At 36.7% G+C, this 71,129-nt stretch overlaps 6 protein-coding genes, 1 long non-coding RNA gene and 1 pseudogene across 11 annotated transcripts in view; 4 read left to right on the forward strand and 4 right to left on the reverse strand.

Annotated features, from left to right (window-relative positions):
- Window positions 1-7,614: 7,614 nt before the first annotated feature.
- On the reverse strand, window positions 7,615-17,807 carry LOC110802923 (uncharacterized). Of its 2 annotated transcripts, none has more exons than XM_022008373.2 (6): window positions 17,653-17,807; window positions 15,625-15,907; window positions 15,120-15,254; window positions 14,678-14,734; window positions 8,064-8,198; window positions 7,615-7,937 (listed from the first exon to the last, which is right to left on the reverse strand). In XM_022008373.2, the coding sequence occupies exons 2-6, from the start codon at window positions 15,901-15,903 to the stop codon at window positions 7,872-7,874; spliced, it is 672 nt and encodes a 223-aa protein (XP_021864065.1). In that variant the 5' UTR covers window positions 15,904-15,907; window positions 17,653-17,807; the 3' UTR covers window positions 7,615-7,871. The 2 variants fall into 2 exon arrangements, with proteins under 2 accessions (XP_021864065.1, XP_021864066.1); XM_022008374.2 differs by having other exon boundaries at window positions 15,625-15,926; window positions 17,653-17,802.
- Window positions 17,808-18,701: 894 nt separating this feature from the next.
- Window positions 18,702-24,460, reverse strand: LOC110802953 (uracil-DNA glycosylase, mitochondrial). The gene is made up of 7 exons (XM_022008413.2): window positions 23,978-24,460; window positions 22,945-23,171; window positions 21,912-22,070; window positions 21,511-21,541; window positions 19,955-20,090; window positions 19,417-19,500; window positions 18,702-19,170 (listed from the first exon to the last, which is right to left on the reverse strand). Exons 1-7 carry the CDS (start codon window positions 24,372-24,374, stop codon window positions 19,104-19,106), a joined length of 1,101 nt encoding a protein of 366 aa, XP_021864105.1. The 5' UTR covers window positions 24,375-24,460; the 3' UTR covers window positions 18,702-19,103.
- Window positions 24,461-31,501: 7,041 nt separating this feature from the next.
- LOC110802949 (uncharacterized) lies at window positions 31,502-38,280 on the forward strand. 2 transcript variants are annotated; one of them, XM_056837416.1, is made up of 4 exons: window positions 31,502-31,657; window positions 33,326-33,902; window positions 34,394-34,861; window positions 37,569-38,280. In XM_056837416.1, the coding sequence occupies exons 2-3, from the start codon at window positions 33,360-33,362 to the stop codon at window positions 34,658-34,660; spliced, it is 810 nt and encodes a 269-aa protein (XP_056693394.1). In that variant the 5' UTR covers window positions 31,502-31,657; window positions 33,326-33,359; the 3' UTR covers window positions 34,661-34,861; window positions 37,569-38,280. The 2 variants fall into 2 exon arrangements, with proteins under 2 accessions (XP_056693394.1, XP_021864101.1); XM_022008409.2 differs by lacking the exon at window positions 31,502-31,657 and adding an exon at window positions 31,701-33,239.
- A 561-nt stretch (window positions 38,281-38,841) lies between these two features.
- Window positions 38,842-40,081, reverse strand: LOC110802948 (uncharacterized). Its single transcript, XR_002537357.2, has 3 exons — window positions 39,989-40,081; window positions 39,694-39,898; window positions 38,842-39,090 (listed from the first exon to the last, which is right to left on the reverse strand). It is a non-coding gene; the product is annotated as an uncharacterized lncRNA (long non-coding RNA).
- Window positions 40,082-55,784: 15,703 nt separating this feature from the next.
- On the forward strand, window positions 55,785-61,210 carry LOC110802940 (molybdopterin synthase catalytic subunit-like; annotated as a pseudogene).
- Window positions 61,211-61,330: 120 nt separating this feature from the next.
- On the forward strand, window positions 61,331-63,655 carry LOC130467659 (G2/mitotic-specific cyclin S13-6-like). The gene is made up of 7 exons (XM_056836236.1): window positions 61,331-61,383; window positions 61,425-61,527; window positions 61,624-61,723; window positions 62,303-62,424; window positions 62,545-62,754; window positions 63,407-63,436; window positions 63,527-63,655. Exons 1-7 carry the CDS (start codon window positions 61,331-61,333, stop codon window positions 63,653-63,655), a joined length of 747 nt encoding a protein of 248 aa, XP_056692214.1.
- Window positions 61,785-71,129, reverse strand: part of LOC110802939 (disease resistance RPP13-like protein 4) — a 12,535-nt gene continuing 3,190 nt past the window's right edge. The window contains exons 2-3 of one of the 3 annotated variants that reach the window (XM_022008397.2): window positions 70,401-71,129; window positions 61,785-62,153 (exon numbers count right to left, since the gene is read on the reverse strand). The exon at window positions 70,401-71,129 is cut by the window's right edge and continues 1,862 nt beyond it. In XM_022008397.2, the coding sequence (XP_021864089.1) occupies window positions 70,440-71,129 (690 nt within the window). In that variant the 3' untranslated portion in view covers window positions 61,785-62,153; window positions 70,401-70,439. Of the gene's footprint in view, window positions 62,154-63,946; window positions 64,654-70,154 lie in introns of those variants that run through there. The other 2 variants (XM_022008398.2, XM_022008396.2) reach the window with 2 other exon arrangements.
- On the forward strand, window positions 67,527-70,095 carry LOC110802941 (uncharacterized). Its single transcript, XM_022008400.2, has 5 exons — window positions 67,527-67,661; window positions 67,943-68,056; window positions 69,217-69,296; window positions 69,438-69,562; window positions 69,729-70,095. The coding sequence occupies exons 1-5, from the start codon at window positions 67,609-67,611 to the stop codon at window positions 69,798-69,800; spliced, it is 444 nt and encodes a 147-aa protein (XP_021864092.1). The 5' UTR covers window positions 67,527-67,608; the 3' UTR covers window positions 69,801-70,095.

A 71,129-nucleotide genomic window follows, 5' to 3' on the forward strand; every position in this document is an offset into this window, starting at 1 on the left:
GTTTGTATAAATATGTCATTTCCGTATTAAAATACTGTCATTATTGTCGATATTTTAGTACTTTGTTTGACTTTTCAACCTATTACGCGAAATTACCATTTTACCCCTGGGTATGGGTACAAAATCCGTTGGTGAGCAGCGGTGTATCATCCCTCTTACACTTTTCCCATACTTATTTTTTACTTTCCAATCATTTATCTTGGTTGTTGTTAAATGTATAAGTGTCCTCATTATCTCGAAACAGAGGGAGTAATCATTGCTTCAATAGCAATATCAAAAAAGTTGCAGGATTTAGTAAAATTTTGACCTCCGGGCGAGAATGTGATCCATGTGTTGCGTGGTCTTGCTAAATTATTGGTTGAAAATTATGGTTTAAGGTAGGATAATACTTGCTGAAGAATCACTTGTTATCTTTATATATTTATGTACATAATTTAAATTTAATCGTAAAATGTAAAATAGATTTAAGCATTCCAATGAGACGAAAAGAAGAAAATTTTATGAAGTTCTTGAGGCGATGACAAGGTTTTCTAGAGACATTGTAAGGCATTTGTAATTTTGTATCCTAACTTTAAGGAGATTCCTATTAAGATTCAAGATAATTACAAAAATTAGCCACACTTTAAGGAATGTATGAATCTCGATCTTATTTTATGTGTTTTGTAGGGCGGAAGGTGTACCCAACTCAAAATATTTTGGCGATTTGCGATTTCGATATTCTTTTTACCTATTTTAATTTGTTGTTGGGTGGCTTAAATCTGTCATAATAATCGCATTTTAAAATAAAATGCAACGGAAGATAAAAAGTAGGTTTACCCTCATCCACAAGAAGGTATTATATTTAATTTAATTTTATTTTGAGGGGGAAGATTAGTGCTTGTATTAATTCAAGGACAAGGTGTCCAATAAGACATAAGGAGAAATCTCACAAGGACTATGATTTTCCCATACTTGTTCAACACCGAACGGCACTAGTCTAGCAAGGTGATGCGCAACAAAGTTTGCATCCCTTTTACAGTGGAGCCACGAAACATAATCAAAAGAAGCACTAATTGTCAGGATATCTTCAAGGATGGAATCCAATTCAGTTAAGTGAATGGCTGCCTTGGTGAGACGAGACACGATGGAGAGGTTGTCAGACTCGAAAATAACATTTTTGAGGCCATATCTTCGAGCCAGCCTGCAGGCCATGGCGACAGCCTTCCCTTCAGCAATAATGGGTTCCCAATAACAGCGTACTCTCCTGCAGGCAGCGAACAAAACCGCTCCCTTCGAGTCTCTTGCCACGACCCCAAGCCCCACTTGACCATTATCAAAGACTGATGCATCACAGTTGACCTTCACCACTCCCGCTGGAGGTGCACGCCATACCTTTGAACTTCTGTCGCTCGTAGCACAGGGAATCCCTTATATCTTCTGAGTGTAAGTGTTAAAATCTTCGGCCAGTCTTCTTGATCTCTCCACAACCACTAGGTGAGCAGTCTCCTTGCTATTGAAGACTTTTTCATTCCTTCTCCACCATATCTTCCACAGGAGAATTACTCCTAGTTGGAGAGTTTTAGCATCCACCTCCTTCCAAGATTCAATCAGGTCAGCCAGGGTGCCATGGTCTTCCCACCTCATTGATTCACAGTCAGTCTCCTTCCAAAGGTCTCTCACCGTAGGGCAGTCGAAAAGAGCATGACGAACTGTTTCTGGTTCGTTGTTGCACCAAGGACAGAGGTCACAAGCAGCCATATGTCTCTCCTTAAGGTAAGCACGCACGGGAAGGGTTCCTGAACAAGCTCTCCACATAAAGTGTCTGATTTTCAGAGTAACTTCCATCTTCCAGATGTCAATCCACGCTCTATGAAAGGCGTCCAAATTGCAGGACTTGCCCAGAAAGTACGCCGTCTTTACTGTGTACTCTCCACTCTTTGAGAAAGCCCACATTCGAACATCTTCAGGGGCACGAGGGCTCAAGGGGATGGCTAATATGGCCTTAACATCTCTATCATTGAAATTTCTGGTTAGAACGTCGTAGTTCCACTCTTTCGTGTGCTGGTCTATGAGGTCGCAGACCATGGAGACTCCCCAACTTGGCTCGAGGTGATCATTGTGCCATCATCATCTGTCACCCATGCATCTTCCCAAATTCGGATCTTTGTTCCATCTACTACCCTCCAGATCAAACCGTCCATCAACAAAGACTTTGCAGACCATATGCTACTCCATGGGTAACTCCCTGCTGTACCGAGAAAAGAGCCCAAAAAATCTGAGTTTGGGTAATATTTTGCTGCAAGGACTCTTCCCAGCAGGGATTTAGGCCGTTTTACCAGTCGCCAGGCCTGCTTCCCAAGGAGAGTTGTATTGAACACCCCATGTCTCGAAAGCCCATTCCACCTAGGCACTTTGGGGCGCAGAGAGCGTCCCAATTAATCCAGTGAACCTTCCGTTTTTTATCCTTGGACCCCCACCAGAACCGTGCTGTCATTGCCCGGATGTCTTCGATGACGCTAACTGGCAATCTGTATACACTCATTAGGTACATTGGGATGGCTTGGATCACTGATTTTATGAGAACTTCCTTGCCCGCACGAGACAGTAATTTTTCCTTCCACCCTTGTAACTTCTTCCAAATCCGGTCCTTAAGAGCGGCGAACACTATCCTTTTCGAGCGCCCTATGAGAGTAGGGATACCAAGATATTTGTGATGTTTCTCCACTTTTTTCATGCATAGAAAATCAATCAACTCCTCTTGCTTTGACTCACACACGCCTTTGCTAAAAGAAACCTCCGATTTCTCGTAATTAATTTTCTGGCCGGAAGCTGCTTCGTATATGTTGAGGATTTCAACTATTTTTGATCATTCCCGTCGGTTGGCTCTTGCAAAAAGCAAACTGTCATCTGCAAAAAGAAGGTGAGAAACACTAGGACCATTTCTGCTCGCCTGGACTCCATGTAACACATTCTCTGAAACAGCCTTCCTAAGAAGGCCCGAGAAGGCGTCCGCCACCATAATGAACAAATAGGGTGAAAGAGGGTCGCCTTGTCGGAGGCCTCTGGAAGGAAAAAGCGAACCACAAACTTTCCCATTGACAATGAAGGAGTAAGAAACAGAAGTCACACAATCCATAACAATCCTGACCCAATCAGCCGCAAACCCCAATTTAGAAAGGAGACCTTCCAAGAACGACCATTCTACTCTGTCGTAAGCCTTGCTCATGTCTAATTTTAGACCTATCGAACCCTTCTTCCCTTTACTTCTCTTCTTCATAGTGTGAAATTGCTTCAAGGGCAATCAAAGCATTGTCAGTTATTAGTCTCCCAGGGACGAAAGCACTTTGGTTTTCCGAGATGATCTCGGGAAGGATTTGCTTTAGACGCATAACCAATGCTTTCGAGACTATTTTATACAAAACATTACACAGAGCAATTGGGCGAAACTCCGATATCAAGGACGGGACCTAACTTTAGGAATCAAATCAATATTAGTATTGTTGATCTGACTAGGAGACCTCAAACCATGCAAGATACTACATACAAAATCAGAGACATCATCACCAATAATATGCCAAAATTTTTGGTAGAAAATAGCGTGCATACCATCAGGACCCGGAGCCTTGCAAGGATGCATTTGAGAGATTGCCGCAAAAACTTCCTCTTTTGAATACGGCCTCATCAGTTCTGCATTGTTCACGCCTGAGATCATTGGGGTGATGGCCTCGAGCACCTCATTTCGCACCTTCTCATTTGGGTTACCAGATTCGAACAGACCCTTGTAATAACCCTCAACAATGGCTTCGATCTCCTCGTCTTCCCTACACCACTCGCCAGTTTCATTTTTAAGGCCCTTTATCGCATTTTTCTTCTTCCTCTGGGAAGCTTTATGGTGAAAATACTTAGTGTTTCGATCCCCATCCTTAATTTCGGACGACCTCGAACGGATGTACCAGTAGGCCTCTTGACGCTCAAAAAGTACGTCGAGCTCCTTTTCCAAACGTTGACAATCAGCCACAGATTCTTCAGTGATTGCCCTTTCTTGGGCTGCCTTTAGTAGCTTCTCCGCATCCGTTATCTTTTTGCCCAAGTCATCGAACTTTCCTCGGCCCCACCCCGAGAGAGCTGCTCCCATACTGGCCATTCTTTCCATCATTGGACCCCCATTTGAGGTGTCCCATGCCTTGCGAACAACGTCCTCACAAGCCTCGTCTAGCAGCCAACCGGTTTCAAAATGAAATCTTTTGTTCTCCCCTTTTTTCTTCTTTTTTTCTTTCTTTGGCTGTCTAAACACAACAAGATTGGCGTATGGTCGGACTTGAAACGGACAAGGTGTTCTACAAACGACTCCGGGAAGAGGGAAAACCATCCGACGTTGCCAAGGAAACGGTCTAGGCGTTCCCGAACCCGAGTCTCCACAGTTAACCCACGCTCCCACGTATACCACTGGCCCTCGAAACCTAGGTCCCTCAAATCACAATTTTCCATCATACTGCGAAACTCGGGTATTGCTCTTCTCTCGCACTCAACACCTCCCTCCTTCTCTTCATAGCTCAGGATTTCAATGAAATCCCCACCAATCAAAACAAGAACCTGCACCTCTTCACAAAGGTGTTTCAAGAGAGCCCATGTCTTGTATTTTTCTCCCGTCCGGTCAACCATACACTCCAATAAACCTCCAAGACCTGCCTGAAACATGAGTGACATCACCACAGATGTGGTGTTGAGAATAAGAAACAAGGGTAAAGCTTACATTATCATTGTTCCAAAAGATACAAAGACCTCCAGAAAGGCCCACACTACTGACGCCAAAAGAGTTGGAAAATCCTAGGCTAATTTTTAAATTCTCAGCTACTAATTTATTAATCTTGGTTTCTGATAAAAAGACTATATCCGGGGCAAGAGAGTCGCACCATCTCCGAAGAGCATTAACTGCCCGAGGATTGCCCATTCCTCGGCAATTCCAACATAAGGTACTCATTGGGACGGGCGGGGTTGGTCAACTCCAACCGCCGCCATACTAGATGATTCAGAAACCGCTTCAGGGGTGATCTTTGATCTCTTTCCACCCGACATCTCGTCCTCCTCTACTTCCATATCCACAGTCTCCAATCTCCTCTTATGAGCCTTTTCAGCGTGGGTCACGTGACTTTTTGGTTGACCACTCTGTCTTTCTACCTTCTTCCACTTCGCTGAGCATTTTGGTGTAGCCTTGAGTGGCTCCATTGCACTGATAGTTGAAGGGACGGGAGGAGGGGCAGGGGCCGCCGCAATGAATAAAGCACTGGTTTCCCCCGTCTTTGCGCATACTGGGTCATCCTTTACCACCTCATTGTCACTGCACTTCACAAAATCCACCCTTTCCACTCGGGACAGCACACCCCCCGCTAGCTTTTCCTTTTCAGAAACTGACGACTGCACTTCCTTGGTGAGGCACTCACCATCCTTCATCAGAGAGATAGTTGGGGACGAAAAGATCAGCTTACGAGCCGCTCCAGGAGGTCTAAGGCGGATAACGTTGGGGTCATTGTACAACGGTTTACGCTGCACTTTCTTGGAAGAAACACCTTCCACCCACCTACTGGTTCTTTCCCTTTCAGAGAAGGGGATTCTCGAACGCTTCTTTGGGGATGCCCTTAGAAAGGGGCCATATTTGTAGACTGTCTCCTCCGTACTTCCGACAATCCCTCCACCCTCCGCTTCACCCGAGGTGAACTGACAGTCGCGATCCGTGTGCCCAAGCCTACCACAGTAAAAACAGAAATCACCCAGCCTCTCATACCTGATGTCAACCCATTTTGTGGAGGATCGACCAGTCACTATCATGCATCCTCTCCGTAGTGGCTTCTCAATGTTCTATAAGACTTTGATTCTCATGCACTCGTCCCACCCTAGAGGGTCTGAGTCATCATAGTCTAGGAAACCCCCTAGACTTTCTCCTATGTCGTAAGCAAACGAAACATTCCTTTTCCCGAAAGGGACGTCCATCAGATGCAGTCAGAAGGGCGAATGAGAGAATACCACCTCTGACGGTTGCTCGTCCCCCTTGAGTTCCTGAAGGAGGAAAATTTGATGATCAAAAGACCATGGACGACCTCCCAACACCCTTTCCTTATCTTCCTCACAGAAAAACTGGAACATGAAAAGGTTTGTGTCCACCGTCCTCACAGCCACCCCTTCCCTTAGCCTCCATATCGAGGTTAGAGTGCGCTTCAATGCCTCAAAGTTAAAGGGCCTTCCTGTGAGTATCTTCCCAATGAGTGAGAGAGATACCTGCGCCTTCATACTTTCATCATTCACATCTTCGAAATCTCCACCTAGCACCTTTGTCTCTTCCTCCGTCAATTGGAGTTTCTTCCAATCTTCCAAGAGTTTATCATCCAGACTGGCCATTGAGAAAACCTAACAACCAAAAACTCCGGCAGGAATCAAGGTCGACACGGTGTTTGAAACTGCACGTCACAAACCCTAGTTTTGGGACTTTTCTCCAAACCCTAGAGAGGGACTTTTGCGTATTATATTTAAATTTGTGTTGTGTGAAATGAGCACTATATATATACGAAGTATATAGTAACTACACGTGTCATTACATCACGTCTTTTTCACGTAGGAAAATTTTATATAGTTGATGCGGGTTATTTCATATGAATGGATATTTGGCTCATTTCAAATGTGAATGATGCCATATTTCTGATTTTTGTCGTTCAACACAACCTCCAACTGGTTATTATGAAGTTTACAATTATACACATATCTCCTTGATAATTAACGTTATTGAGCGAATGAGCGTACATTTGGTTTGTGCAAAAACAGACGGAGGGTTTTGTCCCTAATACCTAACTCTCCATTATGATAAACACACCCACACAAAATGTCGATGCGGCTATGTTATGCATAATTATATAAGAAGACATGCACTTGAAGATTGAATTTGATAAGTGTGACATGGACTATATTCCATAGGTCAAAGGAGATGAGAATTCTATAGACTTCAAATACTTCTAGAGATGATCATGATGGTTTTATGGAGATAGTATGGAGGCTATTCGTTAATAAGTCGTAAAGTGTAATATTGTTTCAGTTTAATAGATGTATTTGCATAATTTGGATGTGTAAACCTTGCACCAAAATGATGATCCCCTTACGTTTATAGCCATTATAGGGATTAATTAGATCGTTGACTCATGATAAAGATATTAACATCAGTACTATTAATAAAAGGATGACCATCACTACCCAGAAATCAATTGTCATATTATATTGTCTTAAGTTCTCAACTCCTCGTAAATAAAATGGCAAAATGTTTGGAAATCCAGTCATAATCTATTTCTATTAATAAAATGCGACCATCACTTATATCTTAAAATAATATACATGATGATCATTATTTCCGGATAAAAGGGGTATATGAATACTTAAGTAATAAGTAAACCTCATTGATTTTATCATTCAGGTGTTCTTCAAAAAAACATTCAGGTGAAAACTTTTTGTTAAGAGGACAACTTTTGGGGTTTGTAAGGAGGGTGTTCTTTTCTTACTCGGTAAGAAGAACAGAGTTACTCCGTAGAATGATCGGCTTATTTTCATATAATCTGTCCAAATTTTCGTATGAAAGTTCAAGATTTGGTTGCCAAATGAGAGTGGAATATATGATTATCATTGAATATTGTAACCCAACAGATTTTGAATATGGTTCATTTCGACATTACAAATGCTATATACAATTCATATGCTATAGAGAAAACACTACTAGATCAAAGATTTTGCAGCTGAACAAGGTGAACATTATGTAACTTCATGGTCTTTCGACCTCGTTTCCTCTGCGTGCTATTCCTTTCCACAAAAAAGGGTCACACCAATAACTGATGTATAGCCACCAATCTTACACAAACTCATTTGTAGATCCATTCATTTGAACGAGCGCCAGACTCGTCCATGTCTATGAATATGCTAACAGCCTGCAGCAAACCCATAATTAGTTTGCTTTGTGTACAAAACTCAACTTTGTAGATTTATGTTCAAAAGTCCTTCCATATAATATTATAATATAGAGATCAATGAAGTCTTTGAGTTTATGTTGTTACCTTTCCAATCCGTGGCCGCTCCTTTGACTTTGCGAGGCTGCTTCTGATATGTGACACAGCGCCCCAACATCTCAAATTTGTAGCTACATCATCAAGCCTCAATATGTATTCCTCTTCGGTTAATGGGAATGATCTCTGAAATAATTGTACGCGAAGAAAATAAACCTTTTAACACATAAAAGATTTTTGTATAGTTTATGGGCAAGATAAGGCAACTATACAATACTAGAATTCTTTCGGAAAAACTGCAAGTTTCACGCCAGAAGAAACTAGTGCCATTGAAACCAACGGTCAAGCCAAAGGAACAACCATTGGAGATACCATCTGACTTGGTTCCAGTGTTCTCATTGAAGCATAAACAAGAAAAAATTGTTCTATGTTTAAGCCAAATCTAGCATTTTAATGAAATTAACCCCTTCTAGGTCATATACAGTCTGTAAGGATTTACCTGTAGAAAAGACTGAAAAACATGTAGCATAGTTGGGAATGATCATAATGTCTAGGAGTGAGTTTTAAAATCAACATCTTTCATCTTTCTGTACTGTTAATCATAAGCTAGGCCTGGGAAGACCTGATGAAAGGATGTTAAGCTTCGACATTTCATCCGTATATTCTTTCTCTACCTTCTACAGTCATTAGGATATGTGCCTTAAAGTTTAGACCAGATTAGAAATATCACTCCAGGGAACATCACTTCTTAAAAACTGTTGAGAAACGCGCTCTGACCCATGAAACATCACACGTGACCGAACTAAAAAGGGACCTCACACGTGAGGGGGAGCGTTGAAGCAAGCATTCCCAAACAACACATGTGAGTATCCCACGTTGATAAAAGATGAAAGATTTAATCACTTAATAAGGCTAAGGGGCTACTCCATGGTTTTATTGTGGGAAATGATTAAACAGGAATAGTAATAGAAAATGTGTTTTTGTTATTGATATATGTTTACAAAACATAACGTTATATTATATAGTAACTCATTATCTATTTAACTAATGGTTTACAATTGTTCTTTATGTCAACCATTCAATTAATAGCATAGCTATATATACTAAGTGTCAATTTTAACACTCCTCCTTACACTTAGTTCTGGCATCCCAAGCTTGAGTCTTAGTTCTTCTAATTTTTGTTTTGGTAATGCCTTTGTGAATATATCAGCGAGTTGCTCTTGTGTAGGGAAATACTCTAAATTTATTTCACCTTCTCTTTGTGACTCTCTCACAAAGTGATACTTGACTTTGAAGTGTTTGGTTCTTTTGTGACATACAGGATTTGACATGCTGTCACAACAAAGTAATTTTGTCGGAGTACATTTATCTTTGAGCACTTTCCTTAACCAAATTGCTTGATTCACAGCTGCACACGTGGCTATGTATTCTGCTTCAGTTGTTGATTGAGCAACATTATCTTGTTTTTGTGATTGCCATGAGAATATTCCACTTCCTAGAGTAAATGCAAAACCTGATGTACTTTTCATATCATTAATAGATCTACCCCAACCACTATCAGAGTACCCAACTAATTCCGAATTTTTAGTTGGTTTGTACCAGATACCTAATTCTTTAGTGCCTTTTAGGTATCTTAAAACTCTCTATGCAGCGGAATAGTGAAGTTGAGCGGAATAGTGAAATTGACTGGGTTTTGCATAAACCTTGATAAAAGACTTGCAGAAAACATAAGATCAGGTCTTGAAGCTATTAAATATAACAAGCATCCAACGATACCCCTATAAATGCAAGGATTAGCCTTTTCAGCTCCATCTTCTTAAGAAAGTTTTTCATTTAAAGCTAGTGGTGTTGAACTAACTTTGCACTTATCCATCTTGAATTTCTTTAGGATAGCTTATGCATACTTTCTGTGTTATAAATTTGCCTTTTTTTTTGCTTTACTTCTAAACCAAGAAAGAAGTTCACTAAGCCTATATCTGTTATTTCAAATTCTTGTTTCATATGCTTCTTGAAGTCGGCAATCATTGCTTCATTATTTCCCGTAATGATTAAATCATCAACATGTAGGGATAAAATCATCAAATCTGATTTTGTATGCTTTACATACAAAGTGGGTTCACTTGGACTTCTTTCAAATCCAAACTTCTGCAAATACTCATCAATTCTGTTGAAACAAGCCCGTATAGCGTTTTCTTAAGCTTATAAACTTGATTTTCTTTTCCTTCAATAACGAATTGTGATGGTTGTTCGACATATATCTCTTCTTGGAGATAGCCATTTAAGAATGCAGACTTTAAGGCAATTAAGATTCTTATTGTATCATGTCTCGCGACAGGAGCAAATGTCTTAGTGTAATCAGTACTATGTTGAGAGTATCCTTTTACAACGAGCCTTGCTTTGAACTTCTGAATTGAGCCATTTGGATTAAGTTTGGTTCTATAAACCCACTTGACTCCAACAACATCTTTATGTTTTGGTCTCTCTTTTGAGATCCCAAATACGATTTTTCTCAATCACTTTTAGCTCCCTCCTTCATCGCATTTCTCCACTCTTGATGTTTTGAAGCTTCAATATAGTTGTTAGGCTCATAAACAGCAAGATAACATGATTCAAACTGAACTTTGGTGACTTGAGTTGATGCATTATCTTTATATAAGTCAGCTACAAGTCGTTTACCTATTGGTCCTGTAGCGTTAAAGAATCCGGAGAAGATTCGACATTATTTGGAGTTCTAGGGGACCACCATATCCTGTGGAATTTCCTTATTGTTATTTTGCCCTTATGTTTCATTGTTCTCGAAAACATTCCAAGATATTCCAGGTTTCCTTTCCATTAGGAGTTCTCATCCACTTCCACATCTCTACTGATCGCCAACTTTCATGTCTTCAAATTTAAAAGACGATAACCTTTGGATTGCGAGTTGTATCCTAGAAAGATGCCACGTTCTGCCTTCTCTTGTAATTTCTCTTTTCTGCAGGAACATGTGCCAAATACCCTAAGGTGTTTTACAGTAGGTTCGTTTCTCTCGCTTGCCCATGCTTCACATGGTGTTTTATCCCTCACTGCGTTAGTTGGACATCTATTCAGAAGATACACGGCTGTATTAACAACCTCCGCCCAAAATCGTTTTGGCATTTTCTTCTCAAAAAGCATACATCGTGCCATTTCCATAACTGTTCTATTCTTACGTTCAGATACACCATTTTGTTGTGGTGTGTACCCAACCATAAGATGATGTGTAATGCCTTCATCGTCACAGAAGTTATCAAACACATTTGATGTGTATTCCTTACCTCTATCGGATCAAATTCTTTTCATTCTACATGCACTTTGATTTTCAACCATGGCTTTGGATTTCTTGAAAAGTAGTTGGTACTTCATAACGTTCTTTGAGAAAATATACCCATTGCATCCTTGTGAAATCATCTATAAATAGGATGAAATATTTGTTGTTCTCATCAATGGGTGTCCTCATAGGACCACATACATCAGTATGTACCAACTCAAGCTTCTCCTTTGCCCTCCATGCTTGATTATGTGGGAATGACTCTCTATGCATCTTCCCCACCTAGCACCCTTCACAAACCTGTTTTTCTAAGGTCACGAGTGGCAGATCTCTAAGCATATTTTTTTCTATGGAGAAGTTGTAAAGCATGAAAGTTATAGTGGCATAGCCTTTTGTGCCATAACCAAGAGTCATCATGCTCCATTCTATTTACCTCTCCTTTTGCGTTTTTCCATAAAAGAGGAAAACTCTTATTTTTCATTTGAACTTGGGCAATCTCTTTCCTTTGTTGATCATAGATGTTGCATGAGTTCCCCTCATAATTAATGGAGTATCCATTTTGCATCATCTGGGGAACACTCAACAAATTTGAAGAAAGATTAGAAACAAACAAGACATTTTTAATATAACGTGCTCCCTTCTTTGTTTGAACCGCTATTGGTCCTTTGCCATTTGCCTCTGTAATGGAGTCATCATCCATTCTAACAGGAGTGTACATGGAAGTATCAATGTCAATGAACATGCATCCATTTTTTGCCATGTGATTTGTGCAACCACTATCAATTAGCCACACGTCTTTGTTGGTTACTATTGAGGATTGACATGCAATAAATAATTGATATCCAAATATTCCACTTCCAGAAGCATTTGCTTTGCCTGCTGGTAAACCAACAATCTTTTTGTTCATGGCCAAACTTTTTGCAAATATTACACGGTATTTTGTCTTTAGTCGAGCAATTTTTCTCCATGTGGTTTGTTTTATTGCATACTCCACAAGGATAAAAATTTCCTTTTCGTCCTGTACCAGCTTTCTCTTTGGACATTGACTTATTCTTATAACTTTTTTGAAGTTTTGCGGTCTTTGTTTATTCTTTGCCTAAAAAGCACCCTCCGATGAACCTTCGTTTCTACCAGAGATCTTTTGTTCATGTGCTTGTAAAGACCCAAATAACTCGAGGAGATAATTTACCGAGATCTTTGGACTCTTCTATAGCAGTGACCATAAAATTGAATTTACTATCAAGACTGCAAAGAACTTTGTTAACAATCCTTTTATAGGAAATATCATCACCATCGACTCTCATTTGGTTTACTAGGTCTATGATTCTAGATGTGTAATCCTTCATTGATTCAGATTGCTTCATTTTTAAGTTCTCAAAGTCTCTTCGGAAATTTTGTAGTTTAATAGCTCTTACCTTTCCGAGCCATAAAAATCTTCTTGGAGAGTATCCCACGACTCCTTTGCCGAAGTAGTGTTTATGATTCGAGGAAAAATCGTCTCTCCAGTAGAAAAATGAAGATATGCAGTTGCTTTTGCATTCTTCGTGGTTTTCTCTTTTACTAAACTTTGTTGTTCATTAGTTAATTGTTGTCCAGTTAATGGTTCAGGAAGAATATATTCTTGTTCAACTATTTCCCATAAGTTTAGAGCAGTCAACAAAGCCTTCATTGATGAACTAGATGAAGCCTTTTAAAAATAAGCCTTCATTGATGCACCAAAAATCGTAATTTTCTCCTGTGAAAAGTGGTGCAGAAGGAATTGATGAACTAGATGAAGCCATGCTTCAATTTATTTATTTATTTTTTATTTTATTTTTTTTCTTTCTTTTTTTTTCTTTTTAGGCTAACAAAAAAGTAGGCCCGAAAGATCAAGACGGCTCTGATACCACCGGATGGTTTTATTGTGGGAAATGATTAAACAAGGAAAAATAATAATATTAGAAAATGTGTTTTTGTTATTTTGATACTCCGTATATGTTTACAAAACATAACGTTACATTATATAGTAACTCATTATCTATTTAACTAATGGTTTACAATTGTTCTGTATGTCAACCATTCAATTAATAGCATAGCTATATATAGTAAGTGTCAATTTTAACTGTTAAATACGGGTCTGTGTCGTACTCAAGAGAGAGAGTCCACTTAACAAGTCCAAAGGAGGTGCCACCTTAAAACCATATGGCAATAAGGTGAGTAGTCCCTTAGTCTTATTAAGTGATTAAATCTCTCATCTTTTATCAATGTGGGACACTCAAATGCGGTGTTTAGGAAGGCTTGCTTGAACACTCCCACGTGAGGTCCCTTTATAGTTCGGTCATGTGTGATGTTTCATGGACCAGAGCGCGTTTCTCGACACCCCCCTCAAGCCCTCACACGTGCCATTTTAATTTGGCCCAAAATATTATCGGTCTAAGCCTCTAAGGTCCAAGTCGTGGGACCGACTCTGATACCATGTTAAATACGGGTCTGGGCCGTACCCGTCATCAAGAGAGAGAGTCCATTTAACAAGTCCGAAAGAGGTTCCACCTTAAAACCATATGGAAATAAGGGGAGTAGCCCCTTAGCCTTATTAAGTGATTAAATCTCTCATCTTTTATCAATGTGGGACACACACATGTATTGTTTGGGAAGGTTTGCTTCAACAAAAACACATATCCTTTTTTTGTATTTATCGACAGCAATGTAACTAGCTCATCATTTCACCTCAAGTACCAGTGTCAGATCCGTAACACTTTGACACATACTTCATTTGGGGAGGACCTAAGTTAAACAACTTTTTCATAAAACAAAGTCCTAGTAACATAAATCATCATCCGTCATAACTTCAACTCATAAGGGGTTATTTACATCCAATCATTTCTCAACTTTTCCCTCCTTATCTTAGATGTGTAACTTCCCATCCTTTATCACTTGCCAGCAGACAGTAGAAAGCCTTCTATAAATTCCGACCTGATTACTAGGTCCATCGGTGTCAACTCGCACTTCTCGATTACCACCCCTGAAACTACAATCAACCAAACCAGCATTCACTTACTATTTATGGTTTAACCTACACATGTATCCACTTACTAAATTGTACATAACTCCCTTATTATTGCAGATTTTGATGCAAAGTCACCAGTTTCTTATCTCCATTCTCACCAAAGCCAAACCTTTATGTCTGCTAGATTGGGGAGATGGGATACACTATACAGTCTTCATCAGTCATCACAGCACAATTAACAGTGATGAACTTAACCGGACATGTCAAAATCAAGGCATCACAGATTCACACAACAAACCACGACTTTATAATAGTAGATATTACATTATCAATGAAAGCTTCACAAACAAAGATGCTGCATTTGAAAAGTCAAGGACATGCTTAGTTACGTACCTGCTCCCTGTACTTCCACATGACATTCATTGCAAGAAAGTTTTTCCCCATGAACTCCTGCACAATTATACAGAGATATAACATAAACATACAAAGTTTATATCTGAAACAAATAAGTTAAATAAACCCAAGAGAAGAATGCAATGCATCGACCCAAGGTGTCTGGCCCAACAAGTAGAGACAAGCTGATCACTTAGGCCAAGAGACAAGCACGATAAGAGTAATAAGCATGGGAGATCCAAACACTTAACCAGACATAATTAGGTTTAAAAAGACTATATAAATTCAGGAGAAGAGAACAGACCCTTCACAGAAAATTTAAAAAAAAAAACATATCTGGTTGCTCAGGAAAGTCGGTCTATAAAATTGAATTGAGTTAAGGGGGAAAAACGAAGAAAAAAAAGCAAAATAATCAGTCAAATTAGTAAAAGGAGAAATGTACCTTCTTTATGAGTTGTACATCATAGGACCTTCCATATTTGTTTCTTATAACAGCTGCAAGGTCCGCCCCACTGAACGTAGAGTCATCCACTCCAACAATTCGTTCCAAATTGTCCCTAACACTGTCACTACTTGCCTGTGAAGTGAAGTGAAGTGAAGTGAAGTAAACAAGGACATATAATTTAGCCACTTTAACATTATCGAACAAGAAAGGCCAATAGCAGTATATTCAACATGATCGGCTTTATGGTTGGGATCATAGAGAACAAAGCAGTACATACGGATGATTTGTTATTTCATAAAGACAGATTGAACATGCAGCCTTTATGTGCAGACAGATACCTTAACAAAATGAACATGGTTTGGCTATTGTTTGATTGATTTTCAACTAGCAGGTTGCATCGTCGTGGAAAACACACATCATAGTGCTCAATATCCATCAGTTTTCCAAAGGAGCAAATCATTTGTGCCCTTTTGGTCCATCATAAAAGAGAAAAAACAATTACCTGTTGGCCTTCTGACTTTGATGATTCCATGTCTGAGTTTTCATCTTCTGGCTCGATTGCATCATTCTTATTCACTGAGCTGGAACAAACAGCATGATGCTTACTAGCTCTATGACAATTATTTGTGTAGACAAGATCACGGCTTGGACAAAAGCTTGATTTATAAGGAACTACTGATCCTGTATAACCTTCTCTTCTGCCTTCACTAAATCTTCCAGTAAAACATTGTTGGGTCCCAGATGACCATATACTGGAATGGGTTGTCGCAATGCTCGTCATGCCTCTACACGAAGAACTTCCCACTGATCAAAAACGTTTTCTTAACATCTTCACAGTTGAAAATATAAATTCAATCCAACATAAAGCATCCATAAATATCAATTTATATGGATCGTGCTATATACATTTGTCCAAAACTAGGATTTGAGAGTAGAAGATGCTACCAAGTAAGGATATGGCCATATGGGGTTGCAACTTGCAAGCGACTCGGCGACGAATAAATTTAGGAAAACTATGGAAAAGTAACACAATAAATCTTTGAAAACCTCCCTGATTATATTTGCTTAATTTTGCTTTAAATTTGACGGAAAAACCTCAGGGAAACCTGAATAAATGTTGATTGATACATAATGCAATTGAACTTGTTCGTTTTCTACAAACAAAACAACGTAAATCACATTCTTTTCAATATTTTACCACTACACACCCAAACATATGGAAACTAGAAATTTCTAAATCGTCCTACTTGCCTAGGGTTTTCTTGAATTTTAGATTTTCAACGTATTTCCACGTTAAATCGGTTTCCATACACATTGATAAAGTTAAGTTCAAGTGTGGTGATTAGACAGGGTAGGGTTATTAGATGACTAGTCTTATATGCATGCGATGGATGCGTGCGAATATAAGAAACATATTTGTGTTGTTACATTTTAATCTGAAATAACATGTAAAAAATATAATATAAATGCGATGCGTGCAAATATAAAAAACAAATAATTTAGATAGAGTTGAACGCATATAAACAGATTGATTAAAATGGTAAGAATTTATTTAAGGAGTTAGATTAATTAAAATGCTTCTTTGAGCTCTTCCTATTGGGTAGGTTGTCAATTTGTCATTATATTCTCTATCCTATAAGTGTGTTGGGTATTTTAGTAATCTAAGGGAACACCAAAAGTGGATTTATTAAAATAACCCCAGCTCTTCACTTATATAATAGAGATTAGTTTTAAAAGGGCCAAAGCTGATTGATCAATGCGTTCAAGGGTTGCAGGGTTGATAACCGAGGGGGTCAATAACCTAGCAAGGAAAAAAATGGAAAAAGAGCCAATAGACAGTCAATGTAAATATTAATCTATTCGTATGTTTATTTTTACATAAATTCTTTTTTTAACCAAATACTACAATCGGGCTAAAATTCTTACCCTATAACGACCTTGTCCAATAATTATGAAAAGAAAAAACTTGTCCAATAAAAATCATGTCCACTAATGACCCTTTTCAATAAAAAAAATCTGTTTACATTAACCCTAACCTTTTACCCATTTGAGCTATATACCTGTCTAATAACCAGGTATAGTGATTAGTGGTCATTATACTGAAACATACAAGTGTTGTTCCTATTCCCTATATGTCATGTCAATTAGAAGAACCAAAGTCTAGTTTAGTTGGTAAAGCCTTTCAAGGTTGTATCAATAGTACTCAATACTTCAATTAGCAATATCAAAATTCAAAATTCAAAAACTCGTCAAAATTCAAAAATTCAAAACATGTACGAGTAAATAGTAAGGTTTCTTGAACTCTCTTACTGTAAATCCCTATAAAGAGCATAATTCATACAGTAGTATAATTAATTAATTAATTAATTAATTATCAAGCTTATTTGAACCTAATTAACAAGTTAACCTGCATAAGTAACACAAATTATATGATAAACAAAAAACAGGCAGATCATGAATCATCAGAAAAACTGCAAACTAGAGTATAATTGATTCGGGAAATTAATTGTGAATAATTAATTTTGCGTACCTGAAGAGAGGTGCTTAAGCGAGAAAAGACTGATTGAAGGAGAGAGAAAGAGAGGGAAGAAAAGGAGAGCCTCATATTATTATTTTTTATTTTCTTTCTGCGTGGAAAATTAGGAAGACGGTTCGTCGACCGTTGATCATGATTTTGGAGGGAGGGCGTATGAAGAATTTTGGTCCGTGGGGCAATTACATTACGTGGATGCTACGAAACCCAATAGATTTTACTGAGCTTTAGTCAATTTTCACGATTGGCGAGTCAAAGGGGTATTTTCGTAAATAAAGTGTTAAAATATATAATCTATGTATTTAAATATACAATCTTTCTTATATTAAAATTATTTTTTTTATTTTTATTTTTTAAAAATATGAAATATATTGTACACAGCCATTTTTAGATTGTATATTTTTTCATTATAATTACGAGAATTCCACTTGATTATAATGAAAAAATATACTATCTAAGAATGAGATTGTATATTATAATGAAAAAATATACAATCTAAAAATATGAAATTCTCTCGAAGAGTAATGAGCTTATTTTTTCATTATAATTACGAAAATTCCACTTGTCTTTCCCATTCTTCTTCTTACTTTTCTTTCTTTTTTCCTTCATTTCAATCCGCCTCATACTTTTTTTTTCACTTCTCTTTCTTCCAAGTTTCCAATCTCCGTCTCGTCCGTCCCACCCGCCCTTTCATTGTTCTATATTCTCTTTGCCTAATATTATTTTCCCTTCTTCCAATCATCAGATTTCTCATCTTTTTCAATCAAATTTCATAGATCAAACGTCGTCGTCGTCATCATCATTATTTTGAAATAATATATCACAAGTAATACAATATAAAACTAGAATATAGTCCATATATTAGGTAATCCTATGGGAAAACCAAGTAAAATGTTAGAAATTGGGATTCATATAATTGAATTACTTTCACTTTTTGAGTTCATCCAAATCTATGATTCATATAAGATGACAAAGTTGTAGCCTTCGGGAGCATAATCCTCTTCCAAATGACATACATTTGTAACAGCACAAAAGGAACATCCATATCCATATAAATAATAAGCTCATTACTCTTAGAAAATTAAGATTACAACTTAGTAAAACTGTCCATGTTCTTCATTCGCACTGATTCTAATTTTCAACAGTTTTGCTTGGGTGAGCCTTGTTGGGTGTGTAATTGTTCACATAAACGCTAAAATTAATACACGTATGGCATATTGGCTAGTGTTTGCTCTTATACTCTGCATCTGCGATTAGATCCAAGGCTTGCATTCCTTCACTTCAGGCATACAAAAGTCATAGTTCCCATGTACACGCCGGATTACCATTTCATATCACACAAAATTACCCAGGTTCACCACAGAAGACATTTTGCATATGTAGGGGGGATAATTCACCAAAAAACTAGAGCTCAAGCCTACTCAACAAGATTTCCATCATATTTCTGCTCACACCTGCCAGTCGATGGGCAACTCCCCATTCTGCTCCAGAATCTGATTTGTACGTGAAAAATGCCTGTTCGGTAGTTGGAAATAGCAAACCATTAGTCCAGATTTTTTTCCCCTTTCGCCAATCTAGTATATTATATCTACTTCATTTGTTAAAAAGAGTTAGAAACAGGAAAGTTGATGATGATGCAAGCATCAATTAGTGATCTGAAGACTGGAATCATAGTAATTAACCTAGATAGCCATACGAAGGCACATTTTTTCATGTAAAATGCAGCAATTTAACAAAATAGTACTACGGATTATTAGATACCTGCATCCAAAGAAACCTCTGTGGGCAGAAAGACCAGAAGGGTGAGCTGATTTGAGAATATGGTGCTTAGACTCATCAATTAACCTGTACAACATCATCACGATTAATGTTGTAACAAACGGAAAAAAGGTTTCTCCAAGTTCTTCAATTTCATTTTCTGGGTTTCTCCAACATAACTATAAAGCAAAAAGTAGTAATCTGCTTCAAGGACGCTTTAAGTAGTCAAACTTCTACAGAGAAAAAAGAGTCAAGTAGAATCAAAAACCAAAAGCAGATAGCCAATATGAAGAAAGACACATGACACTATTCACAGAAGAAGCACATATTAACAATTAAAGCACGGAGAAGAATCAAATCAAAGTTAATCTCGTTTACACTTTGCTGAGGAATGCAGTTTACGCCGAAAGCAAATCCCCACTAACACGTAATCTCAACACAGCTGCACTAGTTATTTGATAACGTGTAGACATATTCACGTTGTGAGTCGCATGACTTGTGCAAAGATCTATTCTAGACAGTGAAGTGCTAGGAAACAAACCTGACTTTCTCTTGAGCACAATTTCCCCAAAGGATAAATACAACGCCTTTCCTCTTTTCAGAAATATTTCGTATTACAGCATCAGTCAACTGTTCCCAGCCTTTCTTAGCATGAGAGTTAGCTTGATGATTCCTGACTAAGCAGAGTAGAAACCAAAAAACAATAGTCAGAAATATGTGGATAAAATGAAAGGTTCAATATTGAAGTTCAAGATTACAAGAATTATTAGTTTCGTTTCTATATTTGAGGTGTCTCCCACTCTCTCTAACTCACGTAACTTATATTGAATAGTTTATAAGACAATAACCAATTGATATGTGAATATGGTCAGGACGACAAGACAATGATGTTTAAAAATGACTGGTCTGCAAATAAGTTTTATGTCATAAAGAAAAGATCCCCCCGATATACCTTCTTTTAGAATTTGTGGAGTAATATAAAATATAATATTGGGTGAGGTTATCCATAGTTGTTAGTAATAGTATTACCGAATACAGAGATCAACTAAGTTTATCCCTTGGGATATCAGTTAATGACTTGTAACCTAACAGATTAATTTGTACCAAGGTGTCATTATCTACTCTGGGGGTCGGATGCATAATGCAAGTTCCAGGGCTTGACCGCTTGACCACAGTTAGCAGGCACAAGCAAGCGAATTCATCCGGGAAATTAGCAGGACTTTAAACATGAGTGTCAAAGTTGAATACATCAAGGCAGCAAATAAATGAATAAAAGTTTAATTAGCATAACTTCATAAAGCCTAACACGAAGGCTGAATCCTCATTGGCTTAACTGCAGATAAAGGCAACAACTAAGTGTGAAGGCTTTGATTTTTCATAGCGCCAAGTTCAATTTGCATCATTTCCTCATGTTGAACACCAACCACTTATACTGGATGTTACCTAATCATAACTAGGGCCGTCATAACTCCTCTAGCAGATATCAGGTTCAATAGTGGTATAACACACAGTAGAAGCTCCCTGCTATTTAGAAACTCCTTATTGCAATTTCTATTAAGATACTTAAAAAGAGAACCGCGGAAGCTCAATACTGATACTCTGATAGAGCCTAGTACTTTTACCCCTCTTCTGGTCATTCCTCTCAGTTGCATCATCTCAGGAACCAAATGTCAGAATATAAAATTAAAAAACAGTGTCCACCAGTTGATATAATTTGCTACTCTACTGAGAACAATAATAGTGGGATTATACCTGGTATATAATGTTTTATCGCCAGCAATAAGGTGGGAGAATTTTACTAGTGTCCATTCTTGTGCATCATTTAACATCCACTATTTAACATCTTGCCACATAACTTTAAGATCATCAATTTTTGCATTTTTTCCCTTTTATGATGAACACTCTCTCTTTACAAAGCAGAGGGAGACTTGTTTTCAAATGTGAAAAGACACCTTGCAGAAGATGCTTACAGAAATTGATCAGGAAAGTAGAAAAATATTTTTTAAACAAAACGGTTGAAACAAGATGCAATCGAATAATTTGCTGAAATGGAGAAGCTAGTACAAAAATAATACTTTGGTGAACAAGGCATCATACCCGTGAGGACTGTGTTGAGCAGCAAAACACCCTGCAGATTCATAACAACTTCCCTCAAAACCTTTTTTAAGAGTGTGTTAACTGCTAAGTATCTTATTTGCAATTTTCAAGATTTTACACTAACAGAAATAATGAATGGCTGATCTACATATTATCAATCTTTGCAGTACAAATGAATAGAAAAGAAATATGATAGACAGATTCATAGCAGGTGAAATCAAGATTTCAGATGAAAAATGGTTGGTATGAGAGGTATGTATAGAAAAGGCAGGCCAAGTTTAATAAGGTCATTTTTTTAAGAACAGGAGAAGCAACGAATTCATAAGAATTAGAAGCAAAGAGACACTTCAAATATGAAATGCAAGAGAGACATAAACCGGTATACATGTCAGAACTATCACCTGTACAGCCCATCTCTCCAAATTTCCATGAGATGGAATGGAGCATCCAAGATCCTGTTTGAGTTCCTTGAATATATTTCCAAGACTGGAAGGGATCTTGATGCCCTTAGGTACTGAGAAAGATAGACCCATTGCCTGTCCTGGTCCATGATATGGATCCTGACAAAAAAATATCTTCAGAGGTTCATCTTTTAATGTTATCTTACAAGAACGTTATACAGATCATAAAGTCACACAGTTCAGAGTATGAAACCGAATGGGGAGATAAAAATAGAATCTGCAAAGAAAAATACGCTTTAGGACAGAACAAGCTTAAATCTAGAAAAATTGAAGTTCAAAGATGGGTGAATTAGCATTATAGCAAATTAGCAACTGTATTTTGTGACATTCGAGCACGTAATCCTACTCGTTCAAAGCTGAGAGGTAAACTACAAAGTATGCATAAGAAATCATCTCCCTAGATCAATTGGCAAGTTGAATTGCGGTACCACTTATGGTAGTAGCACACCATGAATCCCGCAGTGACAGGTACAACTACATTCTCGAGAAAGTTGATCATCAGACTGACAGGTGAAAAAAACAACCGAGAAAAGGTTTAAGTATTAAAGTATATACTAAAGAGCCAACAGAATCTCTACTAAAATTATCCAAATGAAGTATGTAAGTTCATATGTTCCATACAGATAATTTTGGCATACCAAGCAAAGTTCTTGCTTCTTTTACATGGAATAGGATACCTGCTCCAAAAACAAAGGTCTCACTATCTCTGAAGTGCAGCATACCTAACGTCATTTATATGAAGCAAAGTGAAAAATCCCAAGACAGGGAACATATAAGAGAAATGGATGTGAAAGCTGAAACTGCTTCGGGCCAAGTATGATAAGAAGACATTTGTCATAAGTCAGTAGCTGAAAAATTATTATAGAGAGTCTTAGCATCTGCTCTTTAGGGATAATGCAAAGACTTGAGAAGAACTACTCAACATAAGCAATAAATTATACAGATTGGTCAACACTCAACAGTGACGGGATACCTGCCCAAGGATGACAGCCTTAACCTTGTCAAACGATGTCGAGTTGAGAGCGTTGAAGATCAAGTTTGGAGGTGGATAAATGGGAACTTTGCCGCCACAAATTTCTGCCTCGACAAATTTGCATAGACTCTTAGCATAAGGCTTTTCAAACTCCTCTGAGAGTGCCACCAACCATGATTCCTCCACAAGGAGCTCCTTTAGCTTCACGTAGCCATTACCCCCTTCAGCTGATATATTTACATGAACATCTTTTTTATCAATCCAGATTATCAGAATAAACCTCAAATTCTGGTTTTATTTAGGTTATAAAGAGCATGTAGACGGGATTCAATCTTAGGTCTTGGTTACCACCCCTGAAACTACAATCAACCAAACTAGCAATTCACTTACTATTTATGGTTTAACCTACACATGTATCCACTTACTAAATTGTACATAACTCCCTTATTGTTGCAATTTTTGATGCAAAGTTACCAGTTGCTTATCTCCATTCTCACCAAAGGCAAACCTTTATGTAAAAAGACAAGCTTTAGGACATTAAAACTTTAAAACAGGGTAAAATGAGTATTTTCCTTCTCCTAGTACAAGCCAACCTTCTATTTTGAACATTCAAATTTACTTTTTGGACACTACACTAATCAAAAGTTACACCTACATTGTTCTCTAACTTCTAAGCTCATGCATCAAAAATTTCAATTTTCTTACTACATCGGTACATCACTACATCTCAACATAACAAGTCACATTAGTGATTAATTTAAGACATGTGTTAAACTTTCGTCAACTTCATCCAATTATCAATCAAATAATGATCTTGCAATATCATCTCTTCAACTAAAATGTAGAAAGCATACTAAAAAAACACAATTCTCGACAAATGCATACCCAAAATTAGTACTATCTTTCAACTTTCAAGCACCAAAATCAAATGTGACCAAATAATATTGAAATTAGAATATATATTTATATATAGAGAGAGAGAGAACTTTTTCTGAACATTTTCAGAACAAAGCATGTCGAAAAAGAGATAAACCTTTAGAATTCTGAACTTTATCAGAACAAATTCGGAGATTCAATTTAGACAAAGCTAGGGATTTGTTAAACTCCATTCTGAATTTCTGGTCAGCAGTGAGGAGGCCAGTATCATCGCTAGGGTTTCCGCTGCCGCAATCGCCATTGTCGGAATTCAAAAGCGAAAGAGGAGGAAGTGGAGCAGCGGAGACGCCATTATCGGTGGTCTTACGGCGTTTGGGATTGGTTTGGGGGAAGAAATCGATTAGGGTTTTAGAGGAGGAAGAAGGTGCCATGTTAATGGTGTTGTTGGGGAAGTAGCGATAAAAATAATGGCGGGAAAAGGAGGAGTATGAGAGAGAAAATGAGGGTTTACTGATTATTGCTGTTGGGAAGTGAATTATTCCAGGAATTTTCATCGTTTTAGAAGACGATGGATCAAAATCTGGCGCTCGAATGTTTTTTCCTCTCTTTTGGCGCTTAAATTTTTTTTGTTTTGTTTGGGGTTTATTGCAAGTTAAGTCGTTCGTCACTCTTTTATTTGCCTCTCTTATAACGTACTCCCTCCGTCTCGAAATACTTGACTTGTTTTTCTTATCGGGTCGTCCCTTAATACTTGACCTGTTTCTAAAAATAGAAATATTCTAACAATATTATATTATTTCTCACTCCACCCCTATTAACCCACCTACCCCCTACTCCATACAAAAAATAATTAAAAATTCAACCCCTACTCTCCCCCAACCCCACCTCTTAACCCAACTCCCACTAACTACATTAAAATAATACCCCACTATCAACTACTACCTATTAAATTAAATAAGTCAATTCAAGTCTCTTAAACTCTGTGCTGGTCAAACCGGGTCGAGTATTCCGGGACGGAGGGAGTAATAAACAATTATTAAAATAAAAACTTAATTATGGTATGTCAAATATGTTGTTGACATGCATTAGTAAACATTATATAGTATGCAAATATGCATTACTAAACATGATTTATTATGCCGCAATAAATTGTACAAGAGTATATGTATAATATGCTGTAAAAAAAGGGTATAATTATAAAACCTCATGAAGTTTACTAACCATCAATATATGAATAGTTGAAGGCACAAATATTTAATTAGCAAACTACATTACTTTTATTCTCTAATACTTTTTTATAGGATAATAGGAATACGATTAAAATTAATTACCCATTGGTATAGGAATGTTTATTATGTATTTATTCTTTATTGAGCTTATTAATAACATATACGTATAGGAATATACGAACTAAATATTTCAATAAGTTATACTTCGTACGTGTTACTATTGTACTATAAAGTAAAGATACTTAATTGTTCAACTTAATATGCTTGGCATATATAGTGGAGAAATTATCACTCTCATACATCACTTAAGACATAAACTAAGGACAATATGTAACACCCTAATGATTCCTTGCTTTTATAAAACCATTTTCCAACTTAAAATAAAGGAATTACTAAAGTATTACCGCCACCGTGATAACGGTTAAAGCTATTACCGGAATTACGCAGCGGAATTAAATGTCAACTAACTTTAAAAACATAATTAATGAAATATTGAGGCCTCCTACAATTTGGAACCATAATGGCCCAAAACCCAAAGTATAAATAATTCAAACATTTCAAACATAAATAAAGTAAAGTTAAATAGTTCGACATACGAAAACATGCAACTCTCTCGATCATCCCAAGCCACATGATTCCGATCTACCAACCTGCTATTTTATTCTACTCCCCATCCATGCAAGTGCAAATGATAGATCATCATAGGGTCATTAAGGCAAAGGCCATGACCAAAACACACAAAGCACGTAGTCAGCAAAAGCTGAGTACTTACAAGAATAGAGTGAAATGAAACTAAAACATGCATCACTCACTAAGTACTAATCAACATGCAAAAGCCATATAATAATTAACAACCAATCATGAATACAAGACTCGACACTTGACTCGACTCTTTACTCACAATTTAATTATAATAAGCTTCGAACGGGCCAAAAGAATAATCCACAAAGGGAAAAGGTGATGGGAGCCAACCATACACCAAATATATATAATAATAAAATCGGGTCATACCGAGTGTCGGGCCATACCGAGTGTCGGGCCATACCGACGGAATTCCTGCGCATAATATAAATGAAACAACATCTTGTATCATTAGTAGGAGTACGAGCTTTCCGGCAAGACTCCCCCCATTGTTCATACTCAAGGTATATACGTTTTGAGAGTTTTGAAGCTTGTTCTGGTTGCACTTTACGTTTATTAATATTTTACTAAAGGCGAACTCAAGACTCACCAACATGCACACATACAATTAATAAACAATCAACCAAAACAATCTTATTTTAAATGTTTTAGGACTTGTGATCAACAAGGAAAGACACTTGTGATATTACTACCATGTTCCTCCTCACCAAGGTGAGACTCCACATCATGCACATTAACATGAGGGTTGTGCCCTTCCACGACAAATCCTAATTCATTTCATACATAATATTCCTAACTGAACCCTACATGTGCGGTGGCTTACGTGAGCTAACCCTTCACATGTGGTAAAATAAATAGTACAACGAAGTACGAATAATTGGCTCAAAATATGCTAGACATCCCGTACAATAGCATACAAATAAATAACGGATATTTCATGAAATGCCCTCGAGTTTTTCCATAATTCACCAAACGCCCATCAAGTTTCGATAATTCATAAAATACCCCTCACAATTCGTACAAATACCCAACATACCCTTACTAATAACGGACCGTTAGTCTGCCGTTAGCCAAGTTTTCAATTCACCCAAATGCCCCTATTCTGAAACTTATTTCACCAAATGCCCCTATTGTGAAACTTATTTCACCAAATGCCCCAAACTTAAATATAGCTATTTTGATGTTTCAGCGACTAGTTTTTGTGTTTGAAAGGTAGCTGTTGGTCACGGTTGACTATAAAAGCCCCTTTCCTGAATGGTTCTTGTAAGTTAGATGTTATTTTGATTTGCTTTGCTAATTTCATAAGATTTTTGTCATGAGTTTTCTTTCAAAATCATCATCCACACCCAATGAGTCCACATATATTAGAGTACCTACCAATTTTTGTTATTGTGGTAGGAAATTTGTCATTCGAAGCTTTGATACAACACTCAATCCACAAAGGTTGTACTACAAGTCTGATCCTTGAAACAATCATAGATGGTGAAAGGGAGTAGTTGAGCAAAAAAAACAAGGGGCAACAACACGAAGGACAATGCGGGGGAAGCTTAGACGAAGGAGAAAGTATTGAAAACAGGCGAAACAGTAAGATGCAAGAAGAATTGAAGCAAATGAAGAAGAAGCTAAAACAACAACAACAAAAAGTAGTCAAAGTTGTAATACAAATGGGGATATTGATGTTTGTAATTTTACTGTTTGTAATCATGAAGTAAACACAAGTAATGAGAAACAAATTCACATTTCATAAATAATTGATGTTGCATAATCTGCACAAAATACCAAACTGGGAAGCATTTCTGTTTTTAGCTTCACTTACAAAACATCTTTGCACCAACTACATTTAATGTTATTTTCTACTCAATGAATATGTGCAAGATCAAAACAGATGTGCAAAAAACTACCCCAAAAAGCATTAGCAGCTATCCAAAAGAGCTTGTGGAACGCCACTTCAACCTCCATTCCTACCACAATAACAAAATTTGTTAGGTACCCTAATATATGTGGACTCATTGGGTGTGGAAGATGATTTTGATAGAAAACTCATGACACAAATCTTATGAAATTAGCAAAGTAAAGTAAAATAACATCTAAAATACAAGAACCATTCAGTAAAGGGGTTTTTATAGCCAACCATGACCAAGAACCAATTTTCAAACACAAAAACTAGCCGTCGGAACATCAGAATAGCTATATTTAAATCTGGGGCATTTGGTAAAATAAGTTTCCTAATAGGGGCATTTGGTGAAATAAGTTTCAGAATAGGGGCATTTGGGTGAATTGGAAACTTGGCTAACGGCAGACTAACTGCCCGTTATTAGTAAGGGTATGTTGGGTATTTGTACGAATTGTGAGGGGTATTTTATGAATTATTGAAACTTGATGGGCGTTTGGTGAATTATGGCAAAACTCGAGGGCATTTCATGAAATTTCCGAATAAATAATCCATCCCTTGCATGTGAAATAAACCATACATGCATAAATATTGAACAACATGATTGACAATGAAATCCATACTCATAATAATTCCAACATGCTTGTTCAACAATTAATCCAATAATTCCAACGTCACAAATCACATGCTCGTTCACCAAAATAAACATGATTCCACATAATGTAATTCACATCATCAACAATCATGTAATGTCATTGACAAAAGGTGTGGTCGCCCTAGACTTGTACGTACCTTGAATACCTAAGCGTAGGGGCCACTTTGCAATAACGAGCACTCAACTAGAAACCACCTCCTATCATCAAAATAATGAAACTTAAATTATTTCCATGTTCATTAAATTTCCAGCAACTTTATAAAATTTAAAACCTCCTTTAAACTTTATAATTCAATCGTTTTTCAAAAATAAAATCGTCTCAATTTGCAACATCAATCCCTAGTACAAAAACATATATTTTTCCGCCTTTAAAATCAATAAAAATCGACACTTTAAACCTTTATTCAAATCTGAAAATATAATTGATTATCATAATTAAAATCATCACCTAATTATGCTAATCAATTGACTCATTAGGTCTAGGTTAAAACCCTAACTTGAAAATCCCAATAACACTAGTTTATTATCATAAAAATCAATGATTTATTCAATAAACAAATCTGAAAATTCATCCTTTAATAATTAAAACAAACCTAACGAATCACAACACGCAAATCCTCAAACCACGGTATTCATAACCGGTTCCCATCATTTTAATTACTCAAAACAATATTAATATAATAATTTAAAATACGGAATTTAAATAGAATAGGTAAGGAAGAAGAGAATTATACCAATCCGGCCTATAGCACGGAACAACCACGAATTTAAAGTGATTGGGCGAAAAATTGAACAAGAACGAACACGAACAACATACGAACAACACCGCACACACACACGCACGACTTGTGTGCGGGTGCGCGCAGCGTCGAAGGGGCGAGGCAGCAGCAGCAGGCGCGAGCAAGAGGGGGACGCGCACGTTGGGGCGCGAAGGAGAGAGCGAGAGGGCGAGAGTGTGGGTGCAGCGCTGTGCGCGAGGGAACGAGCGAGAGAGAGCGAGGGTGTGGGTGTGCGATGCACACGAAGCAACAACACAGCAGCACAACACCAGCAGCTATGCGTGCTGGCTGGGCGGGCTGCGAGAGAAAAAGGGAGGGCGAGAGTGTGTGTGGGCGAGAGGCGGGCGAGCACGAGGGCTCGAGGGCACGAGGCCGTGCGGGTGCCGAGCAAAGAGAGAGGAGAGGGAGTTGGAGTGAGGGGCAAGAAAAACAAAAGAGGGTTTATGAATTTTAGGGGCTCATTTAATGATGGGGGAGTCCTATTTATAGGCTCCCTAATCCCTTGATGGGCTAGGCTTAGGAGATTTGAGTTGGGCTTAGGAAATAAATGATTTGGGCTAGCTTAGGATTTAAAATAAACTCTTTTGATTGGGCTCGTTTAATAAAACGAATTGGACTTTTTATTTAAAACCCGAAGCTTTAAAAATCATTTGCAACTCATTTAATTTCCCGACTCAAGAATTAAATTCGTTTCGTAATTAATTAAAATAATAAATATTTTAATTAATTAAAATACATTAAATAAAATGCATTTAAATATTATTTAAATGTTAATAAATCGTAAAATGCTTTATAAATATAATAAAATATACTTATAATTATTATAAAAATACGAGGTATTACACAATAGTATGTCAATGACACCTTGATTAAGTTGGTAATACCATGAAATAGAAAATTAAAATAAAAGATTTTCACTATATATGTAGCATTTTCAATACCATTAGGTCACTATGTACTATAAAAAAGGGTGACTGTGTAGAATCTCCCTTGATATTTTTACATTAGTTTATAATTTTTTTGTATGTCAAATTAATATTTTAGTTTATTACTTCGTATATACCAGGGGGGCAGGATACAAGTTCTTGTAAATAATATTTGCTCTTAATATTTCTAACCTTTTAGCCGAGAAAAAGTATGTAATATTTCTACTTTTTAGTGTGCAGAAAAACGGTGGAAACTATTCATTATGTTTTGTTGAAGCTCATTTGCTTAATGTTACTGCAATTAATTCTTACATTTATGTAAAAGTATAAATTATGAAGAATTTTAGAATTCCCTTTTAAAAGATTCTTATAATTACGTATAAATTAATTAATATGTTATGTTTCCCTCAAACTACAAATTTGACTACATGCACGGTGCTACAAGTGTCGCTCTTTTATTTGTTTATCTTATTATATATAAAAAAATATTATACATAAATTAATTAATAGATACATTATTGTCAGATTAGGCTGACTGCATTTCATGCTAACAATGACTTAGCAATATGAAAATTCCATGAAATACATCAATGTTTTACGTAGTCAATCTCATGCCTAATATGTCGAGTCCATTATCCACTGCCATCCCTAGTTTAATCCCAGGAAACCCAAAAAAATGAGAGAGTTTTTCAAATTCTAAAGAGAGAAACGAGATAAACAAAGTGAAGAAACGAGGGAAGGAAGTTGAAGAAATGAAGGAGAAAGAGAGAGATACGGGTGCATCGTGCATATGGGTGGGTGGGGGGAATATATGGGGGGACAATTAATGTTCCCCATAAAACCCCAACTCCCCATGTTTGACTTTCCATTTAAAAAAAAATATTTTTTTCGTTATTTTAATATATTTTCGGCACAATTATTTAGGAGAGTTAGGTATATTGTGTAATTGTTTGTAAGTTAAGGGGTATAATGGTAAAGTTTACATGTTCAAAAATGAAAATGGACACTTATAAGGGAACGCTATTAATACAATTGAATAAAATACAAAATGGAAGGGAGTATGTGGGAGATAGAAAGTGTGGTGAGTTTATTGAATAGTAAAAGTAAAAGTGGTGAGGAGTTTTTTTAGTTCATTGGTGGGATGAATTTGTTGTAGAAAATTTGTTTGTGAGGAAAGTGATGTGGAGGAGTAAGAAAATAGTAGAGAAATAGTGGTGAATTTTGTTTTTTCCTCATTGGTGAGAGTGGACTAAGACTCTAAGCTAGTGTTGTTTGATGTAGAACAAGTGTGGATGAATCATTATCCTCCGGAGATTTCTACTTATGTACCGTCAGATATTTTGTCACTTGATTAATGCATTATTTACCTTCGCTTTTCCCTTAAAATAAATAAATATAAATTGGTTGTGAAATATGCACATGAGTTATTAAAGTGGGCCCATAAGGAGAGAGATAGAGAAAAATAAGTGGATTTTTTTATTATGGAGCAAAATTATTTGAAAATCAAAAAAGTAATATGATGCAATTTTTTTCGACGGTATTACGAATATGCCACCTGATTTACTAACTTTGTCGATATCGAGATTAACCGGCAACTTCTCACATTGAATTTTGCACTTTCGGCGTTCGAAGTAAAAGGCTGGAAAAGTCATGAACTGACGAAGGGGTTGTGATCTTCATTAGGAGTTGAATAAAACACCCAAATTTCCTGACAGGTAACACCAATACAATCTCTCCTTTTTCAATTGTAAAATTATTTCGGTTAGTTGTTATTATATTTAACCTCTCCCAAATTGGCAATTGAGAAACAACTTCGAAACAAATTAGGGTTTGTTTTGCAGAATTATGAGAAAGTTGTCTCCTTTTTCTGATTTCTTATTATGGCTACAAATTAAGTTAGAATTTCATATTTATGTGGGTTATAAATTAAGTTAGGATTTTTCATATTAATGGGCTATAAATTAAGTTAGGATTTCATATTAATGGGTTATTAATTGATTTGGATGATTGTATTCTGCGAAGTTGATTTGGATGATGTTCATTGTATTCTGTGTGTGCCCCTCAGTTGGGTGTTGGCATTGTCGCAGTAAAAATTGTGGTATGTTTGGCAGGTGGTAATAAATGGTTGTAATGAGAATGAATTTGTTAGTTTCCTTTCCGATACTGGTGTAAATGTTTAGTTGTGGCTTTGCATAATCAAGTACGTGCTTATTACGAATAATGGGTTTGGGAACTCTAGTGTAATGAGGAAACATGTGTATAATTGTGGAAATAGGATAATTCCTTAATTTAGCTTGGTTGGTAATTTAAACGGGGAAGTGAGGAAAATGAAATGTGTGGAAATCAACTAGTTATGTTTTTCCTGTTTTATTTTCCACACTTTTCCCCTTCAAAAGTGATGGAAAAATGTATAAACTCGTAGAAAACAAAATTAAACCAAATTAAACCAGAGAAAAATATGTAATAGTCCATCTTCCATTGTTTTCCATAATAATTAGCCAAACAAATTTAAATTTAGAGATTTTTACATATTTCTTCATATTGTTTTCTATAGATTTCCATAGTTTTACTTTTACTTACATTTCCACATTAACTTGGTTTTCAAACACATTAAAGTTTTTTATCAAATAAATTTGTATAATTCAGGGAAATCCAATGGCATACATCATGACTTCAGGTAGAATTTGACAGGATTGAGATTTCATGAGCTAAACTGGTGGGTTGGTGGCTTTTGCATTTTTAAAAGTGAGCTAATATTGGTATTAAACAGTTAAACCCACCCATGAACAATATGAAATGAGTCTGTTGCATTTTTTCAGTCAAAATTTCTTGCTAGGAGTTCTTGACACCCACTACGACCTCCTTTTGCCTCAAGTTTCAGAGGTTGCTGTTATGATGGTGTAGCCGTAGTTTTTGTGAAGGATTGATAAGTGGATTTCAGTAGGGATATACTTATAAAGAAGTTACCTAACTTAAATGGGTTAGTGGATAATCATATTTATCCTCAAATAGAGAACCTCTATACGTATACTTTTTAAAAAAAAACGTCGGAAGTTGGAGAAGTTTGGAGGGAGGGGGGAGGACTGGATAGATGCACTAGTTCTAGATGTGTAAGGACCATCTTTCCTCATAACAAAGGTGGAAGGAGGAAAGATTTAAGAATTAATGTTTTCACTATTTGCTGATCTCACGCCAAGCCCCTCTGTTAACGTAGCTATTAAAGATTTAAGAATGCTGTCACTTAGCTTCCAGTCAAGAAGGAGATGGTCCACGACTCCACGCTAAGTACTATTATGAGTTCAGAATCCTTCTTCAAGTTACTTGTAAAATTGCAATCCCATTCAGTTGGTATGAATGCTGAAGTTCTTCTCTTGCCTTTGTAGAACTTAATTGCAGCCTAAAATATCTTCTTCAAACATGGATGGCGGAGGAAGACGACAGTTGCCATCATGGATGATGAGATCTACTGCTACTGAGGGAGCAAGTATTTCAGAGACGAAAGAAGAAAATAAAGATGGTTCTGTAAAGCCTCGTACCAAAGCTATCAAGCCCCAGAAGAAAGTTCAGGCAAAACAGCATGATACAGAGGTCCCATTTACCGAGAATAAAGAAAATTTGCTTAAAAAATGTGAAACAAGAACAAGAAAAAGAAAGTTAAACAAACATGGCGAAGGTCAAGATGAAAGATTTCCAGAAGAGGAACCATGTTTGCTTAAACCATGTAAAGAAAGTAGAAGCAAAAGAATGTCGATTAAGCATGGTGAAGATCGAGTTGATGACTTTCTTGAACGTGATACAGAGAAGCAAGTTGACGGCGTAGTGAGTAAAAGAGCTCGAAACAATGTTCCCAGGATCAAGCACTCAAAAAAATTCATGGAAGAATTTCAAAATGGAACAGCAGAATCTAGTCCAAGTGAAGATGAGTTTACTGTGCAAGATCTAGTAAGCATTGCCGAAGAGGTGCGTTCCCTTGATATTTTCATATTATATATAGTGATATACTTATATATACTAGATGTTACTTGTTAGTATACTGAAATCTACATTAATCATCGATTCCTAATTTCTACAAAGTTGGAAGAATATCTGATTTGCTTCTTTTCTTTTGTAACTTTTTTTTGGATTACTATCAACTAAATCTTTTATCTCAATAACTATTCTCTCCTTAGTTTTTGTGAAATAGACGAGTAGTACTGTTAAGTTGGTTGGCTTTTGGATATTTTATAGTGGAATGGTCAAAATGAAGTATTTCGGTGAACTGTTCTATTTATCTCTTGTAGGGAGAATTTATGGAAATAAACTCTCAACTGATAGGCCATCTATTTGGTGCGGCCAATATCCATGTGCATTTATCTCGGGGTTGTGTAATATGTTTGTGTTGTTCACATGATCTTTAGAAAGTATGGTCTCGAATTTTGGTCTCAGTTATCCCCTTCATCACGTGTTTGCAGTATGTGAAGGCTGATAGGGAGAAGGAGCTTCAAAAGTTGAAAAAAGTCGAATTTGAACCAGAGATCAGGCCTCAACTTAGAGCTCACCCTGAGATTGGATCAGAGAAGAATCTCATGTCTTACACGGGAAATAAGTTGGTTAACAATCAACCACTCTCTTCAGATTCTTCTATGACCAAGCCATTATCCAGTGAAGGAAGCTCTATTAATCTGAGTACTCCTCGCGATCCTTGTCAAGACATGCTTGATTTATTATTGGGTCTCTGACAAAGGAAGGCAGAAGAAGTGGAGAGGAAGACTAATTTTGTGACTGAAAAAATCACACTTGATTACGAGCTCAGCAAAATAAGTAAAAACGATACTGTAGCAGAAGTGGCTCCTGTGGGGAAGAAATAGAGACAGAGTGGAAAGACTTTTGAATTGAATAGCTGAGCTTGCTGAATGTGAAATAACTTCATAACTAATGAGGTTTGCTACTCTCGTTAACCTTTTTTGCTCTCTCCCCATTCTCCCCCCCCCCCTTTCATCTGCCTGAAAGTATGGAATTGTAGTCTTTCTGGTGTGGCGTATTCCTAATAAGATTCACACAATAAATCTAAGAAAATAAACAAGTCTAGGATATTTTCGGTTATTCTGTAGATTTTCTGACTGGAAGCATATTTATATGCCGTGAAATCCCGTAAGTTACAAGTCAAAGTCATATGATATCTGTTATATCCCTTGTTTTGGGATTTCTTGAAAAAGAGCTGAGTGGCTGGCACGCACTTGTCAGCACACAGTGAGAAAGTCAAACTTTGCTAGGCTTGATTTTGTAAAGAATGGAAGATAATTTAATTGGCAATGGAGCAATTACTTTGTCAGACATTTACATCCTTTAGAGATTGCTTCGTTTCCCCCCTTTTCCCAATTACTAATTGCTACGTTGCATCTCTATAACTTTGCTAGTTTACTTGAACGTCTGATTCCTTAAAATGTTTTGGTGTGATATTTTGACGCTTCTTGAAAAACATCTGGATTATTGTTTGCAAGTACGGCAAATTGATAAGCTCAGGAAGTTTAATGAAGTAGTATTTGAGCAATCATATATTAGATTATCTGCATGTTTTTCATGAACATCTCGATTCTTGTATTTTGCATGATGGATTCGCGTATTTTTCTGGATTCACGTGTTTTGCATCGGCCTCAGCTGGCTGAATTGTATGAACTTTGTGATAGAACAATCACTACATATTTTCTTATTTACGTTAGTACTTTTGTAGAGTGAAAAGAGATAATGGATATTAAACAACATTTTACTATATATAAGAGTCTGTCCATTTCCGATGGAGCCAAAGATTCATTTGTTCTTTTGGCCGTAGGATGTAATGGATTAAGGCTGTGTTTGTGTTTGGTTGTTAGAGGATTCACCAAAAATTAGAGGATTTGACCAATTTAGAGGTTTGACCAATTCAATCCTCTAATATAGGTGTTTGGAAGTTAGAGGATTGAGATAGAGGATTGGGATGAACCCTCTAATTCCAAAAAAGTTGCTCCATGTAGCTTTTTCAATTAGAGGATTGTGTTGGGTAAGTTGAAAAGACAATTTAGTCCTCAAGGTGAAATATGGTTGATATACATAATACTTTTTCCTTTTCTCTATTCACTTTAGTACTTAACTTACTACTCCCTCCGTCCCAGATTAATTGTTACACTTTCCTTTTTCGTCCGTCCCAAATTAGTTGTTACACTTCTAAATTAGGAATGATCCCACAATTATTATATTGTCTCTCTCTTCCCACTAAAACTTTTTTGGTCCCCACACCCTCTCTCATTCAATTAAAAAAATACCCCACTAACTCCTATCACATCTACTTTTTCAATAAAATAACAATTGATAACCAAACAACCACTTATCACCTAAAACTTTGTGCAAAGGTAAGTGTAACAACTAATCTGGGACGGAGGGAGTACTTTGCTTACCTTTTTATTTTAAATTTTATTTAACTAGACATTTTTTCTTAAATAGATGATGTAAAATATAATTAAAAATAAAAATAAATAAAAATTGAGTTTATTTTATAGTATGAATTTATGTAAAAAAGTATTTCTTAGTCAATCCTATTTTGGCAACTTAGACATTTAATCATTTTTTTTCGTAAAATTTGTTAATGGGATTAACAAATTATCAAATTTTTTTTGAAGGAAGCCTAAAAGACACTTAATTTTCATTGCTTAAAACGTCACCACTTAAACACAAAAGAACATTTGACGGGAGATTACTACCTAACAAACGCCAACCATTGACCCACGACAAGCAATGAGCGATCTCGTGGGCAACAATTATACTACTTCTACCAACAAAAGACCAAGAAATATTAGAAAAAGAACTCAACAAAAACCAAGAAATATTAGAAAAAGAACTCAACAAAAACCAAGAAAACCAAGAACTCAACATGATATTTAGGCATCTAAAACAAGGTGGAAATGGCTCCGCCCTTCCTCGTGCTCGCGAATTGCATTGATCTCATTCACACAGTCACTCCCCACAACTACATTGTTATAGCCATGCTCCATCGCCAAATGGAGCCCCAAGAGTACGAGCTTTGCTTCAACCACTTTTGCTTCCACTTTTGCTTCCCACAGGTCTCCACACTTACATTTTCAATTTTATAGGAATGTTGTTTAATTATTTTCATGTTACTACATTTAATTCCAAAAAAAATCTAACCATTCATATTCATATATTTAGCAATTACTAATTCTCTATAATTAAATAAGTCAATGTCCTTATTGGTAATTTTACACAATCAAACAACTATTATATATCAACTATTTACCAAACACTTTTACAAAATCAGCTAGTCAAACAAGCTAATACCAACAGCTAGTCAAACATGCTAATACAATCTGCTACTGCTAACAGCTAACCGCTAGGCGCTAGCGCTAGTTGCCAAACAAGTCCTAAATCAAAATGGCTCTTAAAACCTATTCGCTTCCTTTCCATGAAGTAGAAGATGGTCGTCCCGTTGTCGTCCCGTTATAGCTTTTGGGTCAATTGGAAACAACCTCTCTGCAATTGCAGGGGTAAGGTTGCGTATACCCGACCCCCCTTACTCCGCTTCTTGCGGGAGCCTTTTTAAGGCAATGGGGTAATGAGTAATGGTAATGATAAGAGTCTGTGATTACATGATTTCAGGATCAATTCAGAGGATATGGACCCCATGGTTCATAAAATTCTGCACCTGATTGGATGGAAGTTCCCATGATATCAATCTACTGCTTTAGAAAAATACTTCCTGGAAGAGTTGCAAAGAAACTCGATATTGTCCTTACCTCTGAATCAGACTTGTGATCTACTGAGGAGGGGGGATTCTGTGATTGTGACAGAGAAAGTATTTGACAGCATCACGATTCAAGAGAAGTAAAAAATCTAGTTCGGAAATGATCAAGGACTCAGCTGGGAATGCTTATGTTATCAAAATGCTGTTTACAATCTGGGTTTGATGATTGGGTGATTGCTTCCACTCAGCAGTAACCCACAACGAGGCTCCACTGATTCCATACATGGCAACTTCTATGCTGTCAGGGACTCTAGATTCTTCGTTGTTAGGAGCTTATTATCTTCTTGGGGAGTTTGGGATGAAAGATTTGTGCAGAATTTTGCATAAACATCTTGAAGAATTGAGAATGTGGGTCATTGACAGTGTCTCTTCTTGCAAAGCTGTGATCTGTCACCAATTGTGACCGGTAAAAGTTGCAGAATTGATCAAATTTTGTTTGTCTTAGCATAGGCTAGGTAAATTGTGCTCTGAATGTAAATTTTGTAGTGTGAAATGTTGTTTTTATTTCTCTGATTGTACACCATATCAACTTGCATCAGATAATAAGATAGCTGGAAATCGGAAGTACATTCCTTGAAAACTCCTTACAGTTGTGTGCGACTGTGCGTATACGCTGCTTCCATCAGTGATAGACCACATTTGGTTGAGGATCATCTTTATAATTTTTTTACAGTATTCAGAAGTACATCATACTCTATAATAGTTTGAGCAAGAAATGCCTCCAAAACCCCGACCCCATTGAACACTTCGTCGTTCACCTAATAAGATCCTGGATACCCTTTCAATACAGAAGGGAAAAGACGTTATGGTCATACTTCTACCAACATGAAGATGATGTTAAGTAGTCCATTGACTTCTCTGGTGAAGTCCTAGGTATCGAGTAAGTTTGAGTCCACCTTCACGAGCTTACATACCTCCTTTTAACTGAATAGAAAACTAAAATGCTCCAACTTCGAGTAAATAGGTCTGGAGGTCCCTAAACTTTGCCAAAAGGAGCAGTTAGGTCCCTCAAGTTTCAAAAGGAGCATTTAGGTCCCTCAAAATGGATGGAAAACGCTGCTTTTTGTTTTCCGTCACTAACGGCCTTTAAAATTCAATTAAATTAAAAGGAAACTAAATAAAAGGCACTAAACGACAAAAAAACAGTTACATTTACCATTTAACAATAATTAAATAAAGGGAAATTCATTTCAGTTAGCTTTTTACAAAAATATAGCCGTTGAGGCTCTCAAAAAACAGAGTATTTAACATTCCATGGCCAACAAAACAACAATAAAACACTTTAAAAAAAAAAATTCTTTCTTCTCCATCTTCTGCTCTGTGTTTTTTCTCTGTTGCTCCACTATAGCTGACTCTTCTCAACAAAAAGGTATTTTTCTGTCATTTTTTTAAAAATCTTAAGTTAGCTTATTTTAACAATAATTAAACATATTTAGGAAATAATTATTAAAACGTAATTTATTTGCAGAATGATGAACAGGGCTATCTCTTTGTTCAACAATGGTGATAATGAACACCCTAAGAGGTGCTACTGTGGATTCACAGTATCCATTCAAAAGGCATGGACAAAAGAAAATCCTGGAAGGAGGTTCATTAATTGCTTGTCCAGATTATGATGTTGAAACAAACAGAAGGGGTTGTATCTTTTTTAGATGGATTGATGAACAAGAACCAACAACTTGGCAAACAATTGTCATACTAGGGTTAATGCAAGATAAACAAAGCCTTGCTGCTGAAGTTGATAGTTTTAGGACAAACTTAGTGAAGCTAACAATTATGCAAGGAAGAGGGAGGCAGACTATGTGATGAGCAAGATGAGAAGACCTATTAGTGTGAAATGTGAAGTGTGGGTTGTAATCCTAGTGGTTCTGTTTTTTTTATCTGGTTTGTTTTAAGTTAAGTGGGTTAAGTGGGTAGGTAAAATGTAATGATCTGCACTAATGAAATGTAATGAAGACTTTAAATTCAATAAAATCTAACCTCATGGTCTTTTTTCTAATCTTCTAGCCATTGCAAGATCCTGCAATGCTTGGCTTGATATTGTGTGTCCTTGACTTGGTTGAGTCTGTGACAATGGGAAGTCATGTGCAGGGAAGGAGTAGATGGTTTGCTCACCCCCATGATCAGAATAGAAAGCTGCAGGAGGTCTTTGCCTCTGTGGTGTGGGGAAATGTTGTGATATAGGCTGCATTAATTAAAACAAATTAGGAACAAGTTGGCTTCAGTACAGTAAAGTAACATGTAAGAAAGAATTTGAGTCTATTGAATGACTTACAGTAGCTATTCTTTGATACCCATTTGGGTAGGTATAAATACCCACACCCCTATTGTGCATTGGTATAGCTGAACTGGTTCTTGGGTGTTGTTGTTGTGGTGTGGTCTGCTCTGCAGTAGCATGATTGTTGCTGTGTTGTTGTTGCTTAGGGGCATTCTTGCAACCCCTTTTGTTGTGGCCTATCACACCACATAAGCTTCATTTCATAGAACAACCTGTTCTCTTCAGCTTACCAGATGCAGTTACCTCTCCAACACCATATCTCCTCTTTGTTTTAGGTCTTCCATTGACCTTTTTCACCTTTGGAGCCACAACAATGCTATCAGAAGTAGGCCACTCTTGAGGACCATTTAAAGACTCTAACAAAAATTCATATGCCTTCATGTAGGTCTGTTTGCAGAAATATGCATTGACATATTGTTCTGGGTGGTCTACTTTATTCCATATAGCAACAATTGCATGTTTGCATGGAATCCCACTCACCTGCCATGCATTGCAACTGCAAGTATGTTGGTTCAGATCCACCACATACTTAACCTGTGTTGCACCTTCTCTTACTCCATAGAAAAACCCACCATCCCTGTATGCATTCCAACCCCTAGCCCAAATTTTGTGTTTCTCTAACTGAATTTGGATCCTAGGACACAACATTATCTCCTTTTTCCCAATGAAATCTCTTTTCTTATGCAGTCTTTCTATCAAACCCTCTCTGATATCTTCCAACATGGTAATAATAGGCTTGTGCCTTGCACTCAAGATGTATGCATTAAATGAAGGAAATAATGCCCTTGGTCCAAGTATGCATTCTATGTTAAGTCTAATAAATGCGGTTCAGTATTAATTAACAAGTTAATAATTCAGTGAGATCAAGTGAGCTGAATGCCTAGCTAGAGGCCGCTTCAGTTCAAGTGGAATTAATGATATTAATCCACAGCTTACTCTTGACTGAACCCGTAGGGTCACACAAATAGTACGTAAACGGATCAAGTATTTAATGGCATTAAATACTCTATCTATGGATATTCGGAACCGACGGATCTTGGTTTCAGTGGGAGCTGAGATCGTCACAGGCAAGAAATGAATACTCCGGAAACGATGATATTACCGGAAACGGAAATATGGATCGTATCGGAAATATAAATATTATCCAAGTCGTAGATGTTGCCGGAAACGGAAACATGGTACGTATCGGAAAATATTATCGGAAATGGAAATATTACCAGAATCGGAAATATTGCCGGAAACGGAAATATTGTCAGAATCGGAAATATTACCGGAATCGGAAAATAATTCCGGAAACGGAAATATTAAATATTTGTTCGAAACGGAAATTAATTCCGGAATCGGAAATGTTAAATATTGTTCGTATCGGAAATGAATTCCGGAATCGGAAATTTAATCGGAAGCGTATCGTACGAATAAGCATCGGACGAGGCCTGCCGGACGAGGCCCAGCACGAAGCCAGGCCATCGCCCAGCAAGCCAAGCGCGCCGCACAAACAGCCACGCCAGGCCCAGCGCAAGGCCAGGCCCAGCAGGCCGTGGCAGCGCGCACAGCGCGCGCAGCGCGCGCGGGTGCTTGCGTGGGCTTGTGGCTCGCGCAGGCCTCGCTGCGTGGGCTGCTGCTCGTGCGCACGCATGGGCGGCCCATCGTGGCTGCCGTGTGTGCGTGTGTAAGTGTTTGTGTTCGTGCACGTTTCCTAAAACGTGCAGAGTTCGGTTAATGATTAAATTCCTAATTCTATTTGATAAATTAATTAAATTAGAGTTCTTGTAGGATTCTAGGTTTAATTAATTTGTATCTGAATAGGATTCCAATTCCCTTTCCATACCCCTATAAATATGTGGCCTGGGTTCACAATTTATAACGAGTTTCAAGTATTCAAAAGTGAGTTTTTGAGAGAAAAATTCAGCCACACATCTTGCTCAAAAGTGCCGAAAATTCTAGTACCTTAAGGGCGATTCTAGTTGGTCAATCTTAAGGCGGATCCGGACGTGCTGTGGACTATCTACGGAGGGACGACACTTGGAGTCCTAAAGACTTGTTCTTGTTCGGTTCGGGCGCAGCTAGGGAGGGCACGCAACAAAGAGTATGCATCTAAATTATGCTATATGATTATGTGTAAATAATATGTTGTCCTGGGTTAATGGTTGTTTCCGCATGATCTATGTAATGTCATATGTATCATAACCTAACAGTGGTATCACGAGCCCCTTATTATTTTCATAATCTAATTTGCATAAACATGGTTAAATATTACAAATTTGCAAGAATTAAAAGGGGTGATTAATTTTCGTAATTGTTAATTAATTGCAAATTGCGTTTATTTAATTATACGTACGCAGTTTTTCGGCAGTTTCTTCGTTACTCATCCAAATCGAGTGATTTTTGTGTCAATTCCGCATGTAAAAGGCATTCTAAAATTTTGACAAAAATAGTTTTTTTCTGCCGAACCCAGAATTCTCAAATTCGAAGCCTAACTATGACTTTTCGAAGGTTTTAGTTTTTCGAATGCAAAATTTCGTAAATTTAAGATGTTAAATTAAATATTTGCGATTCTTGTTGATAAATCTTGAATTTTTGATTGACCTACTGCATATGTTTAACAAGTTTGAATGCCTAGTCTTGTTAATTATGCAATCTAATTTGTAATTATAATTAATTTGTTGAAAATTAGAATAATTTAGAATTAATTTGATTTTCATAATTAATTGTAATTTAATTAGAAACCTATGATTAAAAACCACCATAAAAAATTGTAAATTTATGATAAATTTTAAATTTTTATGACCTAGACTTGAATCCATAACAATCGGAAATCAATTGGATAATAAATTTTCGATTTTTCGCCCTAAAATTATGAAATTAATAATATTTATTAATTTGTCATTAATTTTATAAATTTTAAATTTTTTATGCGATTCGTTCATATAACTTGCACGCACAAAGCAATGGACGCTTCGTGTTACCCTTAAGGGGTGTTGTATAATGCGGGCATGCGACGACGAGCAAGGGAGCTCGTCGCCCGTGCGGCACGAATGCAATGAGCAAGGGCGTAGTGCACGAGCACAAGGCAGCAGCCCTGCCTTGTGTCGTGGGCCACGAGCAATGGACGAATGGGCATGGGCGAAGGGCGAGCCAAGACAGTCGCGTGTGGGCAGCAAGCGAGCTGCGCCACAACGCGCACTGCCTCGCGCAAGAGCGCGCAGCCTCGCGCGCAGCGAGCGCAAGCTCGCGTGCCACGAGCGCTGCGCCCAGCGTTGCTCGCACGCACAGCGAGCGATGTCGCGCGCCCAGCGAGCGATGGCTCGCACGCACAACGAGCGATGTCGCGCGCCCAGCGAGCGATGTCGCGCGCCCAGCGAGCGATGGCTCGCACGCACAGCGAGCGATGTCGCGCGCCCATCGAGCGATGTCGCGCGCACAGCGAGCGATGGCTCGCGCGCACTGCGAGCGATGACTCGCGTGCGACGAGCGCTGGCGCGCGCGCAGCGTGCGATGGCTTGCGATGGAAATGCAGCAGCTATGCGACGAGCGCATGGGCTGCGCGCACATGGCCAGCGATGGCTGTGTGCGAGCGGCCCATGGGCGTGCAATGCGTAGGGTGTTTGCGTTACAATTAGATCGTTTTGAATGTTTAATTTGAAAATTTCAGTTCACGTAATTTTAATTAATTTTAAAATTAATAATTTAAATTATTTTCTTGGATTTTAATTTTGAATATTGTAATTATAATAAATGTTATTTATTCTAATTATTTTACTAAAATTAAAATCATGAATTAATTTAAATAACGACTGAAATTAAATTAAACTTTTTGGATTCAATTATAAATTTATATGAGCTTTAAATTTTAATTAAATTTGTATGTTTCCGGTTAGACTAGAAATACATTTTTATGTTTAAAATTGGTAAAGCATATGAATTTATTGGTTTAAGTGGAGCGCTTTTTAGTCATAAACTCTTGATTAGGTCTACAAATCCTTAAGGTTAAAACAACTTGATTAGAATTAATAAGGACTGAATAATTGGTAGATTATTGGTGCCCTTGATTAATTGCTGCAAATGTTTACGTGATGCATAATGTGTTTTACTAACCAGCTATGTGGGCCATTCATGATAATGAATGGGTGAATGGTATATATTGTATATGTACTATTTTGCAGGTTATGAAGTGACTAGTATGGCCCAAATAGGATAGAAAATATGGTCTGCGTACCATTAATTTGAATGTAATTGGTCTGAAGTACCAAAGTTATTTTTCAATTCAAATATGGTCTGCGTACCATCAAATAGTTGTAATTAGTTATAGCTTATCCTATTTGAAGAAAATGGTGCCTCCCACGGAGATTTTCAAGACGGACTTTGAAGTTAAAGCTTCAAGATGAAGTCGGGCCATACTAGATCACAAATATCTTATGCATGTTTTAAGTTATTTATTGCTTTTAAATATGTCTTAAAATGCATGAGATCAAAAGCTTGATTATGTTGCATGATTAAGGATTTTAGTTCACTTAAAATCTAACCAACATAGTAAGAGCTTTAAGTTCCAAACTTAAAAATTGAGTTAAAAGGTGCCATGCCAAAATATACACTTGCTTGGATATCCTTTACATCAATCTAGTAATAGTTTTCGCTCAGCGAGGTGTTACTTATTGGTCCTAAAGGGGCAAGGTACACAAATAATTGTGAGTACATGTTAGTTTTGGTGAAACTCAACGATATAAGTAAGGAGTCCTTTTATGTCGTGGCAAATTCGATAGGTTTACCTAATAAGTTCTTAGACGTACCTATCAACCAAGAATAGTTTCTAGACTATTAGCAAAAGGCTTTTGCTTACCTAAGATGTTCTAGGATTAAGTCGACAAACTGTGCTTAGTTCTTCAATGATTTTAGGATCTTGGAATCATTTTATTCATACCTGCCGGAACAATAAAATCGAATAAAATGCTAATAACTTGTTTGAATTGCATGGTTGCTTTAATTTCAAGTTATTATTCATGATAAATGTTTAGACTTTGCATGCTTCAATGTATGTTTTAATTATTGTTTATAATTAAATATCTTGCACTGCAATAAATCCTTTTAGAAAGGTAACAGTAAATTTCCTCGATTGGTAGTGAATCCAAGAACGATTCACGGAAATGAGAGAAAGTGAGCAATTTAAAATGTACGTTTCTTATATCGACTTTTATGGTTGTTTTCGAGTATCAAAGTCGAATGGCAAACCGATTGGTGCTTGTGAATTCAAAATACAATGTGGTTTTGAGATCATAAAGCATTGAGTTTAAACGCTCAGCTTTACCAATGGTTAATAACCTAAAATCCTTTTTCCATTTAATTCTCGAATGAGTCTAGTTCCTAGACATTCGAATAGATCGATGCTTAGAGAACTTTAGAAGCTTCTGGTAAGATCATCTAGTTGAAACAGAATATTCAACATAAATTAAAATGGTAAAGAACCTTGTTGGTGACATTGGACATGTCTAACAAAGTATAAAAGTCAACACTAAAGAATTCAATTCTTAAGACTATAAGAAAGGGTACAAGAAATAGGAAAACGAGGAACAAATGAAAGGAATTTACGATTCCGTTTCTACCTATAAATTTATGTTTAAAGAGAAGTGACCTAGCAATCAAACTTCCTTGGTATCATATACCGCTTGAGGTTCTTACTTCGGTAATAACTCAAATAATGGAAGCTAGGATACACTAATGACCTACAAGTGGGAAATGAAGCATGGCAATGCTACATTAGTTGTAGGGTCATCTAGTTTGTTTTAAGTCCTTTCAAAGGCTGGAACTTAATGGCTATTTTGTTCCATAATCAGCATACCTAAATTTCTGCTTCAAACACAGAAAGACTCACATTCAGAAGAACAAAAACAATGCTTGTTTGTTTGTTTATTTGAATGAAATGGTCAATTACTGGTTGAGTCAATATGCTTGATTAAAACAAACAACTCTTTAAAGAACTTTACTAGGTTCAAATCAAACCCTTGATTTGAGTTCCATTAAATCTTTGGCATTGTTGCTTAGACCATATCAACAAGTTAACATTCATAAGCTCTATTTTGATGGACTTTTGAAAGTTGGTTGATTTCTAGATCAACTTAAGACAAGCTAGTCTTACTTGTTGAAAGTAACAAAGAATATGAACTATTGTTAGAACGCCTAGACGATAGAGTTCAAAGCTAAAGAAAGGTTTTATGACTTTATTATTTCACATGGATTTGAGTGAATATAGGTTTATTTACTCAAATGTGATATAAGTTGAATCTGTTTGGCTAGTTCAAAGATTCAGAAGTATAAAATCCACTCGGCAAGAAATCATAAAGATCTAGGTTAGATCATGTTGATGATTACTTGAGACCAAATATGATCATCAATGATTGTGTGTTGTAATTTCACAATCTAGCTCCATAAGATATGGCATATCTACGTTGGAATGATCGAAGTCAATTAGTACTTGATTCGATCAATGATGAATCATAAAGACTTTTCCTATAATTTCTAAAACAAAATGCTCAACTACCACCAAACTAAACCAAATTCGTCAAAGCTATTGAAAAGTAATTTCAGGATATCTTTTCAATTATATATATCTAAAGAGTTGCTAAACTCAGTGGGAGCTTAGTGTTTGTTATTCAACAAACTAAGGCCCAAGTCTAGATATATGTTTCATTGTGATTTATTCAAATGAGACACAAGGGTATTGTTTCTACCACGAATTTTTGAGAACATAATGTTTGTTTGCTCGAAATAATGTCCTTTTGGAGATTCGTTTCCAAAATGACAAGTGGGAGAAAATAGACCTCGAAAATCTTCGAGGCGAACAACAAACATAAACGGACATTCCGGAGGCTTTTCGAAGTGCTTCAGAAAATCCGAACTTATTCTGTAAGGACTTTACAAGTGGCTTTAAAGAATAAAACATCTCTTAGAAGACTTTACAAGTGCTTCAAGGAGAACAGAATATTCAAAGGACTTTCAAGTGGCTATTGATATTCTATTGTTTGATGTTCTATACCCAAGTAGGCATAGAGTTCAACTCACTGAAACTATGCAATTCTTCTATTAGATAGTAAGAAACCTACAACTTACAGTCAAACTATTATCATGTAGATTAATGAGTTTGTGACTTGTAAGAAAGCTATGACGAAACCCAGATTCCCTAAAATGGTTAGAGGCCATATATAGACTATATGTTTAATTGGTTAAAGGCCATAAAACATACTCAATGTTTTGATGACAAAAATTGAAATTTTCTTGATTTGCAAGAATAGTTTCACACCTATTGGTTGCAAGTTTGTTTTAAGGATAAAAACCATCATACATGGAATTGTGTTCACGCACAAAGCTAGATTAGTTGCTAAAAGGTTACAAGCAAATTCATGGCATGAATTGTGTTGAAACCTCATGCATAATCGTAATGCTCAAGTCTATAATTCAAGCAATGATTGCATATCGGTACATATAGCAATTGGATGACAAAACAATTCCTCAATAAAATGTTGGAATAAACTATGTACATGGTATGTCATAGGATTTGTGGATCCAAATAAATGCTTGAAAAAGAAAGCTAGCTTATGAAATCTAAGTACAGATTTAAGCAAGCAATTGGGAATTAGAAATGTATTTTAGTGAAGCTAATAAGTATTTTAGTTTCATAAAATGTACATGATTCTTATAGATATATAAGAAGTTTAGTGGGAGTACTTAAAACTTAATTGGTCCTATGTGTATCACACACATATCTCTCTATTGTGAAATAACATTCAAATGCTAATGACTTAGATTTGAAATTATTCATCAATAATGGACCATGGCGAAACTTAGTACATACTGGGTATTAAGATCTATTTACAAAGATCTTATGATATTATTTTGGATTAAGTAATGGCATTTACTAAATCAAACACGAAAGTCTCCATTGGAGATATTCGACCCATGTGAATAAATCTAAGTAAAGGATGTTTGAACTATGTATAAGCATTTACTAAGTTAACATCAAAGAATCTAATGAGATTCTTCACCTATATTATATGTCAAAGAATTTAGCTGGATTCAGTATCTACTGAAATTGAATGAGCTAAAGTTACATGAATAGAATTCAATTGGAATTATTCTACAAAAGAATTTATCATGTATGATATAATATGAGGATCGCCAAAAACGTATCGTATGACTTTAGGCATGACGAACATATACCAATCTCTATTGATCTAAGTGAAGACCAATTAGATTGAGATCAAGAAAAACTTATGGTACCTGAAAAGGTACATAGGATTACTTCTTGATTCAAGGAAATAAAGATATGCTAAATATTGATGCTACACGCATAAACACTGGCAAAGGATCAAGCAAGACCCTTTGGAGTTAACCATTGACAAGGACGAGCTAAAGAGCATCGTGTTTTGAAATGGCAACATGGATTGAAGACCATGAGTTGTTGCGTGGGAAATTAAATATGTTCTAAGATATAGCTGGAAAGTCTTCCACATATCTGTGAACTGCTTGGATAAGCAAATCCAAACAAAGCATCACTAGCAACCTAAACAGTTGAAGTAAAAGTACTTATTGCCTAAGAAGCAATAAAACAGAGTTGTTTATATTAATGAGTTCTTCATTGAACTTGGGTGGATCACATGTCTGCTAACTTGATGATTCTTCATTGCAAAATGCGTAGAACCACTATCGAAGTAAGAAAGACTAGATCACATAATAAACAAACTCAAAAGATCTTATCATCATATCTCGAAGAACATTCGATGAAAAGGATATTAAGATTGGCAAAGCATGATAACTAAACCTATGCAACAAGTGAGAAGCAACACTCACGTTGTAGCACTGGAAATCAAACATAGCTTTGAATTCCATGAAATGTTTTAAAGATGGGTTAGAGGCCCATGGTTGTAAAACATTGGGGTTGAACATTTATCATATATGAAATGTGTTTTCATATTCCATTTAATCTTGGTTTAGTATTAAATGATGAGTCCCTTCAATTTGACAATATATTCAAGATAGACTGTCAGGACCAGTCCTGTGACTAAGAAATGTCTATCAAGTGAACTTGAATGTCAAAAGTTGAAAATTGTCCCTAGTCGGAGTTTTCTATAAAATTGGACGCATAGAAAACGTTAGACGACTAGAATGCAAGATGACTAGTAGTTCTGTTTCTTGAACTATGTGGACATGGCAATGTCATAATCATTTGCATAGATACTTACTTTGGGAAGACTAGTATCGGACAAGACCTATGAAACTTTACTGTAAGAGATGAAAATCTGTCATAAGTAAATTTCATTAAAATTATTAGACACTAAATCCTCAATACCTGAGTGATTTGAGATTACTTGTTTGAGAACTGGTTTCTTTGACGTTGACCAACCGTCGCACCGTAAAAGGAGGCTATAAAGGCAACGCCCAGGTAATCACCTATCAAACGAAGTCTAATCTCAAGATCGCAAGATTGGGATTGTCCTCCCATAAATCGGGATGAGATGCTTAAAAGTTGTACAAGGCCACTCGGAGAGCTAGAAACTGTGAAATGCATGGCCGTGCTCGGATGAATCATAGGCTATGATTATCTGTTTATTTGATCAGTTGAACTCTGAAACCGAGGAACACCTCTGGACATAATAAGGATGACAACTCTTACCTTATGTTCAAGAGCAAGCATCGAGCGACAAAGGAATTAGGAAATGCACACTTGTCCCTAAGGACAAGTGGGAGACTGAAGGAAATAATGCCCTTGGTCCAAGTATGCATTCTATGTTAAGTCTAATAAATGCGGTTCAGTATTAATTAACAAGTTAATAATTCAGTGAGATCAAGTGAGCTGAATGCCTAGCTAGAGGCCGCTTCAGTTCAAGTGGAATTAATGATATTAATCCACAGCTTACTCTTGACTGAACCCGTAGGGTCACACAAATAGTACGTAAACGGATCAAGTATTTAATGGCATTAAATACTCTATCTATGGATATTCGGAACCGACGGATCTTGGTTTCAGTGGGAGCTGAGATCGTCACAGGCAAGAAATGAATACTCCGGAAACGATGATATTACCGGAAACGGAAATATGGATCTTATCGGAAATATAAATATTATCCAAGTCGTAGATGTTGCCGGAAACGGAAACATGGTACGTATCGGAAAATATTATCGGAAATGGAAATATTACCAGAATCGGAAATATTGCCGGAAACGGAAATATTGTCAGAATCGGAAATATTACCGGAATCGGAAAATAATTCCGGAAACGGAAATATGAAATATTTGTTCGAAACGGAAATTAATTCCGGAATCGGAAATGTTAAATATTGTTCGTATCGGAAATGAATTCCGGAATCGGAAATTTAATCGGAAGCGTATCGTACGAATAAGCATCGGACGAGGCCTGCCGGACGAGGCCCAGCACGAAGCCAGGCCATCGCCCAGCAAGCCAAGCGCGCCGCACAAACAGCCACGCCAGGCCCAGCGCAAGGCCAGGCCCAGCAGGCCGTGGCAGCGCGCACAGCGCGCGCAGCGCGCGCGGGTGCTTGCGTGGGCTTGTGGCTCGCGCAGGCCTCGCTGCGTGGGCTGCTGCTCGTGCGCACGCATGGGCGGCCCATCGTGGCTGCCGTGTGTGCGTGTGTAAGTGTTTGTGTTCGTGCACGTTTCCTAAAACGTGCAGAGTTCGGTTAATGATTAAATTCCTAATTCTATTTGATAAATTAATTAAATTAGAGTTCTTGTAGGATTCTAGGTTTAATTAATTTGTATCTGAATAGGATTCCAATTCCCTTTCCATACCCCTATAAATATGTGGCCTGGGTTCACAATTTATAACGAGTTTCAAGTATTCAAAAGTGAGTTTTTGAGAGAAAAATTCAGCCACACATCTTGCTCAAAAGTGCCGAAAATTCTAGTACCTTAAGGGCGATTCTAGTTGGTCAATCTTAAGGCGGATCCGGACGTGCTGTGGACTATCTACGGAGGGACGACACTTGGAGTCCTAAAGACTTGTTCTTGTTCGGTTCGGGCGCAGCTAGGGAGGGCACGCAACAAAGAGTATGCATCTAAATTATGCTATATGATTATGTGTAAATAATATGTTGTCCTGGGTTAATGGTTATTTCCGCATGATCTATGTAATGTCATATGTATCATAACCTAACATTAAACACCTCACTCATGTTGTTGTCTACACTGTCACAACAAGATAATGGAGTGTAGAATGCCCTACACCATTTCTTGTAGTTCTTTTTCAGTAGGTCTTCAGCAGCTTCATGTGAAATAGCCCTCATTACTTCAATGTTTTCATTGAAGTGATTTACTGTGTTGCTTTTTGCAATAGTCCAGAATTGTTTTCTGTACTCTAAACCACCTCCAAACACTCCCCTAAAGTTACAGTACACATGCCTTGCACACACCCTACTTTCAGCTTGTGGAAACACATTTGACACAGTAGCAAGTAAACCCTTTTGTTGGTCAGACATGAATGTGTACCCTGCTCCTTCACTAGTGCCTAAATCAGTAGCTAGAAGTTCTAGAAACCAACTCCATGTGTCAGTGCTCTCAACCTCACAAACAGCCCAAGCCAAAGGGAACATTTGATTGTTTCCATCCCTCCCTACTGCTACTAACAATTGACCCCCAAATGGTCCCTTTAAGAAACATCCATCAAGTACTCTTTCCTAAGTGCCTCAAAACACCTTCTTCCTCTCTCCCATGAAGCCCAAATTCTCCATTTACAACCTTTATCTTTGTGCTCACACTCTGCACAAACCCTAGTGGAATCATTTTTAGAAAATGGAATGTTTCTTCCTTTATCAATTGAATAATCTATGATTGCTTTCCTAAATGTCTTTGGATTCTCAAACTGTTGCCCAACATAAAAAGTGGCTTCCCTCTCTTCAGTTTCAGTGTTGTTTTGCTTCTGTTTCCCTCTCCCCCTCTTATGGTGTTGTGGTGCAACTAAGTAACCAACATCATCCTCATCTTCTGACTCACTAGGGCTGTCTAAGTCACTGTATCCATCAAAGTCATCCCCCAAATTCAGACCACCTTCTACTTTACTTTCTGCTAGTTTTTTCAGCATTACTAACTCCTCAAAATAAGCCTTTTCCCTTCTCATATCATCAGATATCTTAGACCTAGCAGTGGCTAACTCATCATCATCCTCATCTGTACCCTCTGAATCATAATCAATTTCAAGTTGAGGCACATTTTGAGGTTGAATTTGAGGTTCAGGTTGAGGTTCAGTTTGTTTGGGTGGGAGTACTGTAAAAGGTGGTTCCACATAATCAGAATTTAAGTCAACCACATCAGTATTCAACAACTCAAGGAAGCTACCTCTCCCTCCTCCCCCTCCTCCACTCCTGTTTAGGTTAAAGTTGTAGGTGGGTTTGATTTTATGTTCAATGTATATATGAATGCTTTTGTATTCAAAGAGTAAAGCTAAGAAAGGGTCACAAGTACTACTATCAAAACCTAAAAACCTAACCCCATTCTTGAATTCTTTCCTAGGCTCCCAGAAATGTACTTTCTCTATATCACTATAACTTAAACTATCGACTAATTCCTTAACATATTTGCCATCTGCATTCTCATGGATGTAATCAAAGACATCCACCCTCCCCCCACTATAAATCATATCACCTTGCACAACCCATTCACCACCATGATGCACATATATGCAAGGGTTCAAAGTCAAATCATCAACATCTGATCAAAGTTAAACAATATCAATTAAAAAAACAAAACTTTAAGAAATCAAACCAAACCAAATCTTGAATAACAACACAAGAGATAACAAAAGGTTAAAGTTGCATTCATTCATTCATCATGATCATTCATTCATTTACAAAAGGGTAGGCTTCAACCCTTACATTTCAAACCTCAATCCACTATTGAGGGAGAAGCCTACGGTTAGATATAAACTACTGCCATAGCAGTGACAAATACCAAAAACCAATATTTGTCACATTCACAAAAACCTAATTGCAATGGCAGTAGTAATGTAATTGTCCTTGAAAATCAAAAATAAAAAAAGCTATAAACAAGTTGGATCATCATAAGCTTGACAAAAGAGGGGCCACCACCAGCGCCACCACCACCCACCCCTGCATGGCCTCCACCATTTTCAAGAACATGCAAGCATCAATTCGAATTAATCAAACTCTGTTTTTTATTTAAGTGAATCAAAAACAGTAAGTGAAACCCTAATTACTACAAAATCTAGTTTAAATTAATTCCAAATTAGGCAACAATTGTATAATTTAACATATTAAACACCATTTTCAAGAACATGCAAGCATCAATTCGAATTAAATATTGGAAAGTAAAAACGGACGAAACCCTAATTCCAACTTCAATTGATAAATTATGCGAAATCAGCCCACGATTGTTTAAATTAACATATAAAACACCACAATCAAGATAATGCATGCACCAATTTTGGGAAAAAGTTACTTAACAAAAAAAAACCCTAATTTATCATGGCTCAACTGCAAACATTTATTGAAAAAACCGACAAATTGAACGAAAATACCTTCGTCCCATCTGGAAATTCTTATTCTCTTGGGGGAGAGAACTTCCCACTTGGAATCAGCAGTCCTCTTGTTGGATACGCAAGAACCCATTTTTGCAGAAAACTCAGAGCAATAACTTCAAATTCTCTTAAGTGTTTGAGTGAGTAAATGGGAAAAAGACAACTGAGAGTGAAAATGGGGGGGGGGGGGGGGAACCATATAAATAGGAAGTGAAAAGAGGGGAAATAGGGTTGGGAACAGTAAAAAAAAATACCGCCAAAACATTATTAGGAAGGAACCAGAAAAAACGAGGGAAGTTGGAAGGTTTCCACGTGTACACATTGAAAAAGTAAGTTGAAAAGGCTAAGTAATTGGAAAAGGCTTCTTTTCATCAAAATCATCTGTTTTCAATCATTAATCTACGTGTATATTAATTCTCCTTTTATTTTAATAATTTTTTATATTATTATATTCATTTTAACGGCCGTTAGTGACGGAAAACAAAAAGCAGCGTTTTCCATCCATTTTGAGGGACCTAAATGCTCCTTTTGAAACTTGAGGGACCTAACTGCTCCTTTTGGCAAAGTTTAGGGACCTCCAGACCTATTTACTCCTCCAACTTCTGTCAACATTGAACCACATCAGGCCAAAAAGGTACTCCCTCCGTCCCGGAATACTCGACCCAGTTTGACCGGCACAGAGTTTAAGGGACTTGAATTGACTTATTTAATTTAATAGGTAGTAGTTGATAGTGGGTATTATTTTAATGTAGTTAGTGGGAGGTGGGTTAAGAGGTGGGGTTGGGGGAGAGTAGGGGTTGAATTTTTTTAATTATTTTTTGTATGGAGTAGGGGGTAGGTGGGTTAATAGGGGTGGAGTGAGAAATAATATAATATTGTTAGAATATTTCCATTTTTAGAAACAAGTCAAGTATTAAGGGACGGTCCGATAAGGAAAACAGGTCAAGTATTCCGGGACGGAGGGAGTACTTCGTATAACAGAAGCCTTCTTTGTCATCTGACAAATTAGGGCCCAATCTCGTTTATTCTCATTAATTCTCAACGTATATATAGTACATTGTAGGGAGGCTATTTAGGTAACTTAACATATCTAGGATATTACAATATAAACAGTATTAACACAATATATTCTTATTGTAACATCCCCTTAAGGTGGAGCATGAAGATTTCGAATGCCCTCTTATTTGAAAAAAAACTCAAATTGCGTCTTCCCCAATACTTTGGTGAAAATATCCGTTAATTGAACCTTCGTCGATACATTCTGTTCCGGGTATGAAACAACGGGCTTCGGATTGAAGGCCCTTTCATAGTGACAGTAACCAAATCATTAATGACGGAATTTAATACACAATGACAATAACCAAATCATTAATGACGGAATTTAATACAACAATGAAAGAAACCAAATAATCAATGACAAACATATCCAAATGACATATTTTAGACATATATACGATCATTCTAATTCCAAGATCTAACCATTCTGAAAATCATAATTATGTTAAAATTACACGAATTTACACAAGTGATGTTAAATTCCACATGAATTTGAGAAATTCACAATTGTTTAAGGTAGAGAATGATGAAATTACCATAGGAGAGAAAATGCCGAGAGTTTGAAAGATGATGGAGAATGGAAATGAAGGGGAGAGGTAGAAGATGATGGAGAACGGAAATGCAGAAGGGGAGAGGTAGAAGATGATGGAGAACGAAAATGCAGAAGGGAAAATGTAGAAGATGATGGCGTGGGCCAATTTTTTGTTTTCTTTTCATTTAACATTTTTCTGGGGTGGGTATGGGTGAGATAACCAGCAGTGTATCCAGTGGCAGAGCCATGATTTTTTTCCGGGTGTCGTTAGTGGCGTATCCAGGATATTTAGAGTGTTGTGTCTGATGATCTTCCACAACACACAATACATATACTTAAAAAAAATGGTATGGTCCTAAAATTAATAAATATTCATATTACCAATAAACTTAATTTAAGAGAGCATGTATTTAAATAACTGATCTTTTCGATTTGAATTGAATTGAATTTAATGATGTTCAAAACTCTAAGTGATCGATTGTTTCTTAATGATGGTCTCTTAGGCTTATCCTCCATACTTATACGCGATGTCTTATTTGCGTTGCTAGTTTTTTTAGTATCACCTAAAAGATCAGTTCTAAATTATCAGGTCTCTTAGCTCTCAGATATAAGTTTTTTCAGGTAAAATTTGAGCAATTTCAATGTCTCATTATATTATTTTCTCATCAATATTCACCCCTATTTTCCATTCCCACTAATATGAGTCATTAATTTTAAATGTATGATTTAAATACAACTTTTAAAATGTATGAGTCATTAATATGAGTATTAGGGAGTAAAACTTATCCGGACTCCCACAAACCACCTGCTTCAATTTTCACTTCTCTCTCTTAAAATTTTCTCTCTCAACAATCTCGCATTTTCAACGTCTATCGTCGGCCTCTTTGTAAGTATTCTACTTCGATTTTGTATGTTCGTGTTTGATTTTCTGCGTTTGAATTTGAATCGATTGCATTTGATTCGTTGATTTAAATTGCTTGCATTTGGTTTGATTCAATGCTAGTAATCTTCTTCCAATTTGATTCCAGCTTCAATTTGGAAATTTCAAACTCATCTGTTCGTCAATTTGAAATTTTAGTGGCGGATATTTGTTATGCTTTCTAAATTTATAGATAGTTTGAGGTTAAGGTCAAGCATACTTTGATGATTTATCTGGAAAACAATAAGTTTGGGAAGACAAGAAAGTGGAAATTATGACATAAAATAAAGAATTTGAGATTGTAATCCTTTAGAGTGAAAAACTCATTTTGCAAAATTCCATTTTTTTTGCCCAATTTCAAATTCAAGAACCTTAACACCTAAATCCCAGAAGATGTTACTATTGAGATTATCTACCTTCGTAAGTTCGCAACTATTTCGCTATTATTGTCCAAGAAATGGAAGAACTTGAATCAGATAATAAAGAATAAAAAGAACCAAGTAGAATGAAATTATTGGGTATTGCCCCTCATTTGCACCCGAAAAAAACAAATTGAATGAAATTACATCTCAATTTAACTGAGAGACTGGGAACGATTGCAGAGGAGAGAGGGGGATAGAGAGATGAAAGAACTACGATGTTCAGAAATTTGGGGATTGCGCAGGTAAAAATCTGTTACCACTTGGTTAGGAGCGGTAATAGATTTGCGGAGTAGGTTACAGCTAAGAAAGGGCAAGTGTTATCCAAAACCATAAACCAAGCATCGCCAAACGGATTTGCTTAACTGAATCCATTTCTTTCCCTTTAAAAACTCATATCAAATATAATCTAAAGTTTACACTACTCATATCCAAACAATTTTACAAGGTTTGATGAAGAGAGAAATTACTCGCTATGACACAAATTGTGTTGTATATGTTACTATTGAGTTGAGAATATTGACACAAACTTGACACTATAACAAAAAATAAAAACAAAATTTTTGCCATGTTCTACGGAGTAATAAGATAAGAATGGTGTTTATGCACGTGATGCGTGAGTGACATTTTATACGAATGATGTATTTTCATTAAACAAATGTCAATCGAAATACGTAGTTGATTAGATAAATAAATAGTTGTATATTTTTTATTTGAAGTGATTATTTCTCTAGAAAGAGACAAATTAATATTTTTTCATTTAAACAAATTTAACACGTTATAAGGAACTAAGGATATAATAGGTATTTCAAAAGGGGCACCAAAAAGTCAACGGACTCATGAGTTACCTTGTAGAATAGAGATAAGGTTCCGCTATGTTCTCTTTGAGTTCTCTTTTTCGTGATTAAATCCACTCATAAATCTTGCTATGTTCTCCTCACGTTATTTTCACTTATTTAATTTCAGGTCTAATATGACAAAATAAGGTTTAATAGTTCTACATATTTATTTACTTTTTTTGTGCAAAAAGGGGCTTTAGCATGCAATACGGAAACTAAACAACAAACGAAATAAATGAAGCAAAACTAAACAGCTATGACTAAAGAAATCAATCTTAGTCTAAGCCGCAACAACACGAATCATTCTTAACAAAGCCAAGTCACTCAAAGCACGAACATCCTCCAGGACTGTCTTCAGAAGAATGGGTTTTAGGGTTTATCCAACTCGATTGGTTTCCTATAACATTGATGAATAGTGATTTCCCAATTAGGTTTTTCCATCATCGCCCTGCATTTCTTTATGATATGATAATAAGGAGAGAAGGAGATGATATATCTACCAAAATATGTGCCACCACCTCCGAATTGATGGTCACTTGCACCTTTCGGCGCCCTGCATTCCAAGCAAAATCCAAACCTCCCAAAATCGTCAAGAACTCGACTTTAGTACACGAGCAAGGTAGCAAACTTCACAACTAAGCAAACATCTCAAACAATCTCCCTTGTGTCCTCCTTTATCCGGGCTTTTGTGAAGAACTGATAATTTTGAGCAGAATATTAATGGCTGATATATATTAATTCGCTTGAAAAGATGAGGAACACAAGAAGGGGTGCAAAAGGTAGTGACTTGAGGCCACCAATCTCCAGATTTAGTGACTTGAGGTCACCACTCTCCAAAGGCTAAGCTAATAAATTTTCAACACCCCTCTCATAACCTAATGTGCCCTTATTTATAACTATTCTACTACACCTACCTAATTTATCTTCTTCTTAATATTACTCAATACCTATTATGCTCTTCCCTTACACTTGGTTCATTACAATACCGCCCCCCTAAACTTCCACCTTGTCCTCAAGGTGGATAGTAGTCGACACTCCCTTCTCGACGTTGGCAGCAACAATGATCAGTGTGTGACACCTTGGAGCAAGACCTCGCTTCCTCATGCCTTGAAACTCCTTATTAGTGAGGTGTTGACTTTCCATTAATGACTTGACTATCGAAACATAGTCATGAGACTTGCCCAAGAGTAGTATGTGAAGGATTGTTGATCAGGATTGGAAATGAATAGAGGAGGGACGTAATTGGGGTTCTTAGTAGATGGATTGGATTGGAAATGAATAGAGGAGGGACGTAATTGGGTTTAGTCGTGTAGGCTGGGTCACTGGGCTTAGTGACAATTATCTTAAATAAGGCCCTGGCTTTTTTTGAATCCTCATATGAAAAGTAAATAGGTTCCTTGGTGCCAGCTAGTAGGCCACTTGAAAAGATGCCCTCAAAAATATTAGCTGTAAAACGTGTAACTCTGTCCACACTTTCCCCGGAGGTACGTGGCTTCACCAACCATGCCTCTTTGCTGACGTCATTCTTTTTGCTATTTACCAATTTGTCCTTACTATTATTATCTCCAATTCTCGTCTTCCTCTCCAAGCCAGTAAGTGACTCCTTGAAGCTTCTCCCATACACCACCTTTTCTGGGAACTTCTTCTGCAAGTCCTTTGCTTCACCACCGGAATCCTCACCGGCGAAGCAACCAGGACCACCACCAGATCTACTGCCGCCAGCAACTCCTCTCTCAAACGACCCTCTTCTTCGCTCACCTATTAAAGCAACGGACGCGCCTCCAGTGATCCCTCTTAATTCTTTATCTTTGTCGGTGTCAGCTACCACATTCACCACATTTTCTCAAGATTTATTTTTCTTCAAATCCTCACGATCGGTCTCTTTCGCCTCTACAACCTCCGGAGCTGCCGCCGCTGCCTCTTTCACTTCCTCTTTAAGTGTCTCTCGAAGTTGCTTAAACCCCAATTCAATTGGAGCAAAAGCTTCATCAAGTATTGTGGAAATTTCTTTTTGAAGGTTTTGCATACTTCTCCTGGTTACCTCCTCCATTTGATCTTTGAAATTTTGTGCCGATGGTGGTGGTGATAACCCAAAACGTAGCAATACATGGTCCTTCAATTCTTGCCAACCATGGAAGAACTTGTCCCCTTCGAACCACCGCAATGCTTCACCATCGAGCCCGATAATGGCAGCCTTAAACTTGTCTTCTTCATTCAAGTGGAAAAAATAAAAAAAATCCTCCATTTGAAGAATCCAGATGTCTAAACCTCTTCCACCAAACACATGAATTTGAAGCTCTTGCCGGATGCCCTGCTCCTCCTTGCAATATGAAATCCCTTGATTTCTTTTGCTTGTGATGTAGGAAAACTTACCTCGAATCCAACTTTGCATCAATTCTGCTGACTGTTTTCCGGCAAACTCTATGGCTGATTTTTTTTCATTTCTCTTTTTTTTAATTTTTTTTTAAAAAAAATTCCAGATCAATAATCCCTCCTAGAACTGTACTGCTCTGATACCAAGTGTGAAGAAATGATGATTTTGAGCAGAATAATAATAGAGATATATTTATTTGCTTGAAAAGATGAGGAACACAAAAAGGGGTACAAAAGGTAGTGACTTGAGGCCACCAATCTCCAGAGTTAGTGACTTGTGGTCACCACTCTCCAAAGCCTAAGTTTTACCAAATTTTCAACATCCCTCTCATAACCTAATGTGCCCTTATTTATAACCATTCTACTACACCTACCTAATTTGTCTTCTACTTAATATTACTCATTACCTATTATGCCCTTCCCTTACACTTGGTTCATTACAATACCGGCCCCGTAAACTTCCACCTTGTCCTCAATATGGAAGGATAAGAAGAACCAAATTGTATACAATGAAAATGGAATTTGTTGTTTTTTAAAGGAAAAAAAAAATGGAATTTGTTATGTTGTTATGTACTATCTTCTACAATCCCTCTAGAAAAAAAATGTACTATCTCTACTATTAGTATTGGATGTTTATAAAAAAAGTTGATGAATTAAAAGATGTACCATAAACAACCTTTGGTAAATTTATATAAAAAGAAGTACTTCGTATATACATTGAAAGATCTCCAATAAAAAAGATGTGCACTTATTCACATGGACAATTTTGCTAGAAATTAGAAGGTTGTTTGTTATACAAAGTTGAACTTTATTTTTTCATAGGTTAGAAGCGTGCAAGTCAAATTTTTTCGGATGGCCGATGAGAAAACTCTTATTGAAATACTAGAGGAGAACAACCCTATTGACATAGTTAAGTACATAAACTTTGTTCGCGCTCCCGAATGTGGTGCCATAGCGACTTTTTCTGGCACAACGCGTGATATTTTTGATGGAAAAACCGTTGTGGAGCTGAGATATGAAGCATATGTTCCAATGGCTATCCGCTGTATCAAATCCATATGTACGTCAGCTCGAGAAATGTGGAATCTCAACTTAATTGCTGTAGCTCACTGTCTGGGCCCTGTCTCAGTGGGTGAAACAAGCATATTTATTGCCATTTCATCTGTTCACCGGGTTGATGCATTGGATGCTTGCAAGTACTTGATTGATGAACTAAAGGCGTCGGTGCCAATTTGGAAGAAGGAAGTTTATGCCAATGGAGAGGTTTGGAAGGAGAACTCGTAGTTCTTGGAGAGGAGGTCCGAGCTTGTGATAAAGAGTGGTGAGAAGGGTTGCTGCCGGAGAAAAGTGAAGGAGGTGGATAATCACCAAAAAAAGGGTTGTTGTGGTACCAAGGTAAGGGTGGATGAAGAAAGAGAAAACAAAACAAATAAGGATAATGCAGGAATAGACCAATAGAGATACCACTTGTAAGTTTTTGATTTTCCAAATGCAGATGTAAACTTGTACTACTGTTAATCTGATCAATAATTTTTTTGGAACAATTTGTTGTTGGTTCTCTTTTCAAATAGTAGTTAGAAATCTTCATTTCATTCCCGTTGTGATGAGTATTGAGTGTGTGATTATAAATTTATGCGTCAATGTAGTCCCACATCAATGAAAAGATGAGGATGATTCTTAGTGATTGGCTGGCCGAAGTTCATAACAAGCTCGAACTGTTCTTTAAACTCTTTACCTGACTATCGACCTCGTGGATAGGCGTGTTTCGACAAGGTTGTTTTGCGGAAGGAACTTCAGCAAAAAGGCATCACATCTCAATGTGTTGCTAGCCTGCAAATATGAAGAGATTCGGATGCCTGAGGTGCTATTTTCGAGCCCTTTTCTTATGGGTCCTTTTTACCTGTTTAAATGATACTCTATATATGCTTATTATTGTTAATGCTGAATTTTCTTGCAGGTGAATAACTTCATGTCTATGTCTGACAATACATATACCCATGAACATGTACTTTCTACAGAGAAAGGGGTCCTTAGGGAAGTTTCACTGGGATCGCATGGTTGCTACTCCATATCTTCCTTGTTAGGTTCATAAAAGCTATATTCCTTCTGATAAGGAGGTAACTAAACAACTACTTATGTATTGAATATAATAAGTGGCGTATCACAATTTCTAGATGGGAATGCAAATTAACAATAAGTTGATAATTTTACACCTTTACTTTTTATTTTGTTTTTGTATGATTTTGGGATTGCTAAAGTAAAGGAATTCCTTTTTACCCTTCAAAAGTACTTGAAGTTACTCACCATGGTAGCCGTACTTAAGGAATTGTCATTTTATGGCTAGCAGACGGAACACATGGACTTTTATTTGTCAGAAAATGGTCTGGTCTGATGCAGTACCAGAGTACCAGGTAGTGGTGACATAATGCCTGTCGATAATCTCTGCTGATTCCGTGTATGCTGCCCTTCATAATTTGGGTAGAACTCCTGTTTAGACTGGAAACAATCAAGCACTAAACAAGCTACTCAAAGAACAACTCAAGTAAATTTACACTATCTTGAACTTTGTTTTTTCAGTTTATATGTTTAGACATTTTTCTGACAGCAAGAGTCCTGTTGTTGCTCCCCTCCTGCAGGGAATGTGCAAAGTTCTAATCAAATTTTAAATGGAGAGTTCATGGGAAATTCTCACGTATTGACGGGACTCATGGGAGTGGCTGTATCTCTGCTTCCACCCTGCTACGTGTCTAACCGTGCAGTGACATGGCTTATTTTGATAGAGTCTGGTAGTATTCTTTTGTTGGAACAAGATTAAAATGTTCTTATGTTGTCCAGTACTCTGTAGTATCAGAATGTCATGGCATATCATGATGTGCAGGGCTTGCAAATTAGGTGCAAGTTAGCTGGTTCTGGCTTATTGTATCTAGATCGTGACTGGTTTTGTAGCCACTGCAGTTTTAAGTTCTGGCTTCTTTCGCATCTAACAGATCTTTTTGCATCTCTATTATCAAGGAAAACTTGGATTACATATAGTGGTAATATTTATTTAGCATCAAATTTATCTCTATTATATAAAGGAACAGCTGAGGTTAAATAGGTAAATACACTTTTCGTGTCCCCAAGCAAAAAGACCAAATTACCCCACCCTCACCCCAGCCCCATTCCAAACCCTAAAAATGTTGTGCTCTCTCACCGACGTCACCGCACACTCTCCTCCCCCTCTCTCTTCTCTTCTGATTTCTTCTACTCCCCCAAAACCTTCTCCTCGCTTCATCCTCTCCTCCGTCCATCGCCATCGCCATCGCCATCACCATCACCATCACCGTCTTTTATTCTCTATCTTCGTCACGAAGCCGTTGAAAACGCCGGAAACTTTAAAGCGTGACGGGAGGAGGTAAACATGGATGAGTCGCCGCCATTGTTAATGTTCGTTGAAAAGACGACCTCCGCATTAGGATCCTGTAATCCAAATTCACCCTCCTCCAAATCACCGTTGTCGCTCAGTCGCCGACCACCGTATACTCCGCCGCTTTCTTAGCGCTGGGCAGTTCTGCTGCTGCTTTTTGGTAAATTGTTGGATTAATATTTGAGAGTGACCATGTAAATTAACAATTAACAAAGAAGATGTAGTTTTTTTAGTTTTTCACGGGTTACTTATGTTAATTAGATACAAAGATGATTTGCTTTAATGGGGTTAATAAAAGGTAATCTGATTAGTTTGATTGTGTTTGTTTGTGCAGCGTTTGATCGGTGATGCTGCTAAGAATCAGGTTGCCATGAAGCCTACGAACATTGTTTTTGGTATATGTCAGTCTTTTACTTCTCCGCTTCTTTTAACTTTTGAGTGATTCTTTGATCAGGCTTATGAATTTTGTGTTGGGAATTTGAATATAGTCTATCTGGATGTTTTGGTTGTGATTATTTGGTTAATTATATTTAGTGTTTGGAAAATTGTTGAAGGTTGTGTTTCTGGAGTATCTTCGTTGTAGAATTCGAGTAGGATCATTTATTCACGTTTGTATATTGTTTCGATTTTCTTAACGAGATTTTAGATTTCTCAGTCATTGATTTGTTCTTAGTATGACTTTTGAAAAATAGTAGTGTTTCAATTAGATGGGCTGCTGTGGAATTTAAAATCAATTTTGAGGACAAATTACTACTTAAAACTTACAATTAAATTTGAATGTTCATGCTATATGTCACTAGGAAGGATCAACCCTAAAATAATTAGGAAGGCTCAATCGAAATTCAAAGTAATTATCTCTTATTTTTTATTTTTCGGGTTTTATTTCAGTTTTAGGGTTTTTATCCAAATTCCAATTTTAATATTTTATTTCAGTAGATGGAAGCATGAGAATAAAATATAAACGGGTTCTTATACTCCAATTGATTCAATTGATTTAATTCCTCTTCTTGCTAATTCCTGTGAAGACTGACTCCTCTTTCATGTCTTAATTAGCTTATTGAATCCTCTTTCTGGACATTGAGCTAATTCCAATTTATTCTGAAATAACAGCCACAAAATTCAGTTTTAGGGTTTTTATTCTGATATGGTAATTTGTTGATTTCTGCTCAGTTTCTTCATAAAGAGGTTTCTATTCGAATTGCGCGCAAGCTATTGAACTTGATAATGCGTTATTGAATTCGGGTGAGATTTCAACAATTTTTATTAAATTTTCATTTTTTTCGAATTGATTCTGGAGATTTTGTTGATTTGATGTGTTTTTTTTCCTATTTTTGTTTGAATTTCTTAACAGGCTCTTCAATAATCAAATGGTATGACATCTTACCTAATTTAAGTTTAAAATCTAGCACCCACGATTTAGATCTTTATTAAATTTTTATCCGAACACTCAATTTCAATGATTTCAGTACGTGAACACCTTCTCAATGTTTCAACTTCAGATACCGTCTTTATGCAAGAAACTCCCATAAAAGTGTTGACATCCAACTTGATGATTTTGGCGCGATCCTGGCAGTTCAGCTGCTGCGGGAATTAAAAGAGGCAACTACGTGTCAATACTCTACACTCCTGGTAAAGTAAAAATCTCAACTACTGAGCTCAATAATTTTGTCATTTATGAATGCCCTCACCCCGTGTGATAGGTCAGATGACCTTCCACCTATTTGGAAAGACACGTCTAATTGAGCTGCAAAATTACGCAGTAGCTTATTTCACTACCTCATTTTTATAATCCCAATTTGCTGAAGATATACAGCTTTTCTTTCATGTTTTTAAGTTGATTATATAATTTCTAATTTCTCTGGACAACGTATTATATCAGAAAGTTTGTGATATAAAGATGATCAGAAGTTTGTGACAACGTAATAGAGATCCCAGATTAATAAGTTTGTGTTAGTTTGCTGGGAGCTTAATCTGATACTTGGGGGATTCAAGGTATCGGACTTTCAAAAAACAAATAATATAAAAAAGGCAAAAGCAAACAGCAGGAATGAGATTTCTTATTCCAACCTGATTCAGATATTTGCTAAACAAATAAGCTTATTTGTAAAGTAAACTCATGTCTCAAGGCATGGACTAGATTTCTAAATCCTAAAGTTGATACCAAGTCAGCGAGTCCGTCACAAATAATTTTAATCACATCATATCAAATTTTGTAAGGAATGAAAAGCGTCCGTAGTCTAATGGATAGGACATAGGTCTTCTAAACCTTTGGTATAGGTTCAAATGCTATTGGACGCAAATAATTATATCGCGAATCATCTAATTATATAGTTAGATGATTCACGATCTGTAAACTCATAATTAGATATGACAATCTAATAGGAATCTAATAGTCATCCTCAATAATATAAATTAGTGATATTAATGTCCAATCTAATAGTGATATTAGATTGGCTTCCGTAAACGAATTAAAATCTCATCTGGAAGGGTAAACCTAATGTACACCTAATCCTCTATTAGTCTTTATCTGAATGATGACTTTAATGGGTTTGGTTTAATCTCCAACTATCTATGCATCGTTAGCTTATATAATAGAGATAGAATAAGAAGCCAATCTAATGTGAATCTAATGCATAAAATACGAATAAGAAGCCAATCTAATGTATAGAATAAGAAGCCAATCAAATGTGAATCCTTCTCCTGTGTAGATACATATCTACTTAAACAAAAAAAATTCAATTTGCAGATACCCAATGAAATATTTGTCTGGAAAATGCTTAAATTATCAGTCTTATATGCAATTACGTATGAAATTTATATAATAGCAAATTTAATTTCAAAAAAAGTGCATGAAAACTGGTTCTAAGATGTTGGGGAAGAAGATTCTGCAGAAGTACACAACTGGGTTCTGTAGGTGCAGTTTGATTTTCAGATTTCTGATATGTGCAAATTGGTTGTGCTGTTAGTGTTTGCAAGTTGTTTGTTGTGTTGTTACGGTCTGCTGCTATGGGTTGTTCATTGCAGCTTCTACTTCTATTGTTTTTTGGATGCTGTTGTGTTTCTACAATGTGTAGTGTGAGTGTGCTTTTTTGCTGCAGCTCTACTTTCTGTTGCTAGGTTGTTCCTGCTGTACGCAGGTTGTTTCAAGTGTTTTTTTTCTTCTGTTTTTCCCAACAGCAGCTATTGTATTCTGCTGCACTGTTCTGCTGCTGTCTTAGCATTATTGTTGCTAGGTTGTTCTGTTTTTGCTAAACTGTTTTGTTTTTTTAGGGTGCGGTTTGTGCACCCTTCTTTGTTGGTTGTTGTTTCTTTCCTTAACTCTGTTTTTTCCACCTTTTGTTGCAAAATCCCTATTAGTATTTTTTTGGTTTTAGCCAAATTATGTTGGACCGGTTCCTTATGTACGAGTATAGTGAGCTTTTGTTGGTTTTAGATTGTGTTGAATTTAAGGTAAATTGAAGAAAGTGCATCTCAAGAAAACTCCATGGTATCTCATTTTTATTTTACACAGGGGTGTCGATGACTGATTGATCTTCCTAAGTAGGGAGTGATAATTAGAGGTTTTTGAGGGTCTTTCGGGAAAAATAAGAGTGCATCATATTGATCTTCCTTGATCTAATTCTAGCTCCTTACTTTTGTGTTTATAGAGGTTTTTTGGGTTTTATAAGCTTTGCAACATGCACATAGCTCATGGATGCAACTTTCAGTGACATCAACACTAAACTATATTGTATGTATATAGGTAGCTCAGTGGAAGGATTGCACTAGTAAAAGATTGAAGATTTGAGCTCACAACTTCAAACTCGGGCAACAATTCAAGCCTTCGGACTTGACCAATGTCATCTCCAAGAATGAAAATTCATTGAAATAGATTCATAGATTTGAGAACAATTGCGAACATTTTCCACTTCAGTAATGAAATTTTGATCTACCGTTGTGATATATTAGTTGTAACAACACAATATTAAGTTTTTATATGATTTCGCACGCATCGCGTGCATATAAGACTAGTACCGCCATAACAAATCAGAGTCCAAGTTCGGTCATATTTTATAAAAAATTTTGGAAATTAAATTCTAATAATCCAGCATTTGTCCGGTAATTCATTAACAATCTCACCTATGCGATATTTCTAGATGATCCAACATTTGGTACCTATTATTTTTAAACGGACCTCGTTAAATTATGACCTGCAAAATCACTAATAATGTGTAAAATTAATCATTTAACCTTTTAAAATGTTTATCTATCGACCTTTTTTTTTATAATATAAAAGTTATTCAAAATATATTAAAAGTTTCAAAAAAACTAGGTAGAGTTACAAAAAAAATGGTTAAAAGTTTTCTATTGTACACTTTATGCGTGCAAGGCTTTTTTTTTTTTTTTTTTTTCCTTTAAGTAGGTCAATAGAAAATGTTGCCACAAATTATGGAAACTCCCAAAACACAATTATTATTTTTTTTAAAAAAAAACACAAAATTCATTATTGATGGACAGAGAAAAACAAACTGGAAATAAAAGATTAGAAGAAACAAAATGATTCTTGCCGTGTTGATCACAAACCCTCAAGCCAACATTTTGGTTGAAAGGTACTCTTTTTTAACCTCCATCTCAGAGTTTTTTGCATATACAAAACCTCAATTTAATTATCAGGTTACTAGATCAAAATGCAGTACTTACAACTTAATTATTAATTCAATTATTACGTTACTAGATCGAATTACACTTTTAACAATGTGACTATCAATTGTGAGTGGATCTGTCCCATTACCAAATCAAATATCGTTGACAGTTAATTGTAGACGGGTTGAGGAATTGGTTTATTTAAGATTTGAAATTCTAATTACACTTTGATTGTATGTATTGATAGATTCAATGGGGTACCATCAGAGGAACGGTTGCATTGGCGTTCTTTCTTAACCAAGCTTGGCCAAGCTAATCTTAAGGGTGCAAAACTTGATGAGCATTTCGTTGCACACCACAAGTTTGTATTTCTGGCATTGCTCGTAATTTTTTTGTCGCATGTTTAATGTTGCAGCTCTTTGATTTCGAAACTGTCGTAAATTTAGTCTAGACAATGTTGTTAACTTACATGTTTCTTCTAATGATAGAGTGATTTATCTACTTTTTCTTCTAAATTTTATATTAATGGTCTGATTGTTCGTGCAACCAACTGTCTGTCATCTGTTTCACCATAAACATACACAGAGTCATCTGAAATTCTCGTCACCATTCATAGACAGACAGATAGTGATTTTCATTAGTATCCTCTTCTTTAGAATTCTGATAATATGTACTCCCTCCATCACTTAATACTCGCACCGGTTTGACCTGTGCGGAGTTACATTTGAATTGACTTATTAATTTAATGAGTGTTTATTGATAGTGAGGTATTTTTTTAATATAGTTAGTGGGAAATGTGTAAGGGGTGGGGAGTGATGAGTGAGGGGTGTTGATTTTTAAATGATTTTTTGTAGGGAATAGGGGTGTAGGTGGGGTAGTAGGTAAGTGAGAAATAATATAATATTGATAAAGATTTCCATTTATAGAAGCGGTGCAAGTATTAAGGGACGACCCGAAAAGAAAAGCGGTGCAAGTATTAAGGGACGGAGAGAGTACTAAGTAATTATTCATTTTGTTTCTTGCCTTGTTGTTGCGGTAGTTTTAGCTTTTTTGTTTCTTAAAACAAAATTCATTGATTCATTTCATTTCCTGGTGCAGTTGTTTCTTCTTTGTACTCCCTCCGTCCCAAAATTATTGTCCTGTTTTCTAAATCGGACGTCACAAAATTATAGTCTTGTTTCTAATTTTGTCTACTAAGGTCCCCACTTTCTCATGTACTATATTAATTAAAAATATATTGAAAACTCCACCCATGTACTATATTCCACTTTCCTCTGTACTATATTCTCTATCGCATGTACTTTATTCCACTTTTTCATACAACTCAATCATCATTTGTACTTTATTCAACTTTTTCATGTACTATATTTCATTTTTCTTAAAATTCGTGTTTTAGGTCAAACGGGACAATAATTATGGGACGGAGGGAGTATCATCTTTCTGCATCTTTCCCCCCTCCAATTATGCAACAAATTAGTGAAACTTTCTCCCATCATTTTACATCTTTCTGTTAATTTTCAGATCAGTGTATATCGTTTACACATTGTTTGGAGATGTGAGCATATATGCTGTTGGCAAGGACGAATACGATGAACTCACACGTAAGCGATCAACAACCTTATTAAGTTTACTACTATCTTTGTTAAAACATACATGTCTGAACAATCATCAATCAACTCAATGTAGTTAGATATGATGATCAATCTGCAATCTTAATGCTATCTCTCTTATTCGATCTCTAGTGTCAGAAGTGATCCGTGCCATTACAACATCTATCAAAGATGTATGTGGAAAGCCTCCATCCGAGGGCCGTTTTCTTGACAAGTATGGAAGAATATGTTTATGCCTTGATGAGATCTTCTGGAAGGTAATAATAACTCCTCCAAATTAACAATTAAACACTCATCACAGGCCTAATTCGCAAGCCAATTCAATTGGACACTCTTATTCAGATTTGGGTTAAAATGCAAATTTCATGTTCATGGTAATGCAAAGCCAGAAAGTAATACCAAGTATGCCTTGTGTTTTTTCAGGGAGTGATGGAAAATAATGATAACGACAGAGTTAAGAGACTAGTCAGGCTGAAACCTCCCACTGAACTATGAAGGCAGAAGAGAAGAAAGCAGTGTCGTATTTTGCACTCGTATTAGTTTCTAACATCTGCTCATACAGGATGGAGAAGACAGAGGGAGTATATTTTATCCGTTTTCTGCCTATTTCAGTTTAGCTATAACTATGCCTCTGTCATTACTGCCAGCATTTTCTGGCATTGGTTCTCTTTGACCGCCCTCTAGTAAGATGCGACTTATGCTGAAACAGTTTGTCTTAGGAGGCAATCATCAAACAGAATTTTTTTGCAAAGCTGATTTTACAGGTAGAAGAGCATATATTATGTATTGACTTCCAGTACTTTTTACTTCATAGTTCAGGGTAATCAACTCTATGCAGTCTTTTCCAAGTTAGTGTAAATTTACTGTATGCATAATTTATAAATAGGTGAAAAATACACTCTAGCATACAATAACAACAATGACCTAATAAGGCAGAAATCCCCCTCTGTATACCAAATTGACACAAATAATGGATAGAAATGAAACAAAGTCGGAAATGCATCAGAAAGGAAAAAAAGAAAAGAAAAAAGGTAGTGTATATTTTCATCAGGAAAAAGCTCAAAACCAATAAGATAGAGTTTCAATGTTCTGTACCTGGTAATTAAGAACATCTTCTTCTGCTTTTCACTTGATTTAGTTATTCCTGTCCTCCTTCCACACACCACCTCTGAAACCAACTCCCTCTATTGGGAAAGATATCAATTCGGGAGACCAACACGCATGCACAGTTCTCAAGGAAGGCATAACTCTTTGGATCATCTCCCACTTCACACTTAAATGAGATAGTGAGTCCAATTTCAAGCCCTTGATTTTCCAACAAGTTTCATCATTTCCCCAGAAACTTTTGTCCAACTGTGCTAGGTTTCCTCCGCATATTGAAAGATACCGAAGCATAGGCAGAGAGGTGGGGTTAAGCCATTTGGGGCTGGTTTTTCCTGGGTAAAATTTAAGAGACAACTCGTGTAGCTGCAAGGGTGGGCAGACTTTCTCGAGTTTAGAGATGAGTTTATCACTCTCAAAACTGTTAAAACAACTTATTGTCAGTATCTGCATCTCTATCAGGCCAGTTAAGGCATCGGTCTCATTATCATCGATTTCATCAGCACGAGTCAGTTGCAGTTCCAGTATCCTTAGTTGACTTAAGCTTCTCAACGCGGAAATTCTAGAACCTTCGCCTTCCGCCCTAGCTGGCTTGAACCCTAACAGAACTTGAAGATTTGAAAGCTTCTCCAAGCCTTCTGGAAGAAACTCTAGGGACCCACAATGACTCACGTCTAACACCACTAGGTTCTCGAAAGTCATGACAAAAGGAGGAAGGGATTT

The sequence above is a fragment of the Spinacia oleracea genome, chromosome 2, assembly GCF_020520425.1.
Source record: "Spinacia oleracea cultivar Varoflay chromosome 2, BTI_SOV_V1, whole genome shotgun sequence".
Classification (NCBI taxonomy): domain Eukaryota; kingdom Viridiplantae; phylum Streptophyta; class Magnoliopsida; order Caryophyllales; family Amaranthaceae; genus Spinacia; species Spinacia oleracea.

Excerpts from the sequence above, each read along its gene's own strand:
- LOC110802923 (XM_022008373.2), bottom strand. The coding sequence starts at position 15,903 with ATGACGAGCATTGCGACAACCCATTCCAGTATATGGTCATCTGGGACC. Across the intron at positions 8,199-14,677 it reads TGTGGAAGTACAGGGAGCAG|AGATCATTCCCATTAACCGA; the intron begins GTACGTAACTAA and ends CAATTATTTCAG. Across the intron at positions 7,938-8,063 it reads AGCGGCCACGGATTGGAAAG|GCTGTTAGCATATTCATAGA; the intron begins GTAACAACATAA and ends GGTTTGCTGCAG.
- LOC110802953 (XM_022008413.2), bottom strand. The coding sequence starts at position 24,374 with ATGAAAATTCCTGGAATAATTCACTTCCCAACAGCAATAATCAGTAAA. Across the intron at positions 22,071-22,944 it reads AGGCTGTCATCCTTGGGCAG|GATCCATATCATGGACCAGG; the intron begins GTATCCCGTCAC and ends TTTTTTTGTCAG. Across the intron at positions 20,091-21,510 it reads GCTCAACACAGTCCTCACGG|TCAGGAATCATCAAGCTAAC; the intron begins GTATGATGCCTT and ends TACTCTGCTTAG.
- LOC110802949 (XM_056837416.1), top strand. The coding sequence starts at position 33,360 with ATGGATGGCGGAGGAAGACGACAGTTGCCATCATGGATGATGAGATCT. Across the intron at positions 33,903-34,393 it reads TAGTAAGCATTGCCGAAGAG|TATGTGAAGGCTGATAGGGA; the intron begins GTGCGTTCCCTT and ends ACGTGTTTGCAG.
- LOC130467659 (XM_056836236.1), top strand. The coding sequence starts at position 61,331 with ATGAGGATGATTCTTAGTGATTGGCTGGCCGAAGTTCATAACAAGCTC. Across the intron at positions 61,384-61,424 it reads GTTCATAACAAGCTCGAACT|GCGTGTTTCGACAAGGTTGT; the intron begins GTTCTTTAAACT and ends CCTCGTGGATAG. Across the intron at positions 62,425-62,544 it reads GCTACGTGTCTAACCGTGCA|GGCTTGCAAATTAGGTGCAA; the intron begins GTGACATGGCTT and ends CATGATGTGCAG.
- LOC110802941 (XM_022008400.2), top strand. The coding sequence starts at position 67,609 with ATGATTCTTGCCGTGTTGATCACAAACCCTCAAGCCAACATTTTGGTT. Across the intron at positions 67,662-67,942 it reads GCCAACATTTTGGTTGAAAG|ATTCAATGGGGTACCATCAG; the intron begins GTACTCTTTTTT and ends ATGTATTGATAG. Across the intron at positions 69,297-69,437 it reads CGAATACGATGAACTCACAC|TGTCAGAAGTGATCCGTGCC; the intron begins GTAAGCGATCAA and ends TTCGATCTCTAG.